The following is a 72089-nucleotide window of genomic DNA, read 5'->3' as shown; positions in this document are numbered from 1 at the left end:
AAAAATGGTATAGTAATATACGTATTTATTTCAATCATTGTCTGTTTTTCTTTATTATTTGTTTATACTCTCACTAAGTTTTACTCACCCTTATTTTTTCCATCACTATTATGCAGGATATTTAAGACTTGGTTCGGGATTAAATATATGGCAGTTAGAGCTTCGAGTTGCTAGACTCCATGGTCCGAGAAAGTGAAGATAAAAGATTGGATAGTTAGGCTCAGTTGGGCAGGACCGTTACAAGGGTCTCCCTGTCTCAACTCTCTTGTAAGATAGAAGAAAATGGTAGGGGATTTATTAATCACAATAGCATAGGATACAATTGTCAAGCGTTGCATAATAAAATGTATAACAAAATCATAAAATCCTATTTTAGAGAGAACCAACCTTAAAAAATTCCTTATTACTCTTAGTCCTCAAGCTTGAAAGATGTCAAGGGTAATAAGGATGTTGTCATCGATGTTTCTCCCAAAGACAAAAACGGCTTAGAAAGGCTTAATCAATAGCTTAAGAAAAGGTTTAATTCTTAAAACTAGAATCTTATATGCAATCTTATAAGAGAAATTACGCAACCTTATAGGCCTATACTAAGAGATGAGCTCGTGATGCTCGCATTTTAGAATTAACACAATGTTGGTTTTATTCCATACTTTAAGAAGGTAACCAGAATGGAAGAATTGTCGAATAGCATCACATATTTACCTCCTAATAGCTCCAATTTTTATGATAAACCACTACTTGAAACCCAATAGGCCCAAGAGCTTTATAGCTTCCCATATTAAATTAAGCTCTTTTTATTTCCTCATCAAAGATAGAAGCAAAAATATTATTTACTTCATCACATACACACACATACAGTAAGCTGACTAGGAACCTCAAAAAAGAAAAAGTTTTCTAAAGAACTAAAAAATATGATTAATTATATCCTCTTTCAAAGTCTAGCCAAACTCCTCTTGAATCTTCAAACTTAAGGATTTGGCTGGCTTGCTTCCTTTGGATAGTGGAGGAATGAAAAGACAGTATTCCTATATTCATACATTAACCAATTAACCATGTATTTCTAAATCCAAAGCATTTATTCCATTTTCCATAACTTCTCAAGCTCTTTTAGAATATCTTATTTGATCTTATTTTAATCAGAAAAATGACTCATATACAACTCACTGAGGTGGTGTTTGATATCAATAATAGCTTTACTAGAGTTGGCCTTAATAGCGTTGTCCCAGTCAACCAAAGCAGACCTACAAGCATCTAAGGATATGGAAAAATTAAACATCTTAGAGACAATCACTTCTTCAGTCCAAGCCTTAACCAAAACAGCTCCAAAGTCCTCTATTTCCATCCATATAGTTTCAAATTTAAAATATCTCTTCATACGATTTCTTTTAGGCTCAAAGACATAAAAAAAGATAGGACGATGATCAAATCCTAAAATGGTAGCCTCAAGAAGTTCATTCTCCACTCATAATTAGCAAAACTATGCATAGATATTCTACAATGTTCCTATTCTCACACTTTTTGTTAGTCCAAGTAAAATCCGCCCCCTTAAACCCAAGATTAATAAACTTATAGTTATTTACCCAATCCTAGAACATTTGCTTCTAAATAGGATTGATAGAATTCCCACCATTTTTCTTAAAATCAAACAAAACACAATTAAAATCTCCTAAACAAACCTAGGGCTCTTCTACAATAAGGCACGGTTACAAATACTATCCAAAACTACCCTCATACCAATTTTATTAGGGCATCCATAAACAAAGATAACAAAGAAATATTTATCATTGGGCAAGGTACATATAAAATGAATGGAATGAGAAAAATGAGAACCCAAATGTTAATATTAGAGGTCCACAATAAAGCCAGACCACCTCTGCTCCCATTCGGTTCAACATGAAAAATAAAGTCATATTTAAATTTCCTTCATTAGCTTTCCAAATAATTACCAAATTGCTTAGTTTCCGACAAAGACACCAGTAAAACCCTCCATTTATAAATGTCCTCTCTTAGAGCATGAATTGTTAAGGAAAATCCAAGACATAGTTTTAAAGCTGCCCAATAGGTTTGGGCAAGCTACCAACACCTTCTAGTTCCTCATCCTATAAGCTGCTCCATTGACCTTCATTTGTAGTGTCCTTGTTGCTTTCCTCATTCCTATTATTCTGCATCCTCTCAAGTATCTTCTATATCCTGATTGATTTCCTTTTTTTGGCTAAATGCTTCAATCTCCTTTTTCTATCAAACTAATTGAAGTTATCTCAACTACTTGCACTCCTCCACAGGTTGGGAACCGAACTGAACCTCTTACAGAAGCTTTTTGGTTAGCTTTTTTAGTTTTAGCCTCTTTGGTTTTGAATTCCTGAATAATAAGAGGCTTCTTAACCATTCTAAGACATTGGTCATTGCTTTCACATGAGGTCAGGTTTAGATATTCTTTTGAACTTATATTTTTTAACTCCTACGCCTAAGCCCAAGTCCTTAGCATCTTTATCTTGAGCCTAATAAGAGAAAATTAAGCCCACTTCTCTTATTGTATCTCCATAGTATCTAAATCTGTGTTGGCATTTTACTTGGTTGGCCAATCTCTTCCCCTTAGGATTATCCACATCCATGGGCTAACCCACAACCCTTTTTTACCTCATTTAGAAATCTTGATGGACCCTGTTGGTATGTTATCATATGAAAGAAGAAAAGTTTCATGCCCATAATAGACGTATATTGCGTTTCTTCTTCTCCTATATGAGTCTATACACTAAACTTTCAGGTAATCATTATCATTAAAATTCCCACTATGATAAGGATAAGGGACTACTGCCAACTCGTTTGGTGACTTACCAAAATCCTTTGATTCACTTTTATCCTCTGAGATACTTATACTACTCATTGAGTCACTACCTTTCTTCATCTTAGCCTTAAACCCTTCTCTTCACTAGGTTTAGGATCTTTCATTTGACCTAGAACAAACGTTCTCCTCAACCAAGCACCATAATTAAATTGGCCCGTTTCTAAAGCTTTTTGATATTTAGGTTCATCTTGGTCTAGATAAATATTGAAGACATGCCCTAAACGGCCACACATAAAATAAAACTTAAGGAGTTTTTCATAGCTATAAGGATTCTCTAATTCCTCAACTTTTCTTGCTCTAATCGTTGGAAAACCTAAAGGCAGTGGTCCATTAATGTCAATCATTACCCTAATCATCATCTTAGCTTCATACCTAACCTTAGGCATCACCAGTTCCATTTTAGTAAACTCTAGAAGGTTGCTAATATGTTAAGCATTTTTCTCATTAATCTCATATAGAGCTAAATGATAAATTTCCACCCAAAATGGATAATTATCAAACTTCAACCAGTCTAAGGGAGTATTTGGGGGCCATTCTACCACCAACTTAGTTGTAGAGGAAGAGAGTTAGAGAATAGTTTCTGTTTTTCTTATCAATTCCCTCACTAAACTACCTTTTTAAGGGCCACCCTCCGCCGCCATAATGGTCTTAAAGAGTAAGCTAAATAACGGCCAATCACCACACTCCTAATAAATGAGGAGGAACCCAAAAAACATTTAATAAAGGAGGAATAACAATAAAAAGAAGTAATAAATAAAGGAGAGTAAACCATACAAAGGAGAAATATAATAAGACAAATGAGTCACCAAAAAGAAGTGAGTTATGAAAAGGAACTAAAGCATCCTATAGACTTAAGGGAGAGAACTAATTAAATTCTATTAGAATATTTGAACTAAAAAAAAATATTTACTTATAAAAATGTGTGGGCGGCGGATTTAGGCGTGCACTTAAGTGTACTAGTGATCACGATACTATAAGGCTTTATAACCTAATTAGAAACATATAACCAATCACTAAAACTGGTGCGGAGAAAGAAGTCGCCACCTGGTTAATTACCATGACACTTTTCTATTTATGGCATAGCTAAATTTCTTAGGGAAGTATGTATTTTTACCTTTAATTTCATTAATAATAATTTATTCCCTATGAATGCAACAAAATATGTACTACATATAAGCAATACAATATGGTAAATATCTATCTAGTTCTAGTCGAATTCTATTTAGCCCAGCCCAACCTTATCAATTATTAGCCTAATGAACTATCATCTTTCATGTAAATAGCCTAGTGATGCTAAATGTTTGGTAATTTTTCCTCCAACTAGGATAAAAGATGCCATTGCTAATCTTATTAGTTTAGACCAGGTTTACCATCTTTTAACCTAATCGACTACTATTTGCATGCATAAATTATATTTTAACACATAATATAGATCAGCTAGATTTTAATTAATATGGAAAATTTCATTTAATTCTAATCTAATTTTACTGTTTTCGCCCAATTATCTATCTTTTTAACTTAATAGACTACCATCTTTCATGCAAAAGTCAGATTTTAAGCCTATTGTCTATGTTAGTTCATTTTAGTTATCAATTACGTATTTGTCCACTAATTATTACAGAGTACAAAAATAAAATAAAATAAAAGCAAAAGAAGTAAGAATTACAACCATCCTATAATTACTAAAGAAAAGCTTAAACGAACTAAAAACACAAAAATCAGCAAAACCGAGCGATCTAAGGATGCATAACTTACTAGCTATAAAGCATAATCGACCGATTGTAGGGCAGAGCTAGTAGACTGTGTGGCTTTTGAGTCGGCAATTCGAGCAATTTCTCGGTATTTTCCCAGTTTTTAACGGTTTCAGGTTATAGAACACCCAGAAATGAAAACTAAAAATAAAAATGCCAAAAATGATTACTAAGGAAGGCAAAAACTTCCAATTTCTAGCATGTGAGAGCAGACAGTAAGGAAGGCAAACAAGCAATAGTTAAGCCAAGCGGGAATAAAACCTAATTGATTGTTATCATGCAAATCAATTAATAATAACGTGAAGGACAAACAATTAGATCCCTAAACGTGTCAATTACTAAAGCAGATTATAGAAATAAGGTAGGTCTAACAGATGGCAATCTACAAAATGGAAGCTTTATCGAAAGCAAATGAGATGAAATATTTTTATTAAAAGAGATAAACAGATCTAAGAAAGCTAATTCTTCTGACATACAGGAAATATCAAATCTCATCTACATATTCTACAATTAATTATTATCATCCTAAAACATACAGATCTAATCATGGCCAAAAACTCAATTAATAATTAATTACCATAAACATGCAAATCTATTAAAAATAATCCTAAACATTCATAATCATGGAAAAACTAGCAGATCTAACATGGTAAATCATGGATCTAAAAACAAAAAAACTTAAATCTAGCATATGGAGATTCAAATCCTAAACATGTAAAAAAAACTGACATATCTAAAATTTGAAATAATCATGTAAAAATAAATATAAACAAATGAATAAAGACATATGAATATAAAAAATAAATAAAAAGAAAACAAAAAGGTATGAAATAAGATGATAATAGAGAAATCCTTAGGTTTTCACCATATTGTGTAGGCTCATGAATGTTAGAAGGAGATGTCAGTTCAAAGATTGAATATATGTTTGTGTTTCCAGAGTGTTTTAGTATATTAGAAATTTTAGTGTAATACCCTAAAAAAAAAATTTCTTCTTTCCTTTCCTCCCCCCTTTTCTTCTTCTTCTTCTTCTTTCCTCTCCCCACCACCTCCTCCATTTCCATCGTCTGCACCTATAGAAGCCACCAAAATTTTCTTCTTTCCTTCTCCTCTCGCTGACATCGTCTTCCTCTTCTCATTTCCTTATCGTTTGGCGTCGGCTTGTGGGTGGAGTTGCTCCCTCCTTGTTGCCACCATACAACCAGCCGCTTGCCTCCTCTTCCTTGCAAATCCGATTGCGGATTTGTGTTCCCCGCCCTTTGAAACCTAATGACAGCTCCTCCTCTAGCCTCCATCGTCTCTGGCAGCCTTGGTATAGTCACACTGGAGCAACGCCTTATCAGTCGCAATCCAACGTCCTCCTATGAGATTTGGCCGTGATTTCAGTGTTTTCAGACTTTTCGCAACTCAAACTTTGCGTAGGCGCTTCCGGATTCGAAATTTGACACCGTTGGTAGTACCGGCTTTCGGACCTTGGTGTTTCCAAATGTGCAAGATTTCAGATTTTCGGCTGGGTATAATTTTATTTGGACTTTAAAAATTATTTTATAATTTTATAAAATATTTTTGTTATTAATTATCAATTATAAATAATTTAATTTAATTAGACTTAATTAATTGTGATTTGTGGTATGTTGCAGAGTCAGGAAAAATAATACAGTTTTTGTGGCCCGACTCCTATTAATTAATTACAAAATATTTGAAGTGTTTCTAGCAGGATCTGGATCCGTTATACGGGGGTAAACGTCCATATTTTAGAGGAGATTTTGCCGAATTCTCGTTAAAATTTTCGAGTCTGAATTTTCTTAGACAGTCTAATCTAGGAGTCTAGGCCTAGAAAAATTAAAATATCTTATTAACTAAGTATTTTTGTAAATAGATAATTCGTCCGTCCAGCTAGCTCCACCCGAGATGTAAGAGCAGAATACAGAACGCGGCAAAACTGTGAGTTAAAGTCATACAATCAACTGCTTTTGTATCATGTCTAAATTAAATGCACTGTTAATTGATTAATAATAATAATAATAATAATTAGCATTATTATTATAAATTTTATTTTTATTATTATCGATATTATTATTAGTATTATTACCATTATTGTTGATATCATATTTACTGTTATTTTAATATTATTATTATTATATCTGATTTTCATGTTTAATATACTCGAGGCTATTAAACTTCAATTCTTAATATGTTATTAAATATTTTATGTTTGCTTATGATTATATTATTTATAATTATTGTTGATGCTATAATTATCACATCGGGATGAGGCGACAGTAAAACATGTCAGGTGATGGGTTGCATTAGGACCGTATGCGCACCGGTATTAATCAGAGACATGTAGTAAAAGGTTATTTTTGAGTTTTGCCCTGGTCGAATATAACTCTTTAGGCTGTGAAAATTTGACTGCCGGAGGAAGGTTCCTAGTTGAGCATTGCTCTTTGGGCGCCAGTTTATCTAGGAATTAAGTGACCAGGCTGGATTTAAGAACCCTAGTTGAGCTTCGCTTTCTGGGTGTTATATACCTATTGGAATAAGAGAGCCGAAAGGCTGCTAGTATTGAGGTTAGAGTTCTGCTGAGGCACTCGTCCCATAAACACTTAAATTGTATTTTTCTGAATTATGACATTGACACATGTTTTAATATAATATGATATGTTATTCTGATTAAATAAATATTTTATTGAAAAGACTTTATTTGTTATAGGATTATATGATTTTAACTCACTCTCGAGGTTGACAGTCTCAATTTTAATTTTTTCAGGTGACAGTTAGATTCTCCATCGCCTTTCATTTGACAGCCCGAATTTCTTCTCCTTCGGGCCTATTGTAATTAATTTTTACTTTTGTATTTTAAATTGTTTAAAATTCTAGACTCTCCGCAGTAATATACTTGACATATTATATTTGATTTTGGTTTGCAATAAATTATGGAATATTTGTTAGGATCAAGTTAGAGACTTGTGAATGACATGTTGTGCTCATTAAATAGTATGTATATGTATGTATATTTGAATTGTCGATTAATCAGACTTACTGCGGGTTTTAGTGTCCTTGAGCCTACCCATTTTCTAGTGTCAATTATGGGCCCACAGATCAAGTCAATGATATTTAATATGTTTAACTGTGTTTGCTAAAAAAGTCCCCAAAAATTGCCGCCTCAATATCCAGCAGAAGAGAAAACCTTGGGAACCAGATAATCGATAACAAGGATAATTATAAAAAAATTAAGATAAAATAAACTAAAGATAATTTATAACCTTATTAGATTTGTTTTTATCAATAAATAAGATTTTAAATCTTGATACTATTAAAAAATCCTTCTGAAAATTAAATCCGATAATTATCTGTATTTCTTTTAAAAAGTTGATAATTACCTACAGATTACAGTGTAAAATCGACTCGATGTGTGCATATCTTGTTATAGTCGTTCGACTGTATGTATTGGTATATGCAAAAAATATATATCCAATTTTGACCCTTTTAATTAATTTTAATTCAATTTTGACTATTTTCTTTAACATTTAGAAACATTTCATGAAATTTACTCTTTTGACTAGGTTGACATGAAATTTTTTTTGAATTTTGACTTTTTAAACCTTCGTAAGATTCAAAAGCAAACAACAAATTTTATCATTAAAGTTTCTAAAAATCTCTCGATTTCTAAATTCAAAACCGAGTGTTTACAAAATGACCCACTTCAACCTAGAAACCTTAACTAACTTCTACAAATGGATTGGTATTTAAATGAGGTTATTATTTTACTATTTAAATTATCACTAAATATTTTATTATTTTAAAATTTATTATTGTATTTTCCAACAATATTCAATTTTTATATATTATCTGATTGGCTATTTTTATTGCATTAGATTTAATCATTAGATGAGTGATAGATACATCTGAATAATAAAAAAAGTAACACTATGTTCTAAATTCTATAACTTGATATTGATTTAAATTTAGTAGATAATATATCAAAACTAGCAAAAATGATCCAAATCTTTTATCATCGTATATATTATAACATATTTGAATTTTTTATATGTATTGAAATTTCAATATAAATAAAAATCAAACGAATTCTTTCCTAAAACAATTGATTATAACCTTTTTGGAATCTTTTTTGTTAATTATTTTTTCTTAAGAATTCGTGACTTATTCAAATTTTAATTTACAATTTAACGCATAATAGTATATTCTTTTTGTTAGTTGTTTTTATTAAATCATCCTACATCAAAGTTATGGTAAACACGATAAAATTAGCTTACTTAATATCTAAAGTAATTAAAGTTATCTAATTAAATAATAAAAATAAAGAGATCATAGTATTTTAATTTAATAACTGCATCGCCACTTTGAGAAAAAGAATATTTAATATTTGATTTGTTGGCTATAGTAATTAATGCCAACTTTAACCTTTGTTTAAATTCTCGCTGTCCCTTTTGTTTTTCTCTTTTATTTTTTAGTTTCTTATTAAAATTTTATTTTTTAATCCACCATCAATTACTTTTAAATCGGCAGTGATTTTTTTTTCTTTTTTTATTATTAATTAGTTTTATGAATAAATGTTAGTATTTTTCTTGAGAAGTTTTATGGTTCTCAATTATGAAGATTTTGAATTTTCTTTTTTATAGGAGTTTTATAATTTTCCATTACGGGGGTGTTGTGTTCTCCCTCTGTAGGAGTGATGAGAGAAGAGAGAGATTAAATCCGACATTCAAATAATCGGATTTATTAAAAGACATCTATAAAATCTATATGTGCTTAGTTCCACCGAGTAGAGCATTTTTTCTGTAGAATTGCAATTAACTACTCCGTCAATGCGATTAATAATTATTAAAAATAAATTTCTTTACACGTATTTCTTAATATTATCCATATTTCTCATAGAAAGACTTTAACCTTTGTTTTATAGTTAAAACTAGATTAATGCCCGCCATAAGACGGGTTATTTTAACAATAATGAAATTATATTATTATAAGTAAAAAATATAAATTTAAAATAATATTAAAATATTATCCTTACTTTTGGAAATAATCACTTTTAATAATTGTCAATCAAATTCTTTTTTAATTTAAAATAAAATAAAAAAGATGTGAGATAAAATAAAATAAGAGACAAAGAATGAATGAGAATAAATATATGACATTAAAAATAAAAAATAATTATTTAATCAATAAGATAATTAATTCCTATGAAAATAGAAAAATCTGAAAGAAAATTATAACAAAGAGTTTGAAAATAAAGAGGAATATACAAAGTTGTGCTTACAAATGGCACTAAATATTAAGTATCAACTGATCTTCATAAAAATAGAAATGTTTCTAAAAGAATATAACAAAAAAATTTAAAAAGAGAAAGAATATAAGAAAAATTGTACCTTCAAATGGTACTAAACATACTATTAAGTTTAATTACTCTCATGAGCATTAATGTGATGAGTAAAAAGAAAAAAATAATTTTTAGTTAATTAAATAATTATTTCATTATGGAAATAAAAAAATCTAATCAAAAGTTAAAATTATGAGAAGAATTTGAAAAAATGATTACAAGATAATTAAAATTTATAATTAAGTTGTTTTATGTTGTAACAATGCTTAAAAAGATTATCTAATGTGGAAGTTATGAAAAAGAATTCAAAAAGGTAGAAGGAAGTGAAATAATTAAATATCATAATTAAAGTGTTAAGCTTATTATATAATATTTTATAAAATAGTAAAAATTATTAAAATAGATTAACTATCTAAAAATTATGAAAAATAGCTTAAAAGTTATCAAATATGCTATGTAGGTAAGAAAAAATAATATTATATAAATATATATAAACACAAGTTATACTCCGCCAACAATCAAGCACATATACTATATGTAAAATATTAGGCAGAAGTTTAAAGTTGTTAAATTATACATTTATCTAAAATTAGTTGGGCATTGACATGGACGATTGTAGGCAATAGGTAAGTTAGTCTTTCCTAATCCTGTTTCAACAACCAATGAGGTTGCGATCCTTCAAACCCATTATCAACCTCTGAGCTTATATTGGTGTAGTTCAACAAAATCCGTCTTTATTATTTCTTCTAAAATATAATATGAAGTAAAAATAAATACATTCCTATAAAGTTCATGGAAAAGATGTTCCAATAAATAACATTTTCATAAAATATTTTAAAAATCTAAATATATTGGACTAAGAATAAAGAAGAAGAAGAATGGGATGAAAAGAAAAAGAAAACTTAATAATATTAATAAAATACAAATAGAGGAACAAAGAAATAAAGGAAACTAGAAAACATAGTGAAAGAGTCAATATTTGACAAGATAAAGGAAGAGAGTAATGTTCGTGATTTATGGAGAAGAAAAATCAACAATTATTATCAAATTCTTGAATCAACAATTTAGTGGTATAAAAAGTGAAAGTCTAACAATTTAGACAATAGTGCCAAAAAGAATATAACATGCTAAAAAAGAAAGAGAAAACATGTGTTAAGACATTGTTTACATATGTAGATAGATATGTTCTTTCATTTCTTAAGAAATATGATTTAAAATACAAATACAAGGTTAATAAATAAATGAAATCCAAAAATAGAGGGAAAGAAAAAGAAGAATATAGAAGAACAAATGTATGTATTAGAACTCTGAAAGAAAATGAAAAGAAAAGTGAAACATCTAATACAAACCCGTCTTTATAAAGCATCTTTTTGAATTATCAAACATCGCGCTAAAAAACAAAAAGAATAAAAATTTTGTTTTCTGCTTATCGCTTTTTCTTCTTCTTCAATTAGTAGTACAAAAAGAACAAAAAGAAAAGGGACGATGGAGGAGCTCAGGGTGCAAGCGCAAATGCTCATGTCACTTATAAATTTTGTTTGGAGGCAATTCATTGCAAAATTTTAACTAAAGTCAAATCATTTGCATAACATACACCTCGAAGGAAAATAAGTGGGAAAATTTTTATTCATATATTAATATAATAAATTTTACCCTTAATTTTTTTTTATTAAAATCCTAAAAAGAAATCATATTCTTCAAATGGCGCTTCCTCAATTGAGCAAATACTATAAGATGACCTTTGAACCATTATTGTTCTTCCATATAAATAACCCACAAGTTTCCTTGAATGTAGTAACTCCGTAATCTTCAATTTTAACTCTTCTATGCTTTGAAGGGGTATGCGGTGGAAAGATTTTCTAGTAGTAATCATTCACTTCAAAATTTTTAGAATGAGTAATTCATCATGAATCTAGCAGTGTGTTTGGATAAAATTAATAAAATTTATAAAATTTATTTACAAACTTATATTTTTTTTTGTATTTTGAATAAAATAAAAGTTAATTTATCATTGTATATATTCAAATTTGTGTGAAATTGGTTATAACTAAACTAAATTCTGATCGGTTCAAATTATGTATTGATATTTAAGGGTTTTTTAAAGCTTTAATGATATATTTCTATATGTTAAATGGTGAAAATATGTGCATTTACCTCACTTAAGCTTAATTATTTATTTTCAGAAATATTAGCAAAAAGAGGAAAATATGGAGCTAAAAGAAACTTAATGGGACATATTCGTGTCAAGGCCCAAGATTAAGACACATGGACTGCTAATTACAAGGCTCAAGGGATATTTTAGTCATTTTGTATAATTATTAGGATTTACATTAAAAGTTATTTATGGAATAGTATTTGGTGGAGATTAAGATACTTAAAGTCTTATATATTAGATAGACTTATATTAGTATACTTATCTCTAGAGAGATTTATTTAGAGAAGGACTCTCCTCTATATAAATCTCTGCAAAACCCTAAAGAGACAAGAGAAAGGAAGGAAGAAGGAAGAGAGTTTTCTCCTACCTGCTCTTTACACCTGCCACCATTATTTTCTCCATAAACAGTTTTCCATAAACACTTTAGTTTTAGTTTTCATTGTTATTTTAGGATCTAAGGAGTTTTTCAAGAAGTAGAAATTGAGGACCAATCTTCTTCCTACTTGAAGAAATTCTAGATCTTGAGGGAGCTTTTTATTTTATTGTTTTATGTCTTTCTATTTAATACCATGATCATTGAGTTAAATATGTTAGGCTAGTTTTTATAAGTGTTTAGTTTAGTCTTTTTACTTTTGTATGAACCTTGTTATTTATTTATTTAATGAATAATTTTTTTACCTTCATATCTTTATTAGTTTCAGTTATTATTGTTAGTTAACCATCATATTAATTTAGCAATAATAATTGTTATGAAAATCTTTAGGTTTAAAAGTATTAGAAACATTATCTTTACTTTAATCTATATTGGTATAAGAAACCTAGATTGCATCATGAGCTTGAGTGACTTAGGAAAAAATATACATTACCATCTCATTCATTAGATTTAGGCTTAAAGTAAAATAAGCAGATTACTAAGTAAATGGCTAGATTAAATACTATTTTTAGCATATAGTTTTAGATCATAAGCATTTGCATTCACATTGCATATTTATTTATTGTTTAGTTACTTTACTCTATGACCATTATCCTCTCAAGCATACGATTTGGGGTGTTTAGATTTACTTTTATTTTTTTTTGTTGATAATTAATTTTTATAATAAGTGGCCTTATAGTTCCTTAAGAGATCGACCTCGTGGTGAACTTACCATTACTATAGGAACGGTTCGTGCACTTGTGAGTACTAAAAAAGACACATCAAATTCTAACAAAATAGGTAGAATTGTCAAATCAATTCCACATTAGTTTGTCAATTTATTCCATAACAATAAAATATCTCCTTCAACTTTATCATTTCTATTTTACTTTCTCTCTTATATATTTTCTCAAATGAAATAAATTCTTCAATGGATTTCAACCAAACATAGCATAAGAATTATAGTAGATATAGATTTTAAGGTTTTTGAATTAAATGAATTTTTTAATAAATTTAAATTAAACATAGCATAAGAATTATGGTAGATCTGGATTTCTGAGTCTTTGAATTAAAGAATTTATATAAATTATATAAAAATAAAACTTTATTTGAATTACACTTGTTATATATTTAAAAAATAAAATCTAATTTAACCATTGACCTTATCACTCGAGTTCAATTTAGCCATTTTCTCGAGTTCAATTTAGCCGTTTTCTAGATTTATGTACATTTTAGCTCAAATCCTTGCATATTTAGCTCAAATTATCCTTTTATTCTCATAAAAATCATACAATGAAAAAAAAAATGTTAATTTCCTGCATTAGATTGAATTTTTTAAATTAAAAATATATATTGATATTTAAATAAAACACAATAAAAAATTAATATTGCTACTTTATAGTGTTTTTATTATTTTTATTCTTAATAATAATAATGAAGGAGACAGTTATGATGATGGTGCCGAAGACAGTGGATTTGAGAGCACGCTTTCAGCAAGAATAATGGTGGTAATAGATATTTATTACTTAATTATATTAATTGTGCCAAAATTATAAAATAATTTTTAAATATTATTACAAATTCTTTTAATTATTTTTATTTTCAAGAGTGAGTGACTATAAAAAATCCATAAATTTAAAAAATAACTAAATTTAGTCCGTGTGATAAAATCAATGGCCAAATTAAACTTTATTCCTATACTTAATATATACAATTTACTGTATATATTAAAAACTATTTATATATTTGTACTCTTTTTAAAAATTAATTTTTCTATACAACTCCTTTTATATATTTATTATTATATAATAGCCAATGTAAATTTTACAAGATATACATTAAGAAAATAATATAAATTCAAGTTTACTAAATTTTAAAAGATATATACTTCTTACATACTTATAGATACTTGATATGTATTATTCATGCCTTTGAATTTTAACTATTTAGTCAGTTTAACACTCTAATTTTCAATTTAGCCTAACATACACCTGAACTTGCTTATTTTGTAGTATTTTAACACTTTTTAACGTTGTATTTTCATTCAATACGTCAACATATAAGCATAAAGATATTTAAATATTACTTAAAAATAAAGTTTAGATGTCTGCTAGATTAAATTGAATGTTTAAAAGGTGTCTAGAAATTAAAATAGTAAAGCTTAAGTATCTATTAGATTAAATAGAAAGTTAACGTGTTAAACTGACTAATCCATAAAAATTCAGAGGCATAAATATATATTTAGCCTATTCAATTTCTTAATTTCTTACAGATTTAAATTATAAAATTCAATATTTATCTTCTACAACTTTTAAATTCCTAAAACGTTATAGTATAGGTGTTTGAAAAATCTTAACTTAATGAAATTTAAACCAATTTAAAATTCACTAAATATATATTAGAAATTAGATTTACCTCTTATGGAATTGAAGAATTGATGAATCCATCTTTAAGAATTTGTGTTTCTTAGTTTTTCTATTTGTTGTGTATTCATGGATTATTGATAAATTATTATTAAATTTGCTATTTTAGTGTTTAGATCGACTGCATCTTTTAAATTTTAAAAAAAATTATATTTTTCTTTATCACAGGAGAGAAAAGTGGAGCCAAAGACCTAATGGTTAAAGGACTTTTATATTCGCGTCTAAGTAAACAGTATAAGATTAGTGTATTTTATACTTATAGGTGTAAATTGTTATAGTAAGTAAACAAAAGATAATCTTTTTAATCTGTAAGAGTAAACTATGAAGTTTTGATGGGTTCTCCTCCGATCATTTCTCATTTTTATTATCTATTCAGTAAGTAGGAGATAAAAGTTTAAAATTTAATGGGTATAATTTAATAGATATAAATAGATCAAGCGTATACTAAAAAGCCATAGTATAATAGTGAGATTTATTAGTTTTGAGTATAATTTTGTAATATTTTGAAATCCAGGTATAATTAGTTGAAAACAGTTGGAAAAGAACCCCGATAATAAATTAATAATGACAAACATTCACAAACTCCTGGCCCACGACTAAACACTCTTAAGTTTCAACCCTAAGTCCCTTCAAAAGAAGAGTTTCTAAAGTAGTTAGTAGAAGGGTAATGCAAATGCCAAGTGTCAGGTCTATTCACGTATCAAGAGGAACTGCATTATTGTAATACAGAAGGCCTATTTGCTTCCACACACAACTTGCCTAATAACGATTGGTTCACACACGTTTCTCCTTCTACGTACTTCTCAATTCTGTGGTCCAAGTGTTCCAATATCAGATTTCCGTCAATTTGTTTTGTTTTTTTATCTTCTTTTTTTAATATAAAGAGCTCTCTTGGCCAAGTGTTCGTACCAGGCCCCAAACTGAAGTTTGACAATGATGTATGTGAGTATTAGAAGATTATGCCACTTTGTTCTCAATTATCACTTTATTGGCCAATCCACGACTACCTGGAGTTGGTAAGAATTTTATACTTAGAGGTGGAGTTTTCGATGTTGCATTGTTTCTATATATATATATATATATATATATATATATATATATTGAGAATATAAAATAACACATATTATTTAAATTTTAGTATTTATATAATTATTTTTAATTTATAGTAATAATTTTAATAATACAAATATAAAAATTAGAGATGGTAAACGAACAAATTGAGTTTGGTTTAGATAAGATCATTTCAGATTTGGCCATTTCAAGACCGGATCTTCTCGAGTTCAAATCTGATCATTTTAGTCCGATTCGACTTGAGTCGAGTTAGGTCGGGTTTCGGTTGGTCCGGTTCAGATATTTTTAGTTCTACTTCTTTTTTGGATTCTGATCATTACAGATTCAGTTTGACTCGAGTTCAAATAAAATCTAGTTCGAGTTGCGTCGAATTTTGAGTCAAATTTCAAATTAATTTATCGAGTTCAGGTTAAATTTTATAATTAATTTATTTGATTTTATTTTTTGATCTCATGAACTTTACCTGGTAAAACTTTATATATTTAATTTCAATAAAATTTTCTAATTGAAGATCGAAGTTAAAGTTTCTGTATTATGGTAGAACATCTTCTACTTTATATTTGCGTGGCCGCCTTTTTATTGAACTATCATTTTTCTTTATTTTGAATTTTTTTTAAAAAATAAAAAATTAATTTTTATTAATTTAAGAATAATTAACTTAATTATTTAGTTTATTTATGAAAGTGTTGTAAATTAAAAAATTTAAATTCAAAATAGTGTTAACATTGAAATTTTATTTAGTTCATTTTTTTCATTATCAATTAAGTTTCTTGACTATTATAAAAAGAACTACTTATAATTATTAATCTAATTTTTTTACTCAATGTATAATTTTATTTTTAGTCTCAAATATTCTTTTATATATAACATAAAATAATTTTACCTTTTCTCTATTTTACTGAAAAATTTAAATAAAAATTAAATTAAATTACAAGATTCTTAATTTTAATTAGTTTATTTGATTACTTTTTAATATTTTTATTTATTATATATATATATATATAAGAATGAAACTCGGAATTGACGGGGCCCGCACAAACGGTGGTACTTGTGATATTTCGGCTTGGGACGCATTTTATTTGGCGGTTATATATGTATATATATATATATAACTTCAAGCTAGTTGTTTTATTTAATGATTAATAATTTAAAATATAATAATCTTAAGAAATTAAAAATTAAGAGATGATATTAGAAAGATATTTTTTAAAATTTTAATGGAAAATAAAATATATTAAAAATATTTGTATCAAAATTAGTTATATATAATAATAAAATGTCATTAAAATACTATTTTATTTTAATGAAAAATTATATTTAGAATCATTTCAAATTTTAAATAGGTTTGTATCAGTTATAAATTCGGGTATTATCAGGTTTCATATCGTGTCGGTCTCAGGTTCGAATCATTTCAGGTTCAGATTATTTTTTGTTTTTAATTATTTCGGGCTCCGATTGTTTCGGTTGGACCACTCGGATTTTAGATCATTTATGTCTTGGTTGCTTTGGATCTCAGTCATTTCGGGTTTACGATGGTTTCATTTTCAGGTAATCTCGAGTTCAAATTTTTAACTTTGCATTAAATTTCGGATTCCGATGGTTCAAATTTTAGCCAAGTTACATCAGATTTTCAAAATGAGATAAGACTCTGCTATCTCTAATAAAAATAATATCATATTTATTTTGATTTTATTATAAATCAATAGTTATTCACACAATTTTAAAATTTAAATAGTATTTATATAAAATAGATAAATTTATATAATTCTAAAATTATATGTTAACTATAATTAGTATTACATAGAATTCAAGTAGAATACTATTACTGTTACTATTATTATTATTTTGTATTGTTATAATAAAGATATATTAATTTTTGCTTTCAATTGATAATATGTTTAGTTTTTTTAATCAACTCTTTGTATTATTAGTCTGTGTAACAATTTTACGGTATCTAATCTTAATAAGCTGTGAATATCTATAAGCATATATATAAACATTTTATAGATCATTTCTTATATATTATCTTTATTCATTTATTATTGTTATCACATTATTTTAGTATGTTGTTTTAATTATTTACTTATTACATCAATATTAAATTAAAAATGTAATATTATTAGAAACATAGATAATATACTACATGTTAAGAATTAAAAATTATTATACAATTAAAAACTAAATTATTAGTTAATCAAATATTAAAAATATAATTGCAATAGTATTTTCTAAGATTAAAGTCATTATTGATTTTAAATCTTAATAGAATTGAATTTCTAGAATTAAACTTTGTACTAAATAAATTATTAATTTTAGATATTATTTATTATTAAATTAAATTAATAAATAACCGAATTAACTTAAATAAATAAAAAAATTAAATAATGTCCAGTTAATAAAATTATTCCTAAATAATTATATATTAATGATTTAATAAGGCAAAATCGTCCACTAATAACTTAATGATTTAATTGTATACTAATTTATCCATAGAGAAAAATTATCTATATTATTATTTAAATTTTGTAAGACTTTTATTTTAAATTATGTCAATCCATTAAAATTACTGTTAATGACTTAATGATAGGATTATTAAGTTGAAAAATTATCTATTTTATTATTTAAATTTTATAAGACTTTTATTAAAAGTAAATTAACAATAATACATATTGATAGTCTCAAGAAGTTAATAATCTAAATATTGATGATGATAAAATATTATATATTTTAATATCATTCATGTAGACATCTAATAGTATAGGCTGAAAAAGCATTCGATTAAATGACTAGTCAAGTATAATGGTGGGAGTAGACATTTATCTTACCCAAGGTAATACTCAGACATTAAGAATAAGAAGTCTAAGAGTGAGTAATCTCTATTTAGGAACACGTGTCTCTTAGATTTGTTAAATGTATCAATTGCTTTAACAAAATAGTTTTCTTGCACACTGTAAGATTTCAAGTCTTTTTTTGATTTCAAATCATACAAATACATGTTTTGATTTTTTCAAAAAAAAAAAAAATTAAGCATAAAATCCTATTCTTTCAAAATCAGAACTTTTGAGATATTTGTCTTTGACCAGACATCCATTCGATACTCTAAAAGATATCTATCTATTATCTAGTCTGACATATTATTTTTCTACATACTTATATCATATATGAGTCCAAATGGCTAGTTTTCATTGGATGAAGTAGAAGCAACCTCACACTTTTAATTTTAATTGTTTGCTATAGTAATAGGCTTTTTTTGACAGCTTTTGATCTGACCATTAAGATAGAAAGATGCAAAGTGTGTCAAACGTCTAAAGCAACAGTATAAAGGTTTTTAAAATAAATTTTAAAAAGAACTATTTTGTGTATATCTAAATTACTTTAAGATATGTCTCTGTTGTTGCTTTATGAATAAGAGTTTTAGCTACCAAATTAATAAGGAAGAATAGCATTTACTCTCTAAAAACTCTCAAGACCCAAAAGCTACATTTACCACTCTTCATCTTCTTCTTTAATTCTTGAGTGTTTGCAATTATTGTCTTCCAAAATCTGTTTTCCTTGCATTAAATTTGCATTTGATTTATATAGAAATCCTATCATTTTAAGTTTATTATTTTAAAGAGAAAATTTCTTATAAGGTCCCCAAGTACCTAATATGAAGCTTGTTATTAGTCGAGCGACATAGCCTCCCCATCTGCTAGAGGTCCATTTGTACCTAATAACGCAAGTGAGAGGTTGACAAAAGCCTAATAACTTTAGTCAGTTAGTGAGAGAGGAAATATCTCATATTGGATAAGGAGTCTAAGTATTATAACTTTATAAGACTTGATCTCTAGCCGGTAATAGAGTCAACTAATGGAGAAAATCTTAAGGTGTAATTCTCGAGGACTGGATGTAGGTCTTAGTACAAAGCCAACATAAATCTTTGTTTTGACATTTTTAATTTGTGCATTTATTAGATATTTGATACTGTTATCCACTTTGTTAACTATCTATATCATATTACAAATAAGAATTATTGAGGTAGAAATCTAAATATTTTCAAACGTGCGTAAGAAATCTATCTCCTTGCATCCTCTTATCCAATCTTGAAGTATCTATTAAATAGTAAGCAAGTCGTAGCAGTTGAGGTACATATTGAAAGAATATCGGCTTACTATTATAGGTATTTATAGAAAGCCTTCTAAGCTTAGATATCTATCCAATTTGCATTAGGCATCTAATACTCCTACAAAACTGTTCAATAACCATTCGTCAAACAAGATATTTAGCCAAAAAAAAATTTTAAAAAGTCCAATTTACCCTCCTCTTGAACGTCTATTCCATAGTTTTATTTGGTATCAGAGCATGCTTCTATAATATAAGGCTTAATATCCTTGAGTAAAGATCCATGATGGCTAGTTCATCCCAAACTAATGCACCATTACTGTCCAAAGAGCAGTCTGTTATAAGGCCACCATTATTCAATGGAACACACTATTCTTACTGGAAAAATAGAATGATCAACTTCATTCAGGCTATTGACATAGTTGCCTAAACCAACATTTGTACTAGACCAAAGATACTTGTCAAAAGAGTTGACACTGAATGGATTACTAAAGAGGAATTTGAGTATATTGAACTCGATTGGCAACAGCTAGCTTGCAATGCAAAAGCCATAAACATATTACATTTTGCTCTAACTCCCATTGAATATAATCGGGTGTCTAGTTATAAGACAATTAAACAAATATGGGATAAGTTAGAAGTGACTTATCAAGGAACAAACTGAGTGAAGGAATTAAAAATCAACCTTCTAATAAGAGATTATAAAATATTCCAGATGACTGTAATAGATAGCATTGCAAAACTGACATAAGATTTACAAATATAGTAAATTAACTAAAGTCTCTCAGGAAAGATGTCCTAGAGCCAGAGCAAATAAAAAAGCTATTGAGATCTTTACCTAAATTCTGGGACTCCAAAGTGATTGTGTTAATGGAGTCTAAAAATTTAGACATCTATTCCTATGATGATTTAATCGGATCCTTGACGACTCATGAAATCTTATTGATAATACAAGATTGTGAGACACCAAAAGAAGAGAAAAAGAAGAAAATAATAGCTTTTGCAGTAAACTTAGATAATACAAGCTCTGATTCATTAGATAAGGAAATGGTTGCCTTCACTAGCTAAATGAAGAGATTCTTCAAAAGAGGTGGTTTAAGAAACAAAAGAGCCTTTTAGAAGTCTAATCCTGCCAAACTAGAAGCTGGAAAGAAGGAAACTTTTGATGTTGTATGTTATGAATGTAACAAGCCTGGACATATAAAGCCTAATTGTCCTAAACTCAAGAAGAAATCCAAGAAGGATAAACAAAAGAAAGTTCTGGCAATATTAAGTGATAATGATGATCTATCAAGCAATGATGAGACATTTGACAAAGAAGAGAAAGCGAATATATGTCTTATGGCAGATAAAGATGTCTAATCTTCATCAGACATTCAGGAATCTAACTCACACTTAGATAATTTTGAAAATGTGTCGAATGAATCGTTTAGAGAATATATAAATCTTAAAAGGAAGTGATAACTAAATGAAATAGGTGAACTATTAACAAGATCTTCTCATATGGCATGATCTTTACAAAACCTAAAATAATGGTTAGAAAGCGCTAGACGGGATTGTCAGTAACTGTATGAGGGTGATTTAATATGTACTGAGTGTGTAAAGTAGCATGTACCTAGTATGTTATGTTGTATTCCCTTATATAGGGATTGAAGGTCTCCTTGTCCTACAAGGAATAAAACTTCGTGAATGTAAGACATTTTAATCTTACTAGGATTAGTCTTCCTGGCTATATAATATAGCCTTAGGTCGGTCGAACTCTTCAACTAATGTCCGATCATGACTTTGTCTCTAATAAGACTCCCAATTATACTCGAATATGGACTTAGTCAACATCGCCTTTCTCGGATACGATAGGGTTACATATAATGCTCGGTTATCATTAGTTTCCACTTTTGCTTGAGAATGTTTATGCTCGGTATAATTTGTTTGCCCATGCTCAACCATTTTTAGCCAGGTAACGAGTTTGGGTACCTTTCAGCAAGTGGGATCAAAAGTATATTCAAGCTTGGTCAGATCCAAGCAACTAATATGAAAGCTTGTTGTTGATCGGGTGACACAACCTCCCATTAAAAAGTCTGTGAGAGGTCCATTTGCACCTAATAAAGTAAGTGAGAGATTGATAGAATTCTAATAACTTTTGTGAGTTAGTAAGAGCTAGATATCTTAGAGTAGGTAAGAAGTCTAAGTATCAGAACCTTGTAAGGCTTGATCTCTAACTGTTAATAAAGTCAACTAGTGGAAAAAATCTTAAGGTATGATCCTTGAAGACTAATGTAGGTCTTAGTACCGAACTAGGATAAACCTTTGTGTTGACATCTTTTAATTTGTGCATGAATTTAATATCTGATACTGCTATTCACTATGTTAGCTATCCATGTTATATTACAAATAAGAATTATATAATTAGACATCTAACTATTTCAAACGTGCATAAGATATCTATCTCATTGCATCATCTTACTTATCTATTCTTGAAGTATCTATAGAATAATGACCAAGTCATAGCAATATCAAATGAAAGAACGTTGGCTTACTGATGTAGGTATTTAATAGAAAACCTTCTAAGATTAGTTAAATATTTATGTATTTTGCATCAGGCATCTAATAGACTGTAGAACTGTTCCATAACCATCTATCAAATAAGTAAGATATTTAGCCAGAAATTTTTGAGAAGTCCAATCTACCCACTCTTAGACGTGTATTTTGGACTTTCATATAAAATATATACACTTTAAAATATACATACTACAAAAATTATATTAATACATATTTTAGTATATTATTTTAAGTTCTTACTTATTAAATTAGTATAGCTATATGCTTAATACTAAAATTATAATTAATATGCTTTTCTATAATAAAAAAATCATTGTTCAATCATTAATTAATTAAAATAATATAAATAAAATTAAAATTATATTTTTAATATTAAAATTGTTATTAATTTAAGATTTTTATAGAATTGAACTTCTAGAATTACACTTGTACTAAATGAATTGTTAATTATAAAAATTATATATATTATAAAATTAAATTATTAAAGTATCAAAATGTAATTAATTACTAATTTAATAAGATTCTATTAGTAAATTAATTCGTTCTAATTTTATATATATTATGATTATGATGCATTAAGTAAATATTGGACCGAAATTATTTTTTTTTCCATTCTAGCAATGTTAATAATTGACAGTCCGGTTTTCACAAAGACTACAAGAAGCATCGAATGAAAAAATAAATAAATCACGGTACTGTCTTTTAAATTTTGTGGCTCCTTATATGCTCTTGATCTTTTTATCTCAAATTTTAGGAGAAACTTTCTCTGAGAAATAATATAAATGCAATTGTAGAGGAAACAGAAGAGAGATTAAAAAGATAAGGTAGACTTCTTTTATCCAGAGATATTGATGTAATATATAAATTGGTTTTTATATTTTTTATTACATTAAAATTTTATAAATTTTATAAAATTAATTATTATTGGTTATTAATTATTTTCCCTTTGTATAAATTTAATATAGTTAAAAGACTAAATAGGTAATTTAAAATTATAATTTAATTTTTAAATTTAATATTAAATATTAAACTCATTTAAAATTAATTTTTTATAAAATAGATAAGATTTTATTTTAGCACAAATTTATTTTAATGTCTAATAAAAATAATTTATTAATACTGTTTACTTTAATCTTTTAATTCTACCACAATTTATTCTGAGAAAAATATAAAAGTGTTAAAATTTTTATTTTTAAAAAATAACATTATTAATTACTACATGATTTAATTTGAAATTATTAAATAATAAGAATAGTTAATTATTATTATTATTATTGGTACAACACATTAAGATTATAAATTTAATTATATTAATTTTCTTTGAATTATTGATATAAAATTTTATCTCTACACTACAGAATTATCAGTGCATTTGTCAACTCAATATTCTTTTATGAAAGTAATTGAGGCTAAGATTTTTTGAGTAAATATGACACTTGTTTAAATTTCTATAAATTTTGTTTAAATTTTTTTACTTTTAAATATATAGTTTTAGTTTTAGATAATAAAAATAATAATAGAAATAAATGACGGTTCATAGTAAAGATTGGATGAGATTGCTAACCGCAGTCAAACCCATTAGTTGATTGGTTCAACTTTCAACTACTTAACTAATAATGTGCAATTACGTATACTTAATAATTACTGTCACTTTCAACATATTATAAAAGGAGGGGGAAAATAGTAAACAATTATCAATTATTAAGGATAGATTGGCAGCTTAATCCTTTGTTAATCATATAAGGAAGGAAAAAAAAAAATGCTGACTCACCATCTTGATCTCAGATAGAGCAGGGATTTGATAGCGACTATGCCCAAACATATCCGTTTTTTCCTCATCTTTCGTTCACTCATGTGCATGCCAAAAAGGAAAAGAAAGAAAGAATATTGGATAAATAACGAAGTTTTTAATGTTTATCATTTTAATATTTATAAATATTTTCTTTTTCAGTCAGATTTTTCACCTTGTTATTTTATGTTCAATTTAGCCGGTCGCTTTGGTCTAAGTGTTGACATGGATTCGATAAGCCTGATTGATTTATTAATAAAAATATTTAAAAATATTTTACTTTATTTATCATGTTATTTTAAATTTTAGCTTTTTTTAAATTTTATTTCTAAAAAAGGATTTTATTTATAAATATATAAAAATCTTCTTTAAATTTTTAAATGAATTTAAATGAATTAATAAGTTGAATTTGAATAAAATTCGAACCATTTGGATCGTTTTATGCTCTTAATTATAAATATAATATTAATAAAATTTTATAAATCAGCCATACTCGGAAAAAGAATTTTCCAATTCTACAAACCACAATTTATCCTTTTGTAAAAGAACTTTTATTTTTATTTTTTAAACAGCTTTTAAAAACTGATAAAAATAGAAACATAATAGTTTTAATCAAACACGTTTAATTGTCTATAAAATATATAAACAAAAAATACAAGACTCAAATAATAACAAATACCCCTTAAATACGCAATTTCTTCCTATATTAAATGGAAAATATTTGACGAGTTGACATGCTCTGCCTTGTATCATGAACTGATCACAGCGGCAATGACCACGTGTTACACTTGATTTAAGGAAAAAGGGTTAATTTGGCTCTTGAATTTTGCAGTTATATTTAATTAATTTTTATATTTTACCACTTTAACTATTAAGTTCACTTGGGTCAGTTTCAGTTTTTTTAAAAATAAGTTGTACACACTATAAAATTTAATTTAGCTAATTAATTAATTATAATTAATTAGAGCTTTTTAACAAAGAATTTAACTATAATTAAGTTAATTATCTAATTAAATTTTTATATTAAATATCTTTTATAAATTCTGAGTCTTTAATTAGTTGGTTAAACAAAAAAAAAATAGTGATAGTATGGATTTAGTGCTGATGCTAGAAATGTTGATGTTTATTATATGTATATTAATTTTTAATGCTAAATGTACATAATAATATAAAAACTGATAAAGAAGTAATGATGATGGTATTGGATTGTAAGTTATTATATTTACTTTTACTTTTTAATGATAATGCTGGTGATTTTTAGTTAAATTGCTGTTGGTGGTAGCAGTAGTAATGAGGGCAAATTAGTTTTGATGGTTTAAGTTTTAATTTTATAGCAATTTAAAAACTTATACTTACTATTTTTAATTTTTAACTTAGAAATGAAATATAATTTAATTTAGCCTATCAACTTTTCATTCGGGTTGGCTTTCAATTTATCATTTAAGTTCAATTTTACTCTTTCCACACTCTTATTATAATGTATTCTATTGACTCATTAAAAAAGGACTAAATTAAATCTTCTTAAAAATTTCAAGAGTTAAAATGACTTAGAAAAAGCTAAACTAGGCCTGTTTGTAAGATTTAGAACGTAAATTAAACCTTATTTCTTAACTTAAATATGTGGGGTTTCCTCTAATTCTTGTCTGGCCTACCCAACAATGCCCACTGTCCCTAAATGTTTCGGAAGTACCGATATTAATGCAATATAATACAACATGTTCTAAAGTTTTAGGACAGGATACAGAAGAATCACACTAATTTAAAATATATATTTATTATATTTAACATATAAAATATATAATTATTCAAATCTAAATAATATAACAATAAAAATGTGTATATATATCATATGCATAGAGTTTAATCTAATTTTATTAATATCCAATATATATATATTTCTTAACAATAATAAAAATATATGGCTTTTTAATTTTATAAAAAATTGATTATATTTATAAATATTATAGGCTAATTAGATTAAAAGAATTAATTTTAGGGTTAACACTGAAACTGCTATAAATTTAGAGGGGTAAAGTACTATTTATTTGATTTTTAATATTTTAAATTACTCTTATTATTATTCTAAAAGTGTTCAAACTATGCTCTATACGCGGGTCAGCCGTGTCCGTACTATATCCATAAAAATAAGATAAAAGAAATATTTAGACAAATATAAACACATGTCAAAGTGTCTAGCATATGTCTATATTGGGAAAATGTTTTAACAAATACGAGAGATTCTATCTTTCAAAAGCATGGATGCATCCTAGCTCCATATATGAAAGGTCTATGCATAGTATAGGCCATGGTTATTATGGAGAGGACCCGCCGGTCGAAATAGGAAAATCAAGAACTGAACCTATAGACGATTCAGTCTTAAATCAAAACCATATTGAATAAAACTCAAAATTTTAACACAAACCGTTGGTTAGATGACTCGATCAACTCAGTCCCGGTTCAATAAGTAGCCCAAGTTTGGTTGGTTGCTGTGGTAGCCCTATAATATAAGCAAATAATAGCACATTGATCTAGAACTTTATGTTTTTCACTATTAAATAGAAGGAAAAAAACATACATTGATTCATATTTAATAGAGTGTGTTTTCTCTCTCTTTTCTCCTTATCTTATTGATGGATACTCTAATATTTAGTTTTTGTATTTGTTATAATTGTTGATGATATGGGTAGAGAAAAGACCAACTCTTATTTATAGACTAATGGTAACTTTTCATCAAAGCACCAATGGTTACAACCTTTCATTAACCAATATAATTTAATCACTAATATTTTATTATAATTATATGAGTCATTAATTTCTTACATTCTCCCACTTGGCTCATATGATTTAATATGAACATAAAGTGCACAAAAATCAATATTAAATTCTTTTTTACATTGGCTATGACATAACATCATTATTAAGTAGAAATGTCATTTTATCGATATAGTCCCTTCCATGTACCATAACACTAATTCTCAACTTAACATGATCTTTAATAAAGATAACATTAATGGTCCAAAATTAGTGTCTTTATTTCAAGATTGTTCATGTCAATATTACTCTAAAGCAATTATGTATATCAAATAGAAAACAGGAAAATTAGAAACACATAATTGAGCTCAAAGTGTCAAATGTATAAACTTAAAATAAACTTGCTAAAATATTAGTAATGACGTCCAACAATGCCCATTCTTACAACATGTTCATTAAAGGTTTTGGGTGGTACTCCTTTTTTTTAAAGGATTTGCAATCATAAGATTTCTGCTAATATGTTCAATTGACACTCTTTGTTTCTGAACTTTTTCTTTAACGGAAAAATATTTTATCTCCATATGCTTAGCACCTTTAGAATACTTGTCATTTTTAGAGAAGAAAACTGCTGCAGAATTATCACAATAAATTTTCAGTGACCTGGCTATACTGTCAACAATTCCAAGTCCTGAAATAAAATTCCGCAGCCATAATCCATGAATAGTAGCCTTAAAGCAAGCTACAAACTCAGCATCTATAGTGGATGCAGCAATGACAGGCTGTTTCGCACTCTTCCATAAAATTGCTCCTTTGGCTATTAGGAATAAGCAGCCAAATGTTGATTTTCTTGTATCAACACATCCAGCAAAATCTGAATCTGAATATCCAATCATCTCAAGGTGATTAGATCTTTTATAAGTGAGCATATGATCCTTTGTTCCTTGCAAGTATCTGAGAATTTTCTTTGCAGCTTTCCAGTGATCTAATCCTGGATTACTTTGATATCTGCCCAGTATTCCGATAGCAAAACTAATGTCTGGTCTGGTACAAGTTTGAGCATATATTAAACTCCCAACAACAGATGCATAAGGAATATTCTTCATTTGTTCTCGTTCCAATTCATTTTTTGGACATTGCGTAAGATTAAATTTATCCCTCTTCTGAATTAGAACTATCCCTGCTGAGCATTTGTCCATTTTAAATTTTTCTAAAATTTTATTAATATAAGCCTTTTGATATAAGCCCAATAAACCTTGTGATCTATCATGAAATATTTCTATTCCTATCACATATGTGGCCTCTCCCATATCCTTCATTTCAAAATTATTAGAGAGATATTTCTTGGTTTTATGTAGTAAACCAAGATCATTAGCAGCAAGTAAAATATCATCAACATATAGAACAAGAAAAATAAACTTACTCCTACTAATTTTTATATATATGCACTAATCAACGATGTTTTCTTGAAATTCAAAAGAAGTAATGGTATTATTAAACTTAATATACCATTGATGGGAAGCTTGTTTAAGTCCGTATATTGATTTTTTTAGTTTACACACTATATGATCCTTTTTCTTAATTGAAACCCTCAGGTTGATCCATATAAACTTCTTCTTCCAAATTCCATTAAGAAAAGCGGTTTTGACATCCATTTGATGTAGCTCTAAATCATAATGAGCCACTAAAGCCATAATAATTCTAAGAGAGTCTTTTTTAGACACTGGTGAAAAGTTTCTTTGTAATCAATGCCACTTTTCTGAGTAAAACATTTGGCAACAAGTCTGGCTTTGTGTCTTTCGATATTGCCTTTTGAATCGCGTTTGGTTTTGAAAACCTATTTGCATCCAATCTTTTAACATCCTTCAGGAAACTCAACAAGGTCCCAGACTTGATTTTGATCCATAGGTTTTAACTCTTCTTCCATAGCATTAATCCATTTAATTGAATCATCACAATTCATGGCTTCTGAAAATGAACCTGGATCATTATTAATTCCTAAGTCCATTTCTGACTCTTGTAGATAAACTACATAGTCATCAGAAATAGCAGATCTCCTTTCTCTTTGAGACCTTCTTACTATTACTTCTTGTTGTTCATTTACTATAATTTCATTATTGACATTTTCATCACAAAGCATTTGATCATTTATCTGTTGTTCTTGAATGTTATTGGGATGAGTAATAACATTAGGAATAACAATTGTAGAAGTTTTGGGTATAGGAACTTCCACCCTAACTTCTTAAATAATAACATCATATATTCTTTCGCTCCCACTAATGTCACCATTTTCAACGAATCTTGCATTTCCAGATTCAACAATTCTTGTACTATGATTAGGACAATAAAATCTATACCCTTTAGACTTTTCTAGATAACCAATAAAATAACCACTGGTTATTTTTTAATCCAATTTCTTTTCATGTGGATTATAAATTCTCACTTCTGTTGGACAATCCCAAACATGTAAGTGCCTCAAACTAGGTTTCCTTCCTGTCCATAGTTCAAAAGGTGTACTTGGAACTTCCTTACTAGGAACCTTGTTTAGAAAATACATAGCAGTTCTTAATGTATTCATCCATAATGACAAGGGTAAAGAAGAATGACTCATCATACTCCTAACCATTTCAATTAAAGTACGATTACGCCTTTCTGCAACACCATTTTATTGTGGTATTCCTGGCATTGTGTATTGAGCACAAATACCATGTTTTTCAAGAAATTTGGCAAATGGACCTCGACATTGTCCAGATTCATCATATTTTCCATAATATTCACCACATCTATCTGACCTTATGATTTTTATCTTTTTATCTAATTACCTCTCAACCTCTTTAATATAAATCTCAAGTAAATTGATTTACTAAGATTTGTCATGCAATAGATAAATATGACCATAACGAGAAAAATCATCGATAAAGGTAATAAAATATTTTTCTCCATAAAAAATTGGAGCATCAAAAGGACCACAAATATCAGTGTGTATAATTTCAAGAAGCTGTGTGCTTCTTGTAGCTCTTTTCTTAGTGTGTTTTGTTTGTTTTCCTTTAATATAACCAATACACACTTCAAGATCAGTAAAGTCTAAACTTGAAAGTATTTCATTCCTTACTAATTTTTGTATTCTTTTTTGAATATATGACCCAAACGTTTATGCCACAAGTAAGCAGAACTTTCATTGACTAGACTACGTTTAGTACCAACACTATGATGTAAGGTTATTAATGTCTCAACAAAAGAATTATCAAGTTTAAGCTTGTAGAGACCATCACATAACAATCCAAAACCAATAATATTATTATTCTTAAATAAAGTTAAAGATCCAGAACCAAACTTAAAATAAAATCCCGCTACATCAAGCTTCGATAAAGAAACTAAGTTGCGAAAAAATGTGGATAGATAAAGAATTTGAAATAAATCCAAATAATGTCCTATATTTAAAATTAAATGATAAGTACCAATACCTTCAATAGAAGCTTTCTTTCGATTCCCCATGAAGACAAAACTTTCATTTGGCCTTATGGTTTGGATCGTAAGAAATTCCTGCATCGTATTAGAAAGATGAGTAGTGGAACCAGAATCAATCCATCAAGTATTATACGAAATTTCAATAAAATTTGATTCAAAACATACTAAAGCATAATGCTTACATTTCTTTTTGAACCAATCTTTACATTTTAGGCAATCCTTCTTTAAGTGCCTGATTTTATCACAAAAGTGACACTTAACACTCCTATGTTCCTTCTTATGGGCAGCCTTAAAGATTCATTTAGGTTGTGTAAACCTTTCTTCTTGCTCTCTCCACCTTCTTTTTGCAACTCTTTCCAGCTTCTTGATGGCTTAAGAGATGAACTGAATGAGCTCTTTGATTCTTTAAACTTGTCTTCTCTTGAACAAGCATATTGGTCAATTCATTTACATTCCATTTATCCTTTAAGGTTTTATAGTTCATTTGGAATAGACCATATTTTTCAGGAGGCAAGGAGTTCAGTATGAACTATACTAAAAAATACTCATCCGCATTCATTCCTAAGGTCTTTAATTTTACCGCTAAGGTAGTCATTTCAAGAACATGCTCATGCATGGCACGTGAAACATCATATTTCATGTTGGTCGAATTACTCATCAATGTGTCTGCAAGTGACTTATCAGCTATTTGAGAACGTTCCTCAATAAGTTTTTTAAATTCCTTAGCACTGTCAATTTTAGAAATTGTACTCTTTAAGTTATTTGCAACAGTCATTCGCATGAACATTAAGCTTAATTTGTTTGATCTTTTCCAAGCTTTATATAAAGCTTTTTCTTCATTGCTACTTTCCTCAATAATAGTAGCAGGTTTCTCAATTTGAAGTGCCAAATCAAGATCTAGAACACCTAAGTGAAACTGAACTTGTTCGCACTAATCAGAAAAGTTCAAACCATTAAATAATGGAACAGATGAAGCATGCGAATAAAGAGAAACGGGTACAGATACTGCAAATAAAAATAACATAGAATACTCATACATTAATGCTTTGATTTATAATATTTATTCCATAAATTCAAATATAAACATAAATATATCAAAGTTTATATTTATAATAAGATATGCATAACTAATTTTATTTTTTTCTATCTTTGGATGTGTAAAAAGTAAAATTAGTATAACATACTAATCACCACGATTATGTTTATCAATTATAAAATAATTAATCAACCTTTGGATTGATCCCTAAATATCTTATAATAATAAATTTTAATTTACCCATAAATACACAAAAATGGTAATGTCATTTAAACATAAAATTTATGAGTAATTGAAAATTATAATCTATAATTTGAAATTTATTTACTTTAAAAAATTTGGCCACTTTGGTGACAAGCAAATCGTTCTTAAAATAAATTTTAAAATTTTATAATAATATATTTAAATAATATATTACTTCCATTAAATATTTAACTTAATTCAAATTAAGCATTAACTACTGATATATATATGTACCAAGAATTAAGGATGAATCTGGATTAAATGTTTTTTATTAGGATGAAACTGTAAATTATTTCAGACTTAATTGGAAGAAAAATAACTTTACATCAATCTAATAGTTAACAAAACTTTATGGGTCACAATGGACCTTGATAAAAAAACATAGATTTTGTTGTAGTAGTGTCCGTGTCACCAAATTTACACAAAATTAGTCCAAAAACTAACATCAATTAATCTTAAACTTAATCCAAACCATGAAAAATTAATCAATTTAATTTATATGCAAAAAACAAGGATTAATTCTTGCATGTATCTACAACAACAATAAATTTAACAAAATTATGGAAAAACATGATTTCTTAAACAAATAATAGTCCATTGATCTAGAACTTCATGTTTTTCACTATTAAATAGAAAGCAGAAAGCATACCTTGATCCATATTTAATAGAGTGTGATTTCTCTCCATTTTTCCCTTATCTTATTGATGGATGCTCTAATATTTGTTACAATTGTTAATGATATGGGTAGAGAGATGGCCAACTCTTATTTATAGTCTAATGGTGGCTTTCCATCAAACACCAATGGTTACAATCTTTCATTTTATAAGCTTTACCAATAGTCATAATTATTCAATTCACAATCTTTCATTAACCAATAGAATTTAATCACTAATATCTTATTATAATTATATGAGTCATTAATTTCTTACATATAATGGTGCCATGTTACCTCTATAAAAATAAGAAATAAAGTCCAATTTGACCACTAATTTTATTGTTTGGATTCAATTTAATATTTTTTTTAAATTGATGGACATTTTAGTCTAAACCTTTATATATTTAGTTCAAATTAATCTTAATTTTTATAAAAATGAGAAAGTGAGTGACATATTTCTTAGAAAGAGAGTAAATAGAATAAACAATAAAAGAATATTAATTCTTATATTAAATTATTAAAATAAAATATAATAAAATAATAAATATTGCTACAGTATTCTTACTATTTTCTTCTTACTAACGACAATAAAAGGGGTAGTTACAGTAGTAATAGTGTCAAAGATGGTGAATATGAGAGCGGTTTAGGCAAGAATAATGGTGATAATAGTTACTTATTGCTAATTATATTAATTGTACTGAAGTAATAAAAAATTAAATAATATGACTCTCACTTTCTTACTTTTTCCAAAATAAGGTTAATTTGAGTCACATATATAAAAATTTGAACTAAAAAAATTTATAAATTTAGAAAAGAACTAAATTGATTACATGTAAAAAAAATTATTCCTAAAAATAAATATATGTTTTCAGGAGCAAAGACTCAAACTCAGTATCCAAGAAAGCCATTTAAGTGCCTTTCCCAGCTAAACCAATTAAGCTGATATGTTGATTTTATTGGAAAATAATACATATTAAACTTTAGAGTGGATAAATTCAGACTAGTAGATTATTTATATGCTAAAAATTTTAAAACTTATTTATTTTTAGTTTTATTAATTCATAACTTGTAATCTTAATCATAATAAAATATTAATATGTATTGATTATTTTATTGGTATGTTATCTCTATTCTTAATTTTTGAATTTTAGTAAAATTAATTAATTAATTAAAAATCTCAATATTTTGTTGAATTTTGATAGAAATAATATTTCTTGAAACTTATATTTCTTAGGTTTGAATATTAGGTAATATCAAAAATATATTGTTTAAAGTATTTTATACTATGTATATTATATGACTAATTGCAATTTTAACATGACTAATGTATATTATATGCTTATGTCTCTCTAATTATTGTTAATGATTGAATCAGATTTTGAATTAAGTTTATACTCTACTAGTATTTAGCTACTTAGTAACCAGAGGTCTGCATTACAAATGTTGATCTTAGCGTCAAACGGTGATTGAGCATTATGAGTAAGCAAAGCTTTCTTAGTATGTTATCTGCTGAGTAGCCGGATGCTTTCATCACAAGTGTTAGTATTCACGTCAAAAAGCTAACGACTATAGAAAAGAAGTATGTTCATTCGAGGTGAAATAAAGAATTTTTCAAAAGGATGAATGAAGAAAAAGAAAAAGAAAAAAATAGTATGAATTTAAAAATCTCTTAGGTGAAAATTAAAGAGCATGAGTAAATGATGATATTGAGGACCTAGGTAATTGTGAAGAATGATTTCATAAGTAGTTGAATCAATTGTTTATATTGAATGTGCTTTAAGGTTTCACACACACACTTTGAACTCAATTAATTTCTAATTGTGAAGAATTGTTTCCACTTTTCTTGTTAAATTGTTGGTTAATGATTATCAAATTATTATTTTTGAAAATTAGTCGGGTTAGATTTTCGAATAATGTTTAAAGTTATTTTAGTTTTGTAGGTAGTTATTACTTGAGGACAAGTAACAATTCAAGTGTGGGAGAGTTTGATAACTCTAATTTATAGGTATATAATTATGGGCTTATGGTGTGTTTATTAGGCAATATGTTAATAATTTATAAAGTTGTAATATGATTTAGTTGCTTAAGTATTATTTATGTGTTTTCAAGATATTTTGGTAATATCAAGAAAATCTAAAGGCTTTTTGAATATAAATCAACTCTTTGATCGATTTAGGAGAGTGCGAAATGCTAGATGAGTGACTTGAGTCACAAAAATTGAAGTTTTAAGTTGAACTAGCTCACCAACCGGTTCAGAGGAAGAAATTAGGCTAGAACCAGCCGAAGGACCGGTTGAACCCTGAAGAAAACTTAATCTTCTGTTATGAACTGGTTCTACGACCGGTTCATTTCGAGAAAGGAGTTTATAAAGAAAATGGTGAATTTCAGCATTGGTCGCATTAGTTTCGGTGAGATTTTTCGTGATCTTAAAGGTCTAGAATTGAAAAGTAGTCTTCATAAAATTTATAGAGACGTTCTAAGCTATAATTCTTATGAAGGGTTCAACTCCATATCAGATTTCTAAGAATAAAAGAACTTGGCTCAAAATCAGATATTGTGTTGTTTGTTTCTATTTGGGTTAATCTCACTGTTTGGGCCCTATCTAGAGCTATAGAGGTCTGATTGAGGTGATTCAAGCCTAAAATGAGCTACTCTTCAAGGGATATAATTTTATGCAGAACTCAAATCCTAATTCGATTTATATATGGTCCTAAAATAGCCTGCAATGTAAAAAATAGAAAAAGATATATTTAAGAGTTATATTTAGGTTTTCTTTGTATTACCCTATAAATACATCATTATAACTTAGGGTTAGACAACGATTATTAGTTTGAGGGAGCGATTATTAGTTTTAAAGAGAAATATTTTTCAGAGAGAGAAAGTAGAGATTGCTACAAGATTGAAGAGAGATTTTATAATTCTTTGGAGATTAAAGTAGTATTTTCTCTAACTCTCAATCTTAATTATGTTGTCTTTAATTATTTATTATGTTTATTGTTATCTAGTATGAGTAATTAATCTCTCTACTAGAGTGAAGGATGTAGTTTAATAGATTTTTAATTAAATTTTAATGATAATTCTCTTTAGTTCTTGAGTTAATCTTCTTGTGCCTATTGCGAATATTGTGATTGATCACCATAATATTTTTATTCTAGAATTTGTATAATGAACTGAAAGGAAAAGTATATATCTAGATCTCGTAGATTAAACATAGTAATTTTAGGTAAAGAAATATATCTAATAGACTATGATGCTTGAATTGTTGCTTGATGGGTTTGATTATATTTATTACCCTTGAGAATTAGTGATATCTTAATTGAATACAATCTAATAGCTTGAAATAATATTGGAATATCTTAAAAAAAATTACATTTAAGAATTGAGAATTGATTTGACTTCCATGATGATTGCCATAAAATGAAAATTGGATCTCTAGTGTTTTTAATTATTAAAGTCCCATCCTTTTTATTAAATTCTTTTATTACTTCAATTTTCAATTTTTACAATTTTATTCTTTTAGCTTACACAAGTTTTTAGTAAATATCAATTGAGTTTTCTTTGTGGGATCGACCTTGATTCACTATTTTATACTACAATTACCCTGTACACTTGCAGGTGAATATTTAAGCGATCACCAATACCCAAAAACTATTTCTAGTTTATTTAACTTGAAGATTAAAAAATTTCTTGGTGATTTTTGGAGAAAAGTTATGAAGAAAAATCTTGACAAGTGTTTGGTGGAATCTTGGGTTCTTAAAGAGAGAAGTCATCAAACAAGTAAGCATAACTTTATTTTTCTTATAGTAGTTCGGTGATATATTGATTACACTGGTTGTAGTCTTGTGTTAATTAGTTTCAATTTTATCTTCAATTGGGTGATTAGAGAATCTTAGAAATCTACTTGTGAAATATTTAGTTGAGTTGATTGAAATTTTGACATGCCTAGAAAATCAATAGCTAAAAATACTAAGAAATCTAAAAAGCCCAATTAGTAACGGAAAAGCTAGAGAAAATTATAATGCCAATCTTTTTAGTTCCTATGAGAGTGAAGTGTGGTTGAATGAACATCAAGCCTACAAGCTTGTTATGGAAAAGACAATTAACCCTACATTAGAGGATATACTCGACAAACGAGGGGGCTTTAATGTACTAGGATGGGGTAATTTGCTAAACATTGATAACCATTACTACCATTAAAGAATTTTATACCAATATTGATAGAGATGAGACTAATCTAGGGAGAAAAATTGTATCTAGGTTAAGAGGAACCGATATAGTGATCTAATAAAATGTTAATGGGAATGTTACATGTACCAATAGTGGACCAAGGTTCCAAGAATCACAACATGTAATGGTGGAAGATCATAGTTGGAAATTTAAGGTTGCTAAAATTAAATTTTATTTAGCAAAGATTGGAACCAATTAGAGGCCTAGGGTGACAGTTAAAGCAATGAATATGAGTGAAAGGATAATTGTATTCATGCTCAGTTTTAATGTGATGCCTCGATCTAATGGATTGAATAAAGTATGCACCTTTGATGCATATGTGTTAAATAAGATACTTAATGGACTTGGTGAGCTTGAGGGTATTTCGATGGCCATCTTAATTATTGAATAGATTTTTTATTGTAGTGCTAAGGCCACCTTAATCGTTGAACATATTTTTGATTGTAATGCTAACTAAGAGAAAGATAAATTTTATCTTTCATATTTTGTTAAGTGGGCTATTTGAGGAACATGGAGTTGCCACAACTGATGACGAGGTCATTTTCACATCTGGTAGATGGGATCACTGAGAGAAGTTCAATTTAAATAAGGTTGCGGCTGTAGGAGAAGTATGACAAAATTTGATCAGATAACCATTACAACTGGGTGAAATAGTTGATCCAAAGGGTAGTGGAGCTATTGATGAGGCCTTAGTTGATGAGATGAAAGCAAATTAGAGCCACCAATTGGAGAAGTTAATTAGGAGAAGGCCTTAGTGGTATATGAGGAGCCAACTCATCAAAATCCACCTGAAAGAGAGAATGGGATCCTAGTACCTTTATAGAGGTGCCCGAAAAGCCGAAGGAGGAATTCAATACTTTCAATTTGCCAAGATATCATAATAACATGAGGAGTTAAAGAGCTAGTCTTGATGTAATTGAGTGAGAGCTATAGCATCTTCGAGCTGAGAGAGATGCTAATCCACCACTACCACCTCAATAATGGAGATTAATTTACTTTCTTGTATTTTCTCTTATTTTACTTCTAATTCGACTTTTGTTGATTATTATTTTTCTTTTGTCTTTTGTTTTATTTTATTTTTTTAACAACTTTATATTGTGACTCTTAGTTATTAATGTTGTTTCTAGTTTTTTTTTAAAATTTTGTTAGTGATGATTCACCCTAAAATATTAAGCTGTAAGGAAACATGCACTTGAATGATGGAATGAGTACTTTCAGGATATTATCATAACTATCTCTAGATGCTCTAATGAGTATCTCTAACTTCTTCAAAAAAATTTCTTTATGATGTGTAATATCAACATTGGAGACAATGTTGAACTCAAGTGTGGGGTGGGATTATTTGTTGATTATTTATTTATTTATATTTTGTTTTGTTTTTTTATTTATCTTGTTTTAGTAGGGTGTTTAGTTCAATTGCATTGAAATTAACTAGATTGAGAATAAATGTATATTTATGACCTATGATAAGTGTTTTATGAGTGATTTGATGTTGGTCTTGTATCTTGAATTTTAATTACTCATTAGAATTCAAGTGATAGAGTTTTGTGTTATGACTTATAATCTAAGACCTATACACTACTATTCTAAAAATTGGTCTTTCTATATGCTTGCTTAGAGAGTTTTTAACTGACGAAAATATCTATAGAATTAATTAATAATTATTAATTTTATTCTAATTTTATATATAATTAATTTAGTTTAATACGTTCCTAATCCTAATAGAATTAATTAGTGACTAATTTAATTCAGTCCTAATCTTATCATAATTTTATATAAGTTACTAATATATAAGACTTAACAAAAATTATATATAATATCTTTTCAAAATAAAGAATTATAATTTTATATATTGCCATTTCTACAAATAATAAAAAAAAATATTAGATTTTCTTTACCTATTTTTCTTCCACCCTAATTTTCATTTTGCCATCATTTTCATTCTTCTATTGTATCCCCATTTCCCAAAAAAATGGATAAAGGATTTTTATTTTTGGTTTCATTTATTTTATTTTATTTTTGGCTTAGTTTCTTTTAATATAAAGTTAAAGCATTGAGAGGCCTCAAAGTGAGGAGGTCATGTCTTCAAAAGATTGAAGGCCAGCCTGCCAAGTCATAACCAATAATTTTATTCTTTAAATCCAAAATTTCTCAAAACATAGAGGTTATCCATACTTGAAAATGATTGCAATGGTTCTGTTTGGTCACACATAAATTAACCATAATTAACATTCATTAACTACGTCCAAACCACACCACTAGTTTTAAGAAAACTAAAATTTTATTAAAAAAAAAAGAGCCCAAAGAAGAAAGACAACTTGTCTACTAGCTTCTTCCCTCCATATAGTAACAGAAAAGGAAGCAAAGTCATAAACAGAACTCATCAGCTTCCATTTTCCATATCCTGAATAGCCAATTTTCTCAAACAAAACCAAGACCAAACCCTTTCGGTACAAGATGAATACCTCCGATCCCATCTCCGATGATCCAAAAACTCCATTTCTTCCTGTCAGTGATCCAATAATCCAACGCCAGGCAAGCTCCCATTCATCATCTGTAGCATCCCAGCTTCTCACACCAGGCAACTTCTACATCCTTCTTGGACCACTTCTATGCACAATTATTTGCCTGTCAGTGAAGCTTGATGCTCCGGCAACTAGCCGGAATATGTTAGGAGTTCTTGCTTGGATGTTCTCTTGGTGGGTAACTGAGGCTGTGCCTATGCCAATCACTTCCATGACACCATTGTTTCTGTTCCCTCTATTTGGAATTGCTTCTGCCGATCATGTTGCAAAATCTTTTATGGATGATGTGATTTCCCTTGTTCTTGGTAGCTTTATCTTGGCTCTTGCTGTTGAGCATTACAATATACACAGGAGATTGGCCTTAAATGTGAGTTTCTATTCTGTACACATTCTTGATTCTTGATTTCTTCACTTGCAAATACTTCCTTTCCTCCTGTTTAATTGTATATAGTCCATATTTTATTTAATTTTTTTAACTAAGCTAGAAAGAAGCAGAACCTTAATTGATGAAAGAGTTTTGCTTTCTCTGGTTAGTCTCTGTTTATCTGCATATCTAAAAGCATGAAAAGTCTCTTGTTTTTCACCCATTTACCCTTTGTTTGATAATGTTTTTAACACTGTCCTTCTAGAGCATGTAAACATTCATGGGCAACCAGGAAAAGAAGGTTCCATCACTTTTTAGTATTCTTTTGTTTTCTTTTTTTCTGGAAAAATTATTTTCTATCAAAATTTTTATTTTATATATTAATGAAAAATATTTAGTGGTTAATTTAATTCTTAGCACATAAAATATATATATATATATATATATATATATATATATATATATATATCTTATTATGATTTTATAATTATAGTATTTTCAAATATTATAATTATTATATTAATATTTGATGTCATATATTCCTTTTTCTTATTTATAGTAATAAATTAAGACAGGTTTTATAATTTGAACTTTCGATTATATATTACTATATACTATTATTTTATCTTATAATTCACTCACTAATTACCCTAATTAAGCAAATGTATTTATATTTTATATATAAATTATTAATCTTAATCAAATAAGTAATTATTCTAGTTATTTTGTTTGACACAATTAGATTAGATTCAATTTTTAACTTATCAACTCATACATTATCTAATTATTTTAATTTAAATGAAAAGATCTGAATTCAAAATTGTAATCTATAAAAATTTATAATTCAAAATAGTAAAATTGATAATATTTATATTAATAAATAAACAATATTTTTCTATTATTAGTTATTTAAGTAATAATTAGAAAAATAGATTATAATTTGAAATGGAGGAAATGAATTATTTCTTTTGGTAGACGGAGGGAATATATCGTTAACCAGATCCCTTTTAACTACCGAACACCGTGATACGAGGTCCCTAAATTATCGGGGGTACTGAATAATTGTGGACAATACAGATAACGCAACTGTTCTGTGGGGAGCCACTGAACCCGCCACTGCTCCTCCTTGGCATATGCGCGACAACAGCGTTTGTCAGCATGTGGATGCACAATGTGGCGGCAGCGGTGATGATGATGCCAGTGGCCACCGGCATCTTACAGAGGCTGCCGCCGAACCAAACTCAAAACAATGAGTTGAGAAACTTCAGCAAGGCGGTGGTCCTAGGGGTTATATACTCTGCGGCTGTTGGGGGGATGAGCACACTTACCGGGACAGGTGTCAACCTGATATTGGTCGGCATGTGGAAGAGCTATTTTCCTGAGGCAGATCCCATCAGTTTCAACACTTGGTTCTTTTTTGGATTCCCTTTGGCTTTGATTATCTTCTTTGCTCTGTGGGCCATACTTTGCTTGTTGTATTGCTCAAGGAGGTCAAGCCGTGAACTTTCTGCTTATTTGGACAAAGCTCACCTCAAGAGAGAACTTGAATTGTTAGGTAAGCCCTTTTGACTTAATTTCTTTTATTACGCCCTTAATTAGCTTCTAAATTGATATTTAAGGATAAGAAATTTATTGCTGGCTTTATAGTAATACATGGCCTAATAAGGTTAGTAGATGTTGCTAGACTTAATTACAAATTAAATATTAAATTTTACATTTTTTAATAATTTTATCTAAATTATTTCAAAATTTAAAATAAATACTCATTTTTTAATTTATTTTTAAAAAATATTTTTCGATGACAACTTCTAAAATCTTATAGTAAGAAAGATGATATAAAAAGTTGATTGTGCTTACTAAAAATATAATAATAATGAATCAGTAAAAATAATTTATCATAGGCTTAATAATATGATCATTAAAAATATAATATATGTGTATCTTTTTACATATTTTATATTTAAATATAATAAATATTTCATTGGATCAGAAATTCTTATGTTAGTGAGCAAAATTAACTTGCCACGTCGTTCTTTTCATTGTAAAATTTTAAAAATTATAACCAACAAGTATTTTTAAAAATAAATTGAATAAAGTTATTAAAAAGTGTAAAGTTTGAAATTTGATAATTATGGAACTTTTTCACAATAATTATGATGAAAATTACGATAGGAAACATTGAATGGAATCAAAGTAGTATTGATAACAAAAAAAATCAGTTTTCATAAACTTCATCGTCAATATGAAGTGATTGTTTTATATAAAAATAATAATTAAAATTTTATGCAAATAAAAATATGGGAGGAAAAGGTTACTTAGCTACTCAAATATGGACTAGTTCATCGGTAGGATTCATATACATTTCCTTCTCTTTCTTCCTCTTTTGGTGGTTTGTAAGTGGATATATGTCTGTATTTATCTTTTCTTCAATTTATCTACTCAATGGTTTCCTTATCTTTTTAAACTCTCACATGTTAAGGCAGTTGTCTTTTAGCTTTATCTGTAGAATATATACACTGTCGTTTCACTATTCAAATCTGTATTTCTGGAATTTAAGATTGGCAGGCATCAATTTTTGAATTGGATATGCGCAGGTCCAATGGCTTTTGCTGAGAAGATGGTTTTAGCCATATTCGGGGTAGGTTTCTGCCTCTTAATACCATTTTTGGAATCGTCGGCCTTTTCTACAACAAAAAAAAAAAAAAAAAAAACAATTTAATTTTTTTAAATGGTTAAATAGAGATTTTAACAACTTTTTTTTAATTAAAGAAAAGCATGTCATTGATATTATTTAAAAATAAATTTGATAAGAGTAATGTGTAGCCTCATTTGAGATTATAATTGACAAAAGTACTTTTCAATAAATTTTACTTTTATTTTTTAGAATTCTGGAAGCTGCTTTTTTTTTAAAAAAAAGCATATAAAATAATTTTTTTTAATTAGTTATATAAAATCATGAAGAAATCAATTTATTAAATAAAATTATTATAAATCTATCTTTTTTAACACCCAACAATAATTCTACAAAACTCTACGAAAAGAAAAATCAATCTATTAAATTAAAAAAATTCTAATCCTAAAATGGAAATTGTTGTTGAGCACCGATAATTTGGTGTTGCCCTTTTTAGTCTGTTATCCCTTTTCTTTCTCTCTTTTGTTTTTCTCTTTCTTTAATTTGTCTTGTATTATTGTCCAGATGCTAATAGTTCTATGGATGACAAGAAGCATAACAGATGACACGCCTGGCTGGGGAGCTCTCTTCAAGGGGCGTGCTGGGGATGGCACTGCTAGTGTGAGTATCAAACTGTAGTGTTCTGTTCTATTCTATCTTGAATAACATATATTTGTTCTGATCAGCCTATCCACTTTTCTCTTTCTTGAATTTTTAATAAGGTTTTGATGGCAACCTTTCTGTTCATAATCCCAAACAAGAAGCAAAAGGGTGAGAAACTGATGGACTGGAACAAATGCAAGAAGCTACCATGGAACATAGTGTTACTACTGGGAGCTGGTTTCGCAATTGCAGATGGAGTAAGGACTAGTGGCCTTGCTGATGTGCTATCAAAAGCCTTAGCCTTCTTAGAAGGTGCTCCATACTGGGCAATTGCACCAGCTGTATGCCTCATAAGTGCTACAATCACTGAGTTCACATCCAACAACTCGACAACCACTCTTGTAGTCCCTCTGCTGATCCAAATAGCAAAGACAATGCGTGTCCACCCTCTCTTGCTGATGGTTCCCGGAGCAATCGGAGCCCAGTTTGCTTTCTTGCTTCCAACTGGAACGCCTTCTAACATTGTTGGGTTCACTACAGGCCATATTGAGATTAAGGATATGATTAAGACTGGTGTACCACTCAAGATTGCTGGCATAGCAGCACTCTCTTTTATAATGCCTACACTAGGTAAGTACTCAAAATCTTAGCATCTGCCCATTCATCATGCAGGGTTAAGACTGAATGCTGGTCACTAAAATGTTTTATATAGGTTCTGAAATTTCAGTTTGTTATGATATGATTGTGTAATTTTAATTCTTGTATATTCAGTATTTTCGTTGAATCCGTCAATCAATCATCTGAATATTGATATAAATGATAAAATTGTTAAATGTGCAATAAATACATGGCTAAATCATAAGAAGTTTTTTTCCGTTCAGATGATAAAATTCAAGGAAGTTGAAATAATAAACCCCATTAACACATCAGTTTTAGTTGCTAATAATGGTTATTTTCCTCTTTTGGTTATTGCAGGAGCTTATGTTTTTGGGACAAACGGAGGAGTTCAAAAGATGTAGAAGTTGAGGATTGTTGTATAGATAAGTGTATACCTGTGATCATCACCTGTATTCCCCAATGGTTTTTTTCTTTCTGAGAAAAGAGAAAAAGAAAAATTGCTGACAACGTGAACACGACATTGTTGGCATGATGATAATTGTATAGATAAGTGTAGAACTTTGTGAAAGTTGTGCATTCAATTTTAAATGCTAATTTATCCCAAAATATGAATATTATTTCTGAATTTCAGGTCTATTTCCCATGGTTGCAAATTTTATCAAGTGATTCATGTGATGAATCATTATAGTGAAGTAATGAGTTCATGTTGATCGTGCATGTATAAGTGCAAATGCAAGCTAATGCAAATTAAGTATACCTATTGATTTGTCGGGCCAGGCTGAACTCACTCATATTTTTTTTATGTAAGTTTGAGTTCGTAGGAGTTTGGTAAATTTTTAATTTATGTCTGTCAAAACCCGAACCTGATAATTAAATAGAAGTTTGTGTCTAACCCGGTCCAGCCCGTTGTATTCTATATAAATATTTATACAATACACAATTAATAAAAATTATAAAATAGCTTGTTGAAATATCTTAAGACCTATGCAAAAGTATAAGGTTCGAAATGCCGGGCTTATGTGACAAATATTTTTCTTCAACATATTGTGCTTTCATTTTATAAATGTCTAGTGTGGTTATTTCTTATAATGTCCAAGAGGCTCTAAAAGTCCCTAAGTGGAAAGAGCTATTCTTAAGGATATGAGAGCCTTGGAGAAGAATGCTACTAGCGAAAAAGTAGATTTTCCATATAGGAAGATAATTTTGGCTAAAAATGGGTGTTTACTATAAAATAAAATTTGGATAGGTCCTTGGAAATGTAGAAGACTCAACTAGTAGCCAAAGGTTTCACTCAAACATATGGAGTGGACTACTTTGGGACTTTCTTTCCGGTAGCAAAGTTAAATACAATTTGAATATTCTTGTTTATTGCAGCTAACTTTGATTGGCCTCCAAATCAGTTGGATGTGACTTAAAGAAGGAAGTCTATATGGAGCCTCCACCTAGTTTTACTGAAAAGTTTGGAACCAAAGGTTTGTAAGCTAAAAAAAATTCTTTATACGGTCTTAAACAGTCTCTTAAAGCCTGGTTTAAGAGGTTTACAAAGTTTGTTAAAGGCCTAGGATATACTCAAGAACAATATGATCATACTCTCTTCACAAAGAGAACTATCAGAGATAAAATTTATGTTCTAATTATTTGTATAGATAATATAATAGAAAAGAGCAAACTGAAACAAAACCTAACCAAGGAGTTTGAGATTAAAGATTTAGGACAACTAAAATATTTTCTCAGAATGGAAGTGGCAAGATCAAAGAAGGGCATTATTGTCTCATAATAGAAATATAGTCTTGATCCCTTGAAAGAAATTGGAATGAGTGGCTGCAGACTTCTTGACACTCCAATAGAAGTTAACTCTAAGCTTAGGGAAGTAAGAGATAATGTTCCGGTAGACAATGGCAGATATCAAAGACTAGTTGGAAGACTCATTTACTTGTTACATACTCTTCCAAATATTGCTTTCGTTATAAGCTTGGTAAGCCAATTTATGCATTGTTCATATAAAGAACATTTTAAAATTGTGTACCAAATTCTTCATTATCTAAAAAGTACACTAAGAAAAGGACTTTTAAGAAAAATGAGAATTGATGCTAATTGAGCAGGTTCAATCATTGATAAAAGGTCAACTTTGGGGTACTAGCAATTTAGCCACTTAGAGAAGCAAGAAGCAAAATGTTATTGCTATAGATAGCACCGAGGTTGAATTCAGATCATGGGCACGAAGAGTCTGTGAGGTTCTTTGGCTAAAAAGGGTTCTAAATGAGCTTAAGAGGCCAGTGAATTTTCCTATGAAATTATATTGTGACAGTAAGGCAGCTATTGGCATTGCCCATAATCCTGTTCTACATGACAGGATGAAACACATTAAGATTGAAAAACACTTTATAAAAAGAAAAGCTTGAATAAAGAATAACTTGTACTCTATTTGTACCTATCATGCAAAACGTTGCAAATGTTTTAACTAAAGATTTGTTGAGACAACCATTTGAACTTCAAGTTAGTAAATTGGGCATGACAAATATATTTGCACCAATATGAAGAGGAGTGTTGATAAATTAGACGTAATTGATTAGGATTTGTTTGTTAGAGATTCGGATAAGATCCTAAGATTTAAGGATAAGATAAGCCAGCTCCTAATTATAGATTAATTATTTATCTCTTCTTATTTAAGTTGTTTATTTTCTCTATTTTCTAAGAAGTGAATAAGAGAATATTTTTCTTCTTTCTTCCTCTTTAATACATATGCAAATCATTAAAAATAGGCACAATATAATTCATAATTCAATTCTTGTATATTAATCGTAAATTAAAAAGATAATTTTTGAGAGAATTGAAAGTCGAAGTGTTTTCTTTTTTACATAAACTTCTTATATGAATTATATATAAAATCTTGTTTATATTAGACATAAATATAAATGGGTTCATATCAATGTTTATAGGTTTCCCGACCTAAATTCTAACATTTTTCCACGCCCACATGATGGGTAAGACTCCATTATGAGGCTCTCTGTAATTGGATAAAAATATATAATATGCTAAGACAACAAAATACCAAACATGATATACAAATAGCAACAAGAAAGTATAAGAGTACATCTATGAGGGTAAAAGTTATCCTCAAGGTCTCAAACAATGGAGAAGTAGAGATTTATTCTCTCACTACCTTCTTGGTCGAATAAAGCATACATGGTATGTATCATGTGTTTACAATATTTTCTAGTTTTTCGATATCTAATAAAATATTGCATAAATTGAAGTTTAGTCACTACTTAGCGCATAACCTGAATTTGCTAAGTTCTCTTTTAGCAAGTTAAAATTAAAAATTCATATAAGGGTTTCACATGTTATTGGATGTGGACTATTTAAATCGGTTTTATATGTAAATACAACCTCATCTCATTTTTTTCTAGATGACAATCCTAATATTTCTTTTCTTCTCGTTAATCTAGCGGTACATATGATTGATTATGTGAGTGAGTTAATCTAAAATCTGTGTGACATTCTTTTTATTTAGCTTTTAATTAAATAATACGTGATGTTTATATGTCACTCAACATGAAGATGAATATTTGAAAAAATAATAATGATCTTTATTTATTCAAATACTAAAATATGAGCTTAACAAAGTTTGATAATAAATTATTTAAATCTTACGTAATCCAAAAGAAGTTACATGTGCAAGGAAAATAACTCTTGGTCTTAACTTGGTAAGGAAATCGACCACTATTTGGTGTGTAGAAATATATTGTATAATTACTTTCCCTTTGGTAATAATCTTTCTCATATAGTTATGTTGGATATTAATATGTTTGGTTCTAATATGATATTTGGAATCTTAGGTGAAAGCAATTGTTATTTGATTATCACAATAGATTGTAACAGCTCCTACATAGTCATTTTGAAAATCCAAATTTTCAAAGAATTTTCTTAACTAAACTGCTTCTTGTATAATAACTGAACATGGAAGAAATGCAGCTTTAATGATTGACAAGGCTATGCTAGTTTGATGTTTACTACTCCATGAAATATCTAGAAGTACAAGTAATTATTCATCCGTTCTATATTAGCACACATCTGAATCCTACTTTGGAGATAAAGCTCTAAATAAAAAAAAGTCTCGCGAGCTATTCGAAACTTGGATCAATAAAAAGCTTTTTCGAGATCATTCATTAATTTAAACGAGCCGAGCTCGAGCTCAATTTCGAGCTTAATAATTTTATCGAGCAGAGCTCGAGCTGGAGAGAGTTTGGTTTGTTAGCTCGCGAACCTACTCGTTCACTGGCTCGTGAACAGACTCGTGAGCTCGAGCTCGAGCTCGGTTCCTTTATAAAGTTCGCAAATGCGTTCATAATCTTGCTCGTTTGTAAAGTTCGTGAACATGCTCGTTTATAAGCTCGACAAGTAGGCTCATGAGCAACTCGTTTATAGGCTTGAGTTCGAATTCAAAATAATAATAATAATAATATAACTATAACATTTAAATGTAGCTATTATTATTAATAAGAATTGCAATAAAAATAACAAATAATAAACAAATATATTCTATAACAATTTAATAAAATAAGTGTTTTCCAAATTAGATAAAATAAAGTTGACTCATCAATATAATTTTTATTTTATTTATAAATTATTGTATATTATAAATTTAATTACATTTTTACAGCAGTAAAAATATTCTAAATGTATCCTCTAATTGTATTAATTTAATAAAAAATTATTTATTATTAAAACCTTAATTGGTATATAATAGGTCATAACTAACCAGACACTAGCGTAGAATGAAAAAATTAAACATTATGTCTAAATAAATATAATTAGTGGTATTACCATTATTGTGAAACCTTACATATCTTAACCTTAACACAAAGTATTTTCTTTTCAATTTCATGCTCTTCACTTCTTAGATATCTCATATTTATCTAACTCGAATCTTGGAGTTAATAAAGTGGAGTGTCAATGTTAGATTATTATGATTTCCTTGAGAAAATCTTAATTTAATTAAAACTTTGAATTAAATTTATGTTTATATTTATAAATAGTAATCAAATTGAAAACTAAGCTAAAATAAATTAAGACTGTAATTTATATAATTGTGAAATACTTTTAGCTACTTTATTATATTATATTTCGACTATTTTATATTTTAAAATTTATTTTAAATTTTATAAATATTATTCACTAAAAGGTGAGTGCCACTAGAAAATAAAATAGTAGGCTGGTTTATATGCTTGTTTAAGTTAACACAAATTTGTAATATGTTTAGTATAGTGCTCTTATAATTTTTATGCACCGATAGTCTTTACTTTCATTATTTATGTTGTTTTAGTAATATTTTTTTACATGTTTTGCTATATTTTTAGAAGTTGATTTTGATTATTTTCATTACAACTTTTTTTGTTGTTAAATTTGATACTTTCATCTTATTTGCTATATTTTTAGATGTTACAAATGATTAACTTAATTATTAAAAAATTCTTAACAAGCCCAAGCTTGAGCTTCAATTGTGCTTAACGAGCTCGAACTCGAACTTTTGTCATTATGCAACCACTTAATGAATCAAACTCAAATCGAGCTCGAGCTATTCGTCGAATCGAGCTAGTTGAGAACCGAGCTTGAGCTATTCGCGAGCCTAATTATTTTTAAACGAGCGGAGCTCGAGCTCCATTATAAAAGCTCGAACCAAGCTCGAGCCTCTACCAGAATTAAACAAACCAAGCCTAAATTTGTTGATATTCGGTTCGGCTCGGTTCGATTACAGCCCTACTTGGAGGCATTACAAAGTACCATATATTCTCTAGAACCCGAAGGCAAGGATAATGTGAGAGCTAAGGTTAAGCACTTCTTAGGCCTCTAAAAACTCTCTTTGCCCTTGTTTTTTCATGTAAACTTGACATTCTTTTGAGTCAAATTAGTTAAAAGAGTAGCAATACGAAAAAAGGGGATAATAATATAAACAGTCACTTAACTTTGCATTTAGTTTTATTTTGGTCAAAAAACTCTAATTTACTTTATTTTAATCATTCAACTTTAATTTTAGTTGCATTTAAATAAAAATACCAATAAGAAATTAACATGTCGTACTTCTCTATTTTAATTACTTTTTTTACTAGTTATTTTTGTCACATGTCAATCTTTTATTTATGAGTGACTAAAATAAAATACAATTAAAATTCAATAATAGTTTTGTGACTAAAATAAAACTAAGTATAAAACTTAATGACTATTTGTATAATTCTCTAAAAAAGGTCTTGTATGAATCGTATGTAGTAATCTACTAAGCCTGAAATCCTGTGAATCTCTATAACTGAAGTCCGCTTTGGCCACTGAACTACGACTTCAACTTTCTTAAGCCTAACTTGAACTCCATCTTTTGACACTATATTATTAGAATATTGTCCTAAAGACTAAGAGTTATTTAAATATAGACAAGGAGTTAGTTTGGTAATCTATTACATCACATTGGTGGCATATGATTATACAAAGGGCATATTATTTTATCTTAATGGTATTATCAAAACTATTGGAGATCAATTCTATGGAATACAAATTCAAATTGAGAAAACCATAAAGCGATTTATAATGATGAGATTCTCATTATTGTCATTCCTAAACTTAGTACATAGTCGATGTTTGATCAAGAGTTAGATATTAATCATTGGATATTAATAAAATGTTTGAGACTACCATAATATTGTTATCACTTTCTTGTGAAGAGTTGAGATAAACATATGAGTGGTTGTTATAAGAATGAATTCATTAAACATGACTTGTAGAGTACGCCTTTGGATTTACCTAAGTGATTTGTAGACAAAATGCTCTAGTAACAATCGTGTAAATTATGATTCTTAGACTTGAAATATATATAGTATCTTATATGACGATTGATATACTTTGATACTATCTTATGTCCTTTTGACTATAAGGGCTCAAAGCATAGTCATTGGGTATAGCAAGAATCATAGGAAGATAGTAAGTTACTAACAAATGATTCATTGCCCAAGATAATATGTCTTGGCACCTTATCTTTCTTTAAGCCATTGAAGATAAAGCTTGAATAATCAATGACAATCAAGCTCCAGGATGGGTTTTTGAGGGCGATGAGTCCGTTTTCAATGTTAAATCGGCAAAATGACGTCGATAACTATGCAAACTAATGATGACAACTAGGCACATTATTTTTTCTCGTAGATTTTTTATGACTGGGCCATTTCAGGTAAAATAAATGGTGGCTGAGAGGTCGGGATATTGAGGACATCACTTTCATCACGAATGGTGGCTGAATGATGAAGGAATAAGAAGAAGAAGAGGATGTTAAGGAAATGAGTTTGTAGTATAAGAAAAAAAGAAGTCGAAGGAGAAATTTGCAACAATGACAAATTATTATGCACACTTTTAAATATAAAGCTTGCTAACAAGAGAGGTCACAATGACCAAGCCTAGACAATTATTTACTAAAAATACAGGTCTTTATAAAGTTGTAAAACCATGTATGGAGGTCGATGCCTACCTAATGCCAAAAGGTCAAGAAAGTTAATGACTTGATGATAGGGAAGTTGTCGACCAAAGCCTCAACGAACAATAACTATAACTATAACGGTCCTAAGGTAACAAAATTCCTTATCAAGTAAGTTCTGATTGTAAAAAAAGGTAACGATTTGGACATTGTCAGAAAGAGGGTTCTAGGGGCAAAGCTGTAATTTTTACAAAAATTATGCATTTAAAGGTTAAAAGTTAATCTTTTAATTTACGATAATTGAGTCAAATTTTTTTTTAAATTAGCTAATACACTAAAGTAAATATTCAATAATTAAATGGTTTAAAATAAAATAATTATAAAAATATTATAAGGTAACTTTTCAAAAATAAAATTCAAGATAGAGTGAACACGTTTAAAATAATAAGTCAATAGAGTATACTTAGCGATTAAAAATGTTTATGAACATAAAAATTTATATCAAAAAATATATTTTTAAAATACTTTGAGAAATTATAATTAAAGAAAATGAAAAATTCAAAGTGTTACATAAACTAATAAAAAATAATCTATTATAATACAAATAAAAGTAGTAATTAATAAAAAAAGTTATATAATGTAAATCAGATTTTATCAACAATTAAATTTAAAAGTAAAATATTAATATAAAACGAGTATTCGATATTTATAAATAAAAAATTTAAATCAAACTCAAATAAATTATAGAAACAAAAAACTAATATCACTTTGTCCGATCTAATTATATTTTTTCACACCTGTGCCATTAGATTCTAATGGAATCAAGTATATAAAAATATCAAACTCATTACTATCCGTAAATGTGATTTCAAATGCTTTCTAATTTATGATGGGTATGATGGACTATAAGATACATAAAAGAATAATTGTATTATAAAAGTGAAAATTTATAGAATTACTTCAGTTAGAATTTGAATTTAAAATTTCACAAAAATGATATCCTATTACCGTAGTGAAGGTGTGAGTAGCAATTTAAATATTTTTAAAAAATAATAATTTAAATATTTTTAAAAAATAATAATTTAAATAAAAAAATTATAGACATATAAAATCTAAAATAAAAGTTACAAGCTAGTAACTATAAAGAAAAAATTTTAATGAAATTCAAATTAATTATGTTAAAAACTAGATTTTAATTTATCCAGTCTAATTATATATTTTTAAATTTAAAATACTAGAATCGAATAGAATAAACATGTAAAAATATCAAATTTATTGCCATCCATGAATGAGATTTTAATTTTTTCTTTTTATAAAAGGTATAATAGACAGTAAGACACATAAGAATAAAGAAAATTTTCAGTAAATTATATTGTGGTTTAACATATTTTTATTTTAGGATTTATTGTTTAATTTTTATTATTTTAAGACTCTATAATAATGACCAAATTGTACTATACCATTAGCAAGTATTGACGTGATAGCTGAAAAAATAATAACTATTGCATGCCACGTTAGAATCTTTTAACAATGTTACGCAACTTGACCGTTATTTACTAACGGTTATACTCACAGAGTAAGAAAGTAATAAAAAATAAACTACATATCCTAAAATAAAAATATGTTAAACTACAAGATAGTTTAACGAAACTTTCTCTGAAAGTAATTATCTATTTATATTTATTATAAAAATAAAAATTATATAATAAAAAACTTAGAATTAAATATCTTTTCTTGAAACAATAAAGTTTTCAAAGAAAATTGAAATTAAAACTTTTTCTTAAAATAATACACTTCTCACCTAAATTAGAATTTAAGACATCACTAATTTCACTGAAGCTAGTATTTAAATTTAAGATTTCACTGTTTTAACTCGACTTAGAATTTGAGTTTAAGACTTCACTAAATGATGCTTACCTGATTAATTTTTTTGCTTAAATGAATGGAGTGGAAGATAAAATAAAAAAGAAGAAATTAAAGAAAAAGAGGTAGGTGGTTACAAGTAACGGCCAATCTTGGGCGTAAAACCCAACACAGTAACCGTAGGATCTCACGAAAAAGAAAATACTGCAATAAACAATTATCTTTTTTTTTTTTTAAATAAAAATACCAGCATACAAAAACAACTATTTACCACCTTCTTCAACTCCACAATTGACACCACAAAATACCCAAATCAAAGGGAAAGGGGGTTATTTCAATAGAGGAAGGATAGGAGCCTGCGTTTCGAAACCGGCTGCAGCGGCGGCCGGGAGAGCCTCTTCTTCTTCAAAGGAGGTGGTACAGAGGCTCTCGCAGCAGCCGCCGGCAATTACAACACCAACAGCACCACCAACACCACCAACACCACTAACACCATCATCAATAGCAGCAGCGAGTTTAGCTCATACGAAATCAGAGAGAATGAAAGGACTTTTCAAGTCTAAGCCTCGTACTCCTGTTGATATTGTTCGACAGACGCGAGATCTTCTTATTTATGTTGATCGTACCGATCTTTCCTCTGATTCTCGTGATGTCAAGCGAGAAGAAAAGGTTTTGCTATAATTTATTAGCTTATCTTTGTTTTGATTTTAGTGTGTTTTACTGAATTTTGTGTGTTTCTGTTTTTGGATCTAGCTTATATTTTCAATTTATACATCTATATCATTTCGAACTTTATAATTTATATGGAGTGTTTAGATTATATGGGATCTTTAGGTGATCTAGATCAGGTTAATATGCTGTTTTCTGGATAAAACAAGCATTGCTTTGCATTTTTGTGGAGGCAATTCTGATAATAATGGCAAACCAGCGACTCAAAAGGCTTTAACTTCTTAGCATTAACTATTAAAGTTTATTGAAATCAATCTAAAATATTTTGGGCTTCAATTCTATTTGTTCATAGTGCAAAGAAAATGTTTCTGCTGAATTATAAGTAATTTAGATATTGTAATGTTATTAGCATGTGGAAATTTTGGTTATTTTATTTTATTTTTAAACTGGGTGTCTCAGATTCTGTGATTGTTGTGTTTGTTTAGTAGGGAAATTTCAACTTTTACATTGTTCTCCTAATATTCACTTTGCTGCAGATGGCAGAGTTGTCAAAAAATATCAGGGAGTTAAAGTCGATTCTTTATGGTGATAGTGAATCTGAACCAGTATCAGAAGCTTGTGCCCAATTGACTCAGGAGTTTTTCAGAGAAAATACTCTTCGTCTTCTGATCATCTGTCTTCCGAAGTTGAACTTGGAGGTAGGCGTATTCTCATTTCTTCATTTGGAGCTAGGTCTTAATTTTTTTGATGTAATTTTCAATTAGACATCAGATATATGTTGGTATATTGCATTTAATAACTGGAGCTTTTGTTGCCTTATGCTTTAAAATGCTATAGCAGTTTCTGTGTTACGTGATTCTATTGGATTAAGTTAATGCTTAGATATCATAATGGCTAAAAATGGATCATATTATGAGGTTTCTCCCATTGTTATTTACCATGGTAAGATTTTTTTGTGCAGACCCGTAAAGATGCCACTCAAGTTGTTGCAAATTTACAAAGGCAACAAGTTCAGTCACGGTTGATTGCGTCTGAATACTTGGAAAGAAACACCGATCTTTTGGATATTTTAGTAGGAGGGTAAGCTGATACTTAGAGAATTTTAGAAACATTGGGGTTGTGACTGGATGATAATTCCATATATTGTGTTTAAGAAATATATAATGGTTCTTTAGTGAAACTTACATCTCTGCGATTTGGTTAAACTTATCATTGATTTGGGTTGTTTTTGAAATGTTATATATGAATTTTCATTCCTTTTTTTTAGTTTGAATTTGTTCTTTTTGTTATGTGGTACTGATCTAATAAAAATTAACTTTACTAGTGAGGTTCAATTAGACACAATGATATATATATGCTATGGTCCATTTCCTTATCACAAATTGCATGAATCATCTGGAGAAGATAGATAAATTCTTATCTTGTCAGTGCTTTATGATATTTAATTGAAATTTCTTTCATAAAATTGTTTTGAGTTAGGGGAAAGCTGGTTATCTTTTCATATTTGTCAGTTTAGATGCAGCATTGTGATGTGGTTAATCTTGAATTTTACATCCATGGTTGAGTATTTATAGCTTCTTATAATCTCCTGTTTCTTTAGAGATTGTATTTTTCTATTGGTAACTTGCAGCCTACAAGTTGTATGGAGCTGTAATGTATCTAATTTGAAATTTCGGCATGCAAAAGCTACTTTCAGTGCTCAATTTTATTAGTACCTTCTAATTTTTGGATGATGCTTCTTTAGGTATGAGAAGACAGACATGGCCTTACACTATGGTGCAATGCTGAGGGAGTGCATACGTCACCAAAGTGTTGCAAGGTGAGTAAAAAAGTCAACAAGATTGCTTAACTTTTACTAGTGAATATCTAGGAATCAGCTTTGTATATGGTTTGGAGATTAATTTTCATCCTTCTCATAGGAAGAGATAATGTTACCAAGGAAAACTTGGAAAAGCACATATTCATTTTTAGATGTATGCGTTAAACCCATGTTTGAATTTTGAAAGCTGTAATTAGGGGTGGGCTCATAATTAGCTCGGTTATAGGCTTGTATTCAAGCTCGAGTTCAAGCTCGAAATTAGTTCGACAAGTTCAAACTTATCAAATATGCAGTTATAAATTTTTTAAATAAAAAATAAATTATACACAAAAGTAAAATATGTATTTAAATCTAATGGTAAAAGACAATTATAATTTTTTTTAAAATCTTGAAGTAAACATCGATTAAAAATTCATAAAATGACCAATTAAAGAACATCTTGAAGTAAACATCAATTAAAAATAATATAAAATGAACACTGAGAAACAATGACAACAGTCACAAATTATAAAACAAAAATTCCATAACTTGTGACATTTTCATCCTTAAAGCAAGTAGTATATTAAGATTCAAATGTCTATAAAAAAGAGTTTTACCAATTTAATTGTTATATATTCACTTGTGTTAAGCTAAATCATTCCCATTGATTATCATTGTACATGTATCTGTTCTAGCAAATATTTATCTTATAATATTTTATTTGATTTGTTGAATTAGATATATTTATAACAAGGAGAATTGTTTTTAAATAAAAACAATAATGGAAATCCTAAATAAATATAAAAATCAATAAAAAAATTATCAAGCTATGAACACGCTTATTATCTAGCTGATTTACAAGCTAATTCTCAAAATTATAAATGAGCCCGCTAATAAGCTTGTCCTTGAGCTTTCAGAAGAGCTAATTCAAGAGCCCCCTCACGAGCTCATAAATGAGTCAGCTCGCAAGTGAGCGAGTACTACTAAGCTCAAGCTTGTAAATCAAGCTCCAGATTAGCTCATTTAGCTTAATAAACGAACTAGAATGAGCTTATCATGCCAAGTTCCCAGTAGCTCGCGAGCAACTCAGCTCATTTGTAGCCCTAGCTGTAACAGTTGCTATGATGCATGGAACTCCACCTAGTAAATGTTTTCGTGTTTGGAAAACGTTTCTGCTTTTCGGAAATGGAAATTGCAAGAAACTTTTTTGAAATATTTCAGGTCTGTTTCTGTAATGTATTAAAATTGGAAACCTATTTCTGAATCAGAGTTGCATTTCTCAGCTTAAGAAAGTGCAGGGAGTTGTAGTGTTTTCTAATTTTTCGTATTAATTATTACTGAGGAACTTCTATATATCTATTCTTTTGCATGTTCTTAAAGACTAGATTTTATTTTTCTCAAAATTGTTCTTTTAATATTTATTGATGTTCAATTATATTCGAATTGATCCTCAGAAGTTATATTTTTATATATAATCCACTACCTTTTAAATTCAAAATATTATATACCCCTATATTTTTTAATATCTACAAGTTTTCTCACGTTTTTGTTTTCTATATATTCAGAAAATGCTGTTTCATCATACCAATTCCATGTTATGCAGTTCCCATTTCCCCTGTCAACCTTGCCATTAAAACTCCTGATTCTTTTGTGTATCTTTTCTTTCCTTGAGGAGTGCTATAGTTAACTTTTCCGTGATTCTTTTCTCAGTACTTATATATACTGAAATTTGTGGATGCTTTATTTTTTATTTTTTATTTTGTGTTGCAGATACGTTCTCGAATCGGAGCATGTGAAGAAATTCTTTGATTATATACAACTTCCAAATTTCGACATTGCAGCTGATGCTGGTGCCACTTTTAAGGTTGAGACCATCCTCTCTCTCTCTCTCTTTTTCTATGTATATGTTTTCCATAGTGAACAGCTGCACTATGAAGAGATAAGTTCCATCATATTTCAATTGCTTGTTGCTACTACTGGAAAAAAGATTTTGGTCAAGTTTATGACATGCCAATTTCTTAGTTTAAATATTATGGCAGAAGTTTCTTTTTATTGAAGATTTTATTTGTTCTTAGGCATTGTTTGTTTTGTGGAAAATACTTTGAGAAACACATATTCTACTTTGTCCACATCTTTTAATGTTTGTAGGAAAATTGGTCAATGAATTTATTTTTCTAATTTTAGGGAAAACTATTTTGTTTTCAAGGAAAATGACTTGCCCTTACTAAAACCTGTGTATTTCCTGCTCGAACCAAGAACTCATTTTATGGACTTCTACAAACTCATACCTGGGAAGGAAATGAACCATATTTTCATATATTCATCAGTCCACTGACCATTGAAAACTGCTGTAGCTGCTACCATGCTCAATCAGCCACTGCTGATCACTGGCAATTACTACAATTTTTATCCCCCTTTTTGCGTAAATTTCTCTTCTATTCAACTATAAGAAAAAAAAATGTGTTCTTATAGATTCAAATATTTTGTGCCTATTATCTTTTTGAAAGAAGATTTATTTTTTTCCAATGTGATGCAAGTGCTAGATGATAATACTCATTTGGTAGATAATATTTCATTTTCTCAATGTTTTTGCAAAATATTTCTCATGGCCAAAGTTTCTTTAGTAAATAAATGGTGCTTTAATTTGCATCATTGCAAAGATTATCACTCAAGAGTCATCTACTCACAATTCCAGCAGCATTAACATGATGTTCCTGTATCTTTGTTGCAGGAACTCCTGACAAGACATAAATCTACAGTTGCAGAATTTCTTTCGAAGAATTATGAATGGGTAAATATTGTTACTGTTTCTGTTTTGGTTAGGTATTTATGAAGATGAATATGTGTCTGCATAATTTATTTCCATGGTTATGCAAGTGCACAAAATGGAAAATGAACATGCCTGATGTATTTGATTTTGATAGCATTTTGAAAGTAGGTAAAGATGCTTTGATGAGAAAACAATTGGCAGGACATGACAAAGATTTAAGAACATGAATTAGTTTGTATATATTTTAAAGCTCTGAGATTTTAGGATGGGAGCTATGCAATGATTGTAAACATAAAAGTGGAAGCTAATAGTTGGTTCTCTTGTGATATGGGCTTCTTTTGGCTCCTTTTTTTCTTTGAGTTGTCTTTACTTATTGCTTTCTGTATCTGCAATTTTTAGTGGCTGTGTTGCATAGCCATTATGAATAACTACTCTATTCTATGCATGTAGCTAAATGTGCTTCCCTATTTCTTGTTCTGGCAATTGTGTTACTTTTGTGGTTGATTAAATCTTGATATCCTTTATGTCGATTTCAGTTCTTTGCAGAGTATAATTCAAAACTACTAGAATCTAGCAATTACATTACAAGGCGACAAGCTGTCAAGGTAGGAAATATGTGAATTGTCCCATTTGTTTTCTTAGAATAATGAATGAATTATCCTATGTAGACAACTCAGGGAATGCCTTCATGGAAATCTGATTTATAAAACTGATGATTTTACTGTTTGCTAAACATGCTGATTCAACTGTTACAGCTGCTGGGAGACATGTTGCTGGATCGCTCAAATTCAGTTGTGATGACACGCTACATTAGCTCAAGGGATAACTTGAGGATTCTCATGAATCTCCTTAGAGTATGATACTTTAAAGACTACTTCTTATCATGAGTCATTTACGTTTTCCTCCACCGTCCTTCTCCTTCCATACATATTTGAGCATGCCATTAGCAAAGATGTTAACACTCTTGACTTATTAATAACTTCTTTATGCAACAAATAATTTTTCACTAGAATTTGCAATATTGTGACTTGATATTGATGTGCTGAATCCTTCCTAGCAGGAATCAAGTAAGAGCATCCAAATAGAAGCATTTCATGTTTTTAAGGTAAATTTTGTTGTCCTTTTTATGTTGATTGCACTGAAATGTTAAATTCTCTAAGGTTCCCTTTTATGATTCTGTGCTGCAATATTTACGTCTCTCTCCCTCTCTTCCTACAGCTCTTCGCTGCTAGTCAAAATAAACCTGCTGACATTATCAGCATACTGGTTGCCAATAGAAGCAAGCTATTGCGCCTCTTTGCTGATTTCAAAACCGATAAAGGTATGAAAGTACTGACAAAAATTCTGGCATTATTCTGTTCTTTTGTACCAGGTTGACATTTTTTATTCTATATATACAGAGGACGAACAATTTGAAGCAGACAAAGCTCAAGTTGTGAAAGAAATAGCTGGGCTTGAACCTAGAGATCGGACGTGAATGAGCTCGATTCGCCGCTTGTAATCTCATTTATATTATTTAAATTAATTTAATTTGTGAATTATATAGTTCCATAGCCAATCATGAGAAAGCTTCTCATATACCATGTACTCTTCCCTATCCTCTTCCCCTTTTCCTGATAGTTTGTTGTGCTGTCATTCTATATTTTAAATATAACCTTTTGTAGCAAAATAACAAGAGAAATAAAGAGATTCAAAAAATGAGTTAGTGGAGATACTCAAATTGTTTTCGAACTACACTTGTAAAAGAACTTGTGCGTTTGTTGCGAGTTTCCTCTGGTAACATAGCATTGTTCAGTTTAGCTTTTACTGATGATTACCGAATAATATGCTAACAGTTCATTTGAAGCAAGGAGATTTTGAAGCAGCAGGTTCACTCCAGTAAAAAATATATATAGTATGTTAGCTGATAGCCATCAGTACTTTTAAGGACTCATGCAAATATGCACTACAGGCATGCATACCAAATAGCATATGTTTGCATTATGCGCATTTGTCCGCAGTAAAGAAACTTTCTTGCGCATGAATCGGTGTTTTTCTTGAATAATTTAGAATTTGGAGTTTAGCTATTGATGGATCCCGGCATCCGGCAAACTTGCAGAGGGCTTGACATGGTATTTGTTGGTTACTAGGATTTGTAAAATATAAAAATATGAATATATGCCCCGGTACGTTTTTCCTTTCTTCTAATCACTACATTTTTACCCTTTTTCTTTTCCTCTGCATTTTTACGTTGTTCTTTAACATTTTTTACCTACTTTATGTGCGGGACAGGGAGGGACCTGAAAGGAAATTAGCTGTAATAGAAAAATTCTCTTAGGTCCCTAATGAAAATTAATGCTATAATAAAATCCATTTTATTTATTTTATTTTTATTTTTATCTTGAACATGTAATATCTTCTTTTTTTAAAATAATTATAAGCAAAACTGATTAGCAATAGTTCAGACTTATTAATTATAATAAAGAAATTAAAATAATAATTAATACAAATTTAAGTCCAAACACATTATTATGAATCAAACATATATATAATTAAGGCTAAATTGAATCTAAAATTACAAAATTATCTTTAATCAATTGAAATCAAATAGCACATGATTAATTTGAGAAAGTAAGAAAAAACAATTAATTATGAGGACTGATTAGTTAAAGTTCTTTTAATCCTTGAAATCCATTATGGAAATATTAATTTACTAAGATATCACTAAAAATTAAATAAAATTAAAAATTCAATATCTCATCTTTTTATTAGTATATGAATATTGTATTGCTATGTCGAATTAGCAATTTTAAACGGTTGATGTTTATTTAAAATTCATTGTTTCTATTAAGTAATTTAATGAAATTTTTGCATAATCTTTTATTGAGTGCTTTAGTATGTTGAGGCTCATAAAGTTTTTCCTTAATATTTGTGCAAGCATTGAAACTTTTTTTTCGTAATATGATGGCTACATAAACTAAAATAGAAATAAAAATAAAATACAATATTAAAATAAAATAATTTAACATAATAACTCAATTATAATTAATGAAAAATTAAAATATTTATACATACCTCGAAATATTTCATATTTAAAAAAATATTAAATTAATAAAGTGCTCCTAAAAAATAATTTAAATAAAATAAAAATTCATATTATTATAATAAAGAATAAGAATCCAATCATATTTAATATATATACTTCCACAAAAATAATTTTAAGTAATCTACTTTTCTTTTAATATATATACATAACAAAATTGAAAAAGAAAGATATTAGGTTGCATCGACAAGTTGATCGATGTTTATTTATGGAGAAGAAAAGAGAAATTGATGCAAAACATGAAAAAAAAAAATCAAATTAAGTACTTTTTGTGTTGTAGAACTAGTTATTTTGAATGATTTTATTGATGTTTGATAGAGATTTTAGTTGATCTTTGGTTGTTTGATTGATGTTTAGTTGATTTTTAGATTTATGAGGAATTTTTTTCAATTTCTTTTCTTGATATGTTATTCTTTTGGGGTCTCAATTTCTTTATTTATTTTATTTTCTTTATTTCTTTGATCTTTTTTATTTTCAGTTCTTGTTATTACATAAAAAATTGTCATTTTAATTTTCTTAAAATTTATTGATTTAATTTCTTTCCTTGAACTATTATTTACTTATTGAAGACAATCTAAAATATTAGAAATTAGTTATTTTTTGTTGAAAGATACTTTTAAATTTCTTGAACTATTATTTACATGTTAAAGAAAATCTAAAATATTAGACATTAGTCTTTCCATTGAAAAATTATTTTTTAGTATTTAGATTTATCTTATTTTATACTTGAAGTTTTTTTTATTTTGTTTTATTGATGTGAAAAATAATTAAAGGTGGAAAAGAGATATAAAAGTTACGGGTGCAACTAAAAAGTGATTTGCCTAGATTTTTATGCTATTAGCATAATGATAAGTGCTTATAGCACTTACTATTGAGCTATACTTTATATTGATTTTACCTTCAATTGAGTTTAATTTGTTTGTTTAGAGCTTGGTTTTCAGTTCTTTTAGATATTATAAAGATATTACATGTAAAAAAGGTGACTAGAATCGAAAAGCATGAGAATCAGGCAAAGGAAATACATCTTCATCCAAGTTTAGAGTCCCGCATGAAACGGGAAGACACTTACCCTAGTCACATTTTGAAGCAAAAAGATTAAAGTGGTAGAAAGTTTTCAACATGACATGTCGTGTGGCTTGCTCGTATTACTTGAGAAAATAGGCAGATTATGAAGAAGCTTACATGGGAAGGTGGCACGCCTGTGGGCCTTCCTGTGTCACATAGTCAAGACTGGCCAAAGATCACACGGGAAGCTTACATGACCATGTGACCCTCCTGTATGACCAAGAAGAAGGAGTCAAGCTACAAAAATACATAGAACATGACACGGCCGTGTGGTACTCTTGTCAATCATTAAAACTTACTATTTAAGGAACTTTTTAGGATTACTTGAAAGGACTTCGGTCATTATTTCATTTCTAGAGAAAGAAACACTGAGAAAATTTGTTTTACCTTCATTTCTTAGGGTTTTATTAGTATTTTTAAGAAAGAATACCATTTCCATCATATTTCCCAAGATTGAAGATTTTCATCTCTAATCATTCATGAATAGTTTGAGATCTTCTTTTCCTAATCTTTATTTTTTTTATTACAATATATAGGAACTAATTTTTTTACTATTTAGATTTTGATGAACCTTAATTTATATTGTATGGATTGATTCAAAGTTAATGCAATTAAATCTTTGCTATGATTCATTTTATTCCTTTGATTTCTTAATCATCTATTTCAATTGACAAGTTGACGTACTGATTGAGATTTATTTTCATAAATTGATTAGAGATAACTATTTCTAAATTGATTACATCTTAGGGATTAAGGATTGATTGGGATACTAGAGATAGATATACAAGATCCTTTAGTTCAATAGTTTCTTAATCTTAATGCACGACCTAAATGAGTGGGTTTGAGAAGAGATTCCTTTCTCTCCTCTTAGGAATTAGGAGTTTAATCACTTGAGAAAGATTTTTATCTAATTTTATGGAATACCAACTCAACTCTTAGTTTTAATTTAATTGTTATTTGTTCATGAAGTATTCAACTTGTTGGGGGGGTTCATTACCTGAATAGGCTTTATCTTTGGTAAATATACCAATTGTTTAATTCTTATTTTTAACATTAGTTTACTTTTAAATATTGTTATATCCAAACTACATTTTGATTGCTAGATATTAGTATACGAATGAAATTTACGGTTAGTCCCCAGTGTAACCCTCTCTTATTTATCACTTTATTACTTGAAATGATCGGTGCACTTTGTCGCGTGCGGATAGCACGCATCAAGTTTTTGGCGCCGTTGCGAGAAACTTTTTCTACTGTGTTATTTTAGTAATTCAAAAGCTAATGATTTAGTATTTTTAATTTTATTTTATTATTCTTGTTGTGTTTGTGTTTTCTTCAAGTACTTGAATCTGTACATGAGCCGAGCTAGTTCGATAGAACTATTCGCTTACGAACCAGAGTTGGAAAGGACTTTGAGGAAGTAGGAAAGAGAAGAAAGAGAATGAGCTTTTGTCAAAATAGGGCTAAAGAAGGGGTACCTTTAAGAATGGTTATAGGATCAGAATCAGGAGGAACCAAACCAAGAAGGGGGGTACATTTAAGAATGGTAGCTCCACCTAGAGAGAGAACCATGCAAGAGTATGCACACCCAACTCTAAATGGGCCTACATCGAGTATTGTTAGATCGAATATTTTGGCAAAAAACTTTGAGATCAAGCTGAACATTATTCAGATGGTGCAAAATAATTGCATATTTGATGGTTTACCAAATAAGGATCCAAACACTTGTTTTGATTATTTTCTTGAAATTTATGATACCTTCAAGGTTAATGAGGTATCAGATAATGCTATTAGATTGAGGCTATTCCTATTCTCGTTGAGGGATAAGCCAAATAAGTGGTTGAAGTTCTTTCTAGCTGGGACATTTACAACGTGGAATCAGCTGGCCAAAAAAATTCTTGGGAAGATACTTTCCGCCTTTTAAGACAGCCAGGTTAAGGAATGATATAGCAAGGTCTCTCGAGTAGGAGAATGAAATTTTGTATGATTATTAGGAACGATTCAAGGATTTACTAAGGAGCTATCCATATTATGGTTTACCCTTATGGCTGCAAATTTAGACATTCTTCAATGGATTGAATTACGTATGTAAACAACCTATTAATGCTGCAATAGGTGGATCATTGAATAATAAGACTCTAGAGCAAGCTTGGATCTTATTAAACATATGGCAATCACAACTACTAGTGGAAAAATCTAAGAGAGCAGGTTCGAGTCAAAGATATTAGAGTCCATGCAGTAGACTCTATAGTAGCTATAAATACACAGTTAGAGGCCATGAGCAAGAATATGTATACTTTAACTATGTCTTCATCTGAAAGACAAGTGGAAGTTATGACTTGCAATTGATGTGGAGGTAACCATCAAAGTCAAGATTGCCAAAATAGTAATGCTTTTACTAAGTTGGAGCAGGTTGATTATGTGGAAAATGCTCTGAGGTAACAGAACAATTCTTACAATAATACCTATAATCTAGGATAGAGAAATCATCTGAATTCCTTTTGAGGGAATCAAAATCACCAGAGACCTCCACCACTAGGATTTCAGTAGCGGGCTTCTCATAAAAGGAGTAACTTAAAGGAGATGATGGAGAAGATCATCTCAGCTTTTGAAACTTAGTTTCAATCTATAAAAACCACTCTTAGGAACCACTAAGCTTCAATTCACAACTTGGAGAATCAAATATGGTAGATTGTAAAAATCTTAAGTAAAAGACCCCAAGGAAGATTGCCAAGTAACAAAGAAGCCAATCCTAAGGAGCAACTTAAGGTTATTATATTGAAGAGTGGTAAGGAATTGGGAGCTAAAGTGAATGAAGAGTATTGACCTTAGGGGAAATTGATCTCTATTTTGATCTTAACACCCAAATTGAATATTGTGAACCTTGTGTCTGAATGTCTATATGACAGAGCATCAAAGGAACTTATCAAAGTAAAAGCATCCTTAATCTTTCAAGGAAGGTCTATAAAAAACCCTGTAAAGTGCGAGGGTGCTTTTCAGATTGGCAAAAGTAAGATAGTCGTTGGAAATGCCCTTTGACGAAGTCCCAAGTGAAGGAGAGACACTTGGCAACGAATAAATTGATCAAAAAGCATGAGGGCGCTTCAATTGGAGACTAAAGTCCCAGCATTGGCAAATGATACTGTGATAAGAAGCACGAGGGCGCTTCTGAGTGTGGACAAGGCAGGCGTGAGGGCGCTGTTGTGGTAGGGGGGGAAGTTTTTACCATTAGTACGATGTTAATAATCGTTAAGATATCAGCCACCATGTTAGAGCCATGTGTCTCGAGCCATTGGAGCCCCAATATCTCTTTTTAGAAAGCACGAGGGCATTTTTCATGACTTCAGGTAATTTTTTGCCAAGTCATCAAACTTGCATTTAATGAGTTTTGGTCCAATTGTAATGTCTAAAAGGTAGGTATGAGTATAAATACCTTTCATAAAGACTTAAGAAATATGTGTGTGATTTAGGTGTATCAAGACTTTTACAAATTCGTTTCTCAACTCTCTACATCGACTTTCTTTCTTTGTATTGTGTATTGAGTTAAAACCCATTGTCCATCTAAAAGTGTAAAGAATTGTTGTGTGAGTCTAGGTATTAAAAATATAAGAAATTGGTTGCTGAATAGTCATTAATACTCAAGGGATAAGAGACTTAATGAGATATTAGTTCATTAAGGAAAGAGGTTTAATGTTAGCCTTGGAAAACACCAAGCTGTTGGGTAAACTTGTAAAACCTAAAGGTTGTAATGTTAAAGATTATAGTGGAATATTTAAGTGTGATATTAAGGAGCAGATATAGGGAGGATTGTTCCTGAACCACTATAAACCTTTATGTTAATCTTTCTAACCCTAACTCTCTTTACTCTTTCTGTAATCCTTGTGTATGACCTAAGATTATTCAGTTCTGCAATTTGAGGTCAGCAATTCAACCCTCCTTCTTGATTCCAAGGGATAACAATTGCTCACCCTTATCAAGCTTTATTGTGAGTGTAGAGATCATGGCAACCAATAAGGGAGCCCAATACTTTAAGCCATTCTTTAACGGTTCCGACTATGCCTTTTAGAAATTTTGCATGGAAATCTACTTAGATTTCTAGGCATTGAAGTGTGGAATTATATGATGAAGGAATGGAAAGCTTCCACCGAAATAAAAAATGGTGAAGAAAGGGTGGATGCATACAAGAATCACAATCACAAGAATAAGCAAGCATTGACTATACTTGTGAGTTGCCTTTCTAGAGAAGAATGTGGAAGAGTGCAATATTACATTACGGCTCATCAAATTTGGACTACCTTGGAGAACTATCATGAAGGAACAAAGCAAGTTAAATCAAGAAAATTCAAATGGACGTAACTGAGTATGAAATGTTTAAGATGAAGCCAAACGAGACCGTCACTGATATGAAAAAAGACTTTTCACCATCATCAACAACATGAGGAAGCTTAGGAAGCATTATGAGCTAGTAGATATCAACAATAAAATCCTTAGGAGTCTTCCTTTGGATAAATATGGTGCTAGAGTGGCTAGTATTAAAGAAGTAAATAAAGACCTAGGGAAGATTCCTATGTATGTTCTTATAGGAAAGCTTCTAACCCATGAGATGTCTCTTATGAAGGATGAATTTTATAGAGATAGTGGGAAGATGAAGATCCTAGCACTCAAGGCTAGCATAAGAGCTCAAGAAGCAAGTAATGTCCCTAGTGATAATGAAGATCAAGGGGAAGCACTAAATGAGAGTGATGATGTGGCTCTCATCACCAAACATGTAAAAATAATATTTGAAGCCAAAAGGAGAAGAAGCAACAAGCCTTTCATAAGTAAGAAACTCTTCTCCAAATCAAGAACAAGCAAGGAAAAGAAAGAGAAAGTCACTTGCTACGAATGTGGAAAGCAAGGACATACCAAGCTAGATTATCCCAAATACTTGAAAAGGAAGAAGGAAGACAAAGAAAAGAAAAAGGACTTCAAAGCTACTTGGAGTGATGCATCCTCATCCTCTAATAATGAAAGTGAAAGAGAAGAGGAAGCCAATTTTTATTTCATGGCCAACATGGAAGATTCCCAAGAGATATGCTCTACTTCTCATTCATGCAATTCTTTTTCTTCTTCTTCATCTTCTCATTCTTTTGGTGATGATGTGTTGGATGATGAGGATGGGCTTTTACAAAATATGCTTTCGAAACTAAGCTTTTATAAAAACAAGTGTTTTAGTTTGGAAGAAGACCTAAGATTTCAAAGAAGGAAATTGCATCTCTAAATACTTTCAATGAGGACCTAAAGAAATCATTGGATGAAATTTCAAATGAAAAACTCTTTAAAGAACATAATTCTTTAAAAAAATGAAGTTGATGAGCTTAGGAACTCAATTTCAAGATTTCACAAAGAGAAAGAGTCTTTTGACACACTAGTTGTATCTCAAAGACCTCCCCTTGTGAGACATGGACTTGAGTTTAATGGAGCTTCATTATCCACATCTCATAATACAATCTTTGTCAAGGCCACTCAACCACAAACAATTTAGAGAAACTCAGGAGTTTCAAAGAATAAAACACACACTAGACCTCCCATTCAAAAGAAAATGAAAGCTACACATATTCTAAAGGTTAAGCTAAAAGGAACAAAGCATGTATTCATGTATAAGAATTCAAAAATTAATAAATTTTATTCATGTATGTGCGAAAGCAATCATATGAGGTCCAAACCTCAAGCAAAAGTGGCTAAGAAGACCAACTCGAATTTCCTTAAAATTTCCAAGGTCATTTGCCACTATTACATGAGAGTTGGACATATCAATATCAAATGCCAAATAAGGAAGATGTATCTTTTCATGGATAGATTTTCCAATGCTAACTCTAAAGGACCCAACCTTGTTTGGGTACCTAAAATCAAGGGATTTGACTTCTTTTTGTAGGTGTGTCTTAAACCCACACACACAAATCTTTGGCATGTTGATAGTGGATGTTCAAGACACATGATGGGTGACAAGAGCCTCTTTGTGAATGTTAAGAACTATAATGGAGGCAAAGTCACCTTTCGGAACGATGCCAAGGGTAAGATAATTGGCATCAACTCCGTTGGTAAGAATGATGAATCTTTCATTGATGACGTTTTAGTAGTTAATGGATTGAAATATAATTTATTAAGTGTAAGTCAATTATGTGACAAAGGGAACAAAGTCACTTTTGAATTTAATAAATGTCTTGTTAACACCCTAGTGGATAACAAAGTGATATTCAAAGGAGAAAGAAGTGGCAATACCTATAGAATTGACTACACAAAGTTACCAATCAATCTTTTAAGTGTTTTATATCTATTAGTGATGAATCTTGAATATGGTATAGAAGACTTGGGCATGCAAGTATGGAGCTTCTATACAAGTTAGCCAAAGAAGAGCTAGTAAACGGACTTTCCAAGGTGAAGTTTTTTAAAGACAAGCCTTGTGAACCATGTCAAATAGGAAAACAACATCTATCATCCTTTAAGTCTAAAACTATTGTAAGTACTTTTAGACCACTTTAACTATTATATATGGATTTGTTTAGACCTACTAGAGTAGCTAGTTGGTGGAAAGTCATATGCATTTATGATTGTTGATGATTACTCTAGATTTACTTGGATTAATTTTCTTGCTCATAAGAATGAAGTATTTAATATTTTCAAATCTTTTGCAAAATGTATTCAAAATGAAAAATGGTATATTTGATTTTCTCTATAAAAAGTGATCATGGAAAAGATTTTGAAAATGATCTTTTTGAAAATCTTTGTAAAAAATTTAGAATTTCTCACAATTTTTCATCTTCTAGAACACCACAACAAAATTAAGTTGTGGAAAAAAAAAATAGAACACTAGTGGAATGGCTAGGATAATACTCAATGAGTATAAACTTCCTTCTTACTTTTGTGCGAGGCTGTTAACCCTTGCTGTTATGTTGAGCAACCTCCCGATTTTGAAAATCATAAACATCCTAATCATGTTTTGAAATTGACTAAAGCCTTGTATGGACTAAAACAAGCTCCTAGAGCTTAGTATGAAAGGCCTATTCTTTTTAATTGAAATGGATTTCTAAAAGGCAAAGTTCACATGATTTATAAAGAAACACAAGCATGATATTCTAATTGTTCAAATCTACATTGGTGACATATGTTAAAAAGGTGCTACTAATGAAATGCTCTGTGAGGATTTTGCTAAGTATATGACTAGGAAATTTGAAATGTTCATGATGGGAGAGCTCAAATTCTTCCTTGGCCTTCAAATCAAGCAAAGCAAGGATGAGATATTTATCAACCAATCCAAGTGCACAAGAGAACTCCTAAAGAAATTTAAGATGGATGGTTGCAAGGTAGCTAAGACCCTTATGAGTGTCACAATAAAATTGGACAAGGACGAGAAGGGTAAGAGCGTGAATGAAAAGCTTTATAAAGGTGTGATTGGCTCACTTTTATACTTAACCGCCTCTAGACCAGATATTATATATAATATTTGTCTTTGTGTTAGATTTCAGTCTTATCCTAAAGAGTTTCATTTGAATGTATACTGTAAAAAGAACTTTGAAATATTTGCGTGGGACTTTGAACTTAGGACTTTGGTATCCCAGAGAAACATCCATTGATATAGTAGGTTATTCAGATATCGATTAATGCGGGTAGTCTATTGGATAGAAAGAGCACTTCCAAAACTTGTCATCTTCTAGGTGAATGCTTAGTGTCCTGGTTTAGTAAGAAATAAGTTTTGATTGCTCTTTCCATCGTGAAAGCTGAATAGGCGGCGGGATGTTATTATGCTCAAATCCTGTGGATGAAGCAGCAATTAAGAGATTTTGGGAGAGAGGTTGATCATATTCTTATTAAGTGCAATAACACAAAGTGTTATAAACCTTTCTAAGAATCCTATTCAATATTCTAGGAGTAGTGTAGCACTAGAGTATGTTGACACAAATAAGCAACTAGCCAATATTTTCACCAAGTCCCTAAATGAGGAAAAATTGAATTTCATCAAAAGAGAACTAGGAATCATAGATGGAAGTACCTTAGTATAGACGAAACTTTTTATATTATGCTAAATCTAAATGTCTTTTCATTATGATATTTATACCATTGTGATACTTGCACATCTTTATTTTGAGCATAATTGAGTATTGAAATCTGCTTAACACAAGAATATCACTTTAAATCTTTGTGCATTCCAATACTCAAAACACTAAATGATGTGATTAAATTAAGTGTTGCATGTTCATCAAGAACTTCCATTTTTCCTTAAGATCTTGCAAAAAGCGACGCCCGGGCTTTATAAGTTTAGATGAAAGCTTGAAAATAATCTTAAAAGCACGCTCGCAATACTATAGCGCAACCACAATTTCTTAAAAATATAGCCATTGTGACTAATTTTTCAAAAGCATGATCGCGCTTCTCCTTGATATTTATAAAAAAGTCATTACAGTTTTATTCAAGATATGATTTATTGCAAAACTAGCACTTTTTAGCTGTTTTTTCACCCCCCCCCCCTCCTAAGGCTATAAAAGCCTCATTCCATAGAAATGCAAAACTTTTTACGTACATTTTCATTCAAGCTTCATAATTCTCTTCTTCTCTACTTTAATTCTTCCAAGATTCTCTTCAAACTCTTCAAGAATTAGTATGGGACCAAGAAAAACTGTTGGAAGAGGTTCTTCTCCCTCTAAATCTATCATGGAAAGAATGAAGGTTGTAAATGATGAAGCTAAAATCAAGTTTATGACCATAAAGAGAAAATGGACACAATCAAGTAGATTTTTCAATGAAGAGGCCCTCATCAAACTTGGCATTTCTCAAGATGTAAAAACTCTTTTAGATAATGTTGGCCTTACAGATTTTTTTCTACCCCAATCTATACACTTAGTACTTAGGAACCTCACTAAGGAGTTCCTTTTCACCTTAGTGATCAACAAAAAAAGAGATGGAGATGACTACTACGGAATAGAGTTTAGGCTCTTTAGGGAGAAAAAGAACCTTTCTAGAATCCAATTTTCATCAATCTACGATTTCCAAGAAGAAGCTAGCTTTCTATCATTGAAAACCTTGTTGAAATGCCTCTTTTATTTTCTCAATTTTGGCGCAAATCTCCATCAGAAAGACACATTCCAAAGACTCCCTTTCCAAAGACCTTAAATCCTTGGCTTATTGGGTAGTGCATAAGATGATTTCAACCAACATCCATGAAGGGACAATGGTGTGGAAAAAGTGCCTGAAAAAGATCTTCTCTTCCTCTATGCAATGATCAGTGGTAAGCGTATTCTCACTTCAAAAATCTTCCTTGATCATCTTTTTTATCTTGGCAACACACAAGAAGGTGTCATTTTTGTCTCTTCCCACATCACTAAGATTGCCAAGCACCTTCAAGTATTTCTCCTCTCAACTAGACCTTTCTTACCCCTCATATTTCACCTATCTTATTAGGTCTATCCTTTCTTGAGCATGCCATAGTCATAAAACTTAGGCCTAATTGGGAGATTGATGGAGAATTCTTTTTTCTAATTGGGGAATATGTGGATGATAGGAAGAAGAGAAAAAAGGACTATAGATTGCCAAGTGAGCCTACTCCCTCTACTTTCCAAGGGCAACCCTCTCTCTCTTTTGAAGAAAAAGTCCTAAAGCAAATGGAGAGGGCTTATAACTACCTCAATCACTTGCATACGGATTTAGTGAAAATTCAAAAAATCCACAAGATCCCTTATTGCCATATAGAAGATTGGGAAGAAGAAGAAGAAGTAAAGGTTCCTATTCCCCCTTCTCAAGTAAGCATAATTAGCGT

The 72089-nt window shown here is 29.3% G+C and overlaps 3 protein-coding genes and 1 long non-coding RNA gene across 6 annotated transcripts; 3 read left to right on the top strand and 1 right to left on the bottom strand.

Moving 5' to 3' along the window:
* The first annotated feature begins 5079 nt into the window (after window positions 1-5079).
* On the top strand, window positions 5080-7680 carry LOC112536831. Of its 3 annotated transcripts, XR_007217630.1 has the most exons (4): window positions 5080-6107; window positions 6234-6332; window positions 6473-6537; window positions 7364-7680. It is a non-coding gene; the product is annotated as an uncharacterized LOC112536831 (long non-coding RNA). The 3 variants fall into 3 exon arrangements; XR_003080766.2 differs by having other exon boundaries at window positions 6234-6537; XR_007217629.1 differs by having other exon boundaries at window positions 6234-7163.
* Window positions 7681-26885: 19205 nt separating this feature from the next.
* On the bottom strand, window positions 26886-28298 carry LOC125371326 (secreted RxLR effector protein 161-like). Its single transcript, XM_048380026.1, has 2 exons — window positions 27788-28298; window positions 26886-26941 (listed from the first exon to the last, which is right to left on the bottom strand). Exons 1-2 carry the CDS (start codon window positions 28296-28298, stop codon window positions 26886-26888), a joined length of 567 nt encoding a protein of 188 aa, XP_048235983.1.
* Window positions 28299-39081: 10783 nt separating this feature from the next.
* LOC8285765 (tonoplast dicarboxylate transporter) lies at window positions 39082-44227 on the top strand. Its single transcript, XM_002531562.4, has 6 exons — window positions 39082-39713; window positions 40788-41265; window positions 42305-42348; window positions 42907-43002; window positions 43104-43614; window positions 43960-44227. Exons 1-6 carry the CDS (start codon window positions 39279-39281, stop codon window positions 44001-44003), a joined length of 1608 nt encoding a protein of 535 aa, XP_002531608.1. The 5' UTR covers window positions 39082-39278; the 3' UTR covers window positions 44004-44227.
* Window positions 44228-53165: 8938 nt separating this feature from the next.
* On the top strand, window positions 53166-59886 carry LOC8285764 (putative MO25-like protein At5g47540). Its single transcript, XM_015726873.3, has 11 exons — window positions 53166-53587; window positions 54124-54285; window positions 54549-54667; window positions 55332-55406; window positions 57156-57249; window positions 58117-58176; window positions 58692-58760; window positions 58911-59009; window positions 59216-59260; window positions 59374-59476; window positions 59556-59886. Exons 1-11 carry the CDS (start codon window positions 53459-53461, stop codon window positions 59630-59632), a joined length of 1032 nt encoding a protein of 343 aa, XP_015582359.2. The 5' UTR covers window positions 53166-53458; the 3' UTR covers window positions 59633-59886.
* The last annotated feature ends 12203 nt before the right edge of the window (window positions 59887-72089 follow it).

This window comes from Ricinus communis, chromosome 10, assembly GCF_019578655.1.
Source record: "Ricinus communis isolate WT05 ecotype wild-type chromosome 10, ASM1957865v1, whole genome shotgun sequence".
Taxonomy (NCBI): Eukaryota; Viridiplantae; Streptophyta; class Magnoliopsida; order Malpighiales; family Euphorbiaceae; genus Ricinus; species Ricinus communis.
The sequence above is the reverse complement of the archived record's forward strand: the minus strand, read 5'-3'. Positions and strand labels throughout refer to the sequence as shown.

Coding starts and splice junctions, on each gene's coding strand:
- LOC125371326 (XM_048380026.1), bottom strand. CDS start 28,298: ATGAAGAATATTCCTTATGCATCTGTTGTTGGGAGTTTAATATATGCT. Junction 26,942..27,787: donor AAATGACAAGTATTCTAAAG/GTGCTAAGCATA, acceptor CTTATATTATAG/GGCTACCACAGCAACCAACC.
- LOC8285765 (XM_002531562.4), top strand. CDS start 39,279: ATGAATACCTCCGATCCCATCTCCGATGATCCAAAAACTCCATTTCTT. Junction 42,349..42,906: donor TGGTTTTAGCCATATTCGGG/GTAGGTTTCTGC, acceptor ATTATTGTCCAG/ATGCTAATAGTTCTATGGAT. Junction 43,615..43,959: donor TTTTATAATGCCTACACTAG/GTAAGTACTCAA, acceptor TGGTTATTGCAG/GAGCTTATGTTTTTGGGACA.
- LOC8285764 (XM_015726873.3), top strand. CDS start 53,459: ATGAAAGGACTTTTCAAGTCTAAGCCTCGTACTCCTGTTGATATTGTT. Junction 55,407..57,155: donor CGTCACCAAAGTGTTGCAAG/GTGAGTAAAAAA, acceptor TTTGTGTTGCAG/ATACGTTCTCGAATCGGAGC. Junction 59,010..59,215: donor TTCTCATGAATCTCCTTAGA/GTATGATACTTT, acceptor CCTTCCTAGCAG/GAATCAAGTAAGAGCATCCA.